The sequence below is a fragment of the Eulemur rufifrons genome, chromosome 6 (assembly GCF_041146395.1).
Source record: "Eulemur rufifrons isolate Redbay chromosome 6, OSU_ERuf_1, whole genome shotgun sequence".
NCBI lineage: Eukaryota > Metazoa > Chordata > Mammalia > Primates > Lemuridae > Eulemur > Eulemur rufifrons.
The window spans coordinates 36,283,395-36,353,953 of NC_090988.1; the positions used below are offsets into that span (position 1 = coordinate 36,283,395).

Genomic DNA, 70,559 nt, shown 5'->3' on the forward strand with positions numbered 1-70,559 from the left:
TTTATCACACATGCCAGATTCAATTGATTAGTCAGGGCCTGGAGTCTGTTTGATGGATGAGAAAATCCTGCCATGGTCCAGGGAGGCAGCTAAAAAATGGCACACTCCCTGTACCTGACATCCCAAGTGTGATGGGACACACGCAAATGACCTTGGCTCCCGATCTGCCCTCAGCTAACCGGGAAACCGAGGGCAAGCTTGCTGCCCCCTAGGCCTCAGGTTCCTTACCAAACAAGAGTTTGGTTAGACTATCCCAATGGTCACTTCTAAGATTCCCTTCTTTATCCAGCCGGATTCTTGACCCATCAGTACCACAGCAAACTCTCACCCTTCCATTTACCTTCGTGCTGCTGAAACAAAGGGACTTCCAACTACAGATTTCTATGCTCGCCAAGTGAAGTGTTGGTAAAAATACTGCTTTAAGATTCTGAGATAAATTGAGTGCATATCTCACTACACGGACCAGTCTGGTGCTCATACTCTCCAACCTTGCATCCCAAATTGATCAGGATGGCAGCTTGCTGGCTGCTATTCTACTCTGGGTGCAATTCAACTATTTTTCTGCAAAATGTAACTCTCGCTACACTCACGTTTCTTATCCACCAACCCCATATAAACGGTCAACACATCATTCTCTCCTTGTTGCCTTTCTAGACCCCAGATTTTTGCATCTATGTTTCTGATAACCATGGACTGTACCCTCTACCTCACAGTATTTCACATCTGGCTCTTTCCTACCTTGCAGCAACTCTTTAAAACCCTCAGAAAAATCCAGATGATTCCATCCCAGCTGTGGAAAGCAGAGCAAAGTTTGGTCCTTCTTGTTACCGTTTTTAGTGCAAGATTTAAAATGACAAATGCTTGATCAAAAAATTGTGAATGAGCTCTCAAATTCAACTTGTATCAGTGGGGGAGTTATGTTTTATAGCCTCAAACACATTACAAAAATAATTTCCTAAGAGATAATAATTCTTAAATATTTATCAATATATTTTTCCAGAGACACAATAATTTTAATTTTTATTTTATGGCTCTTTTCTATATAGTTATACTAAAACAATAATTTAGGGACATAAGTCAGAGCATTTTACTGTATTAGACACTTACTTGATGAATTAGAAAGATCTAGTATGTTTCTCACCTTCCAGAGATTTACTATATGTCAAGTTAATCCAAGCTTGGCTGAAGATGTCCTTGGATCTACGGCACCTACTAAGAGCAGGACTGTCCTCTTTTTGTTCTCTACTTTATGCCTGAGAGGACTGTTTTATACCATGGGAGGGGCAAACAATCTTCGCCCTTACAAACTTTGTTATGCCACTTTTGGCATAAAGTGCTTATCATTACCTTAATATGATTTTATAAAATGCTCATCATTAACATTACCTACAAGAAAAACACAGCAAAATCCAACTTTGGAGAAAAATAAAACCTCACATGTCCTTGAGAACCATGGGAAGCTAAGAGATACAGCAAACGCTATATCTCTAAGGAAGTTATTTCAAGAGAGAAGCATCGTCTGCTCTTCACCAAGGTCAGTCAAGCTGGGAAGAAAGGAAAGCAAACGCCAAGAAATTGGCTGTGGATATTTATATCTGTTTTGCCTGAAGTCTCAAAGAGTAATAGGAAGAACAAGATTCCATTCTCCTTTTCTCAGAAACCCTTTGGTTAAAAGTTGTCTTCTAATTTTTCCCTCCCCTGTGATTTTTAATCATCACAAATGAATATCAGAGCATATCAGGTGGTCATCTGTGTCAGAGCACATAAGTCAAGTTATTAGTGGCTTGCAAGTGTGCACATAGGACTGGAGGTACACGACAAATCAGTACACTTAGTCTCACCCTGAGCATTTCTCTTGTGTCAAGTCTAAATTGCGCCAACTTCCTTTGCAAAAACAAGCAAACACCCCACCAAAGGCCAAAATATAATGACAACCGACAATGAACAGAAACCCACTGTAATGACAAAATACTCTAGCTTTCAAATTCACTGACTGTACATGATTAGCCTTTAGAGTCCTACAATTCCCCAGAATTGTCAAAAGTAACCTTGTAGCCAAACCGCTTGCAGATACTAAAAACCACCTGAAATAGGCCACCCATGGTGCCAAAAACAGTGTCAAAGAGCAGAGACATGGTGCCACCAAGGCCCACTGCAATGTCCTTGCACACAATTGGAACAGCACCCACGGTGTACATGGGGAAAGTGGCCACATCCACGAGGACTCGGACAGGGATGCCCAGAATGCGGCAAATGGCCTTCAGCAGACAACAAAGGATCCGGAGAACGGCCCTGGTGACCTTGGCCATGACCTTGAGCACCTTCCAGGGTATGCTCACCAACTCTTCCCCAATGGCCATAAAGTATGAGACGGTGGCTGAGCCCAGGCGGTAAAGGCAACATTCTATGCTGTTAATCACCTGCTTGGTAACAAACCACAGGAAATAGACAATGTACTTCAGGATTGCTACCACAAGGTAATAAATTAACTGGAAAAGCTTGCTGAATGGGGTAGCAATGAAGCCCATGAGTTTTCCCAAAAAGCTACTGGTTCCCTCAGATGCCTCTGGAGGCAACAGAGCAGACCTCTTGCTCCTGGTGCTGGAGAGGGGAATAGAGCGCTCTTGAGACTGCACCCTTCGCTCCTCATCCTGGACTTGGTTAACCATTTCCAGGATTTTTTTCATTTTCTCTGTGTCTTGCTCAGTTTCACCACAGTTGTTCTGGAACAGCTGAAGGTTAAATGGAAGCAGTTCCTCAAGATCTTTCACCATCACGTCTTCTATGATGTCACTGTCCCGGGTGTGCTTGAAAAAGCCCATGGCCCAGCCTCCTCCAGGGACAGCACAACAGGCCGCCAGCCACACCAACTCAGGGACCGTCACTCTGTCTTTGACTTTGTGGTCTGAGGGTACGGCGCCTGTGATGATATATAGGTCTTCCCCATTGCCACACTGCGGGCTCAAGGCCCGGTCCATTAGGCTGTTGAGATTCATGTACCATCGCTCCTGGAAGGACGGGGTCATCGGAGCTGAATTTGTAAGAGCATAGGTAGCCACCTGGAAATCACCGCTGAGGGGGAATGGGTACAGCTGTCCTCTTTGGTAATCAGAGTCAAGGTAATCTGTGTTCAAGGCTTGCTTGCTTCCCAGACTGTTCACCGAGGTGACGGCCTCAGCCTCGTTAGCCACCTCCTCAAGGGTGCTTTTGGGGTCATCGATCTGAAAGAAGAGAACAAGTGGTGAGAGGCAGCCCTGTTAACAGCAGGGACAAAGCACGTGAATCATCCTGCCAAGACCTGAGAAAAGTCCCAGTTCCCCTATAATTTCTAACACTTGGGTTTGGAAGGACTTGGTTCTCTGGTGCACACACATTGCACATATCATTCTAATATCCAACGACCCTGGTGTTTGAAAGCATCTTTCAAATAGCTGTTTCCTAGTTTACTCCCTGTGTATCCCAGCCCTGCTCTGCAGGAACATGCATCACTCACACCCACCCCACCAGCGTGGCATTCTTTCTTAATCTGCTGTAGTTTTATGAACTTCATAGCTCTTCTTTATAGTATTTTTCCAGTAGATTCGGAGTAATTGTAAAAATGAAAACAAGGGGAGAATAGATCTCAGCAGGACCATAAAAATTGGAAATGTAACATAGATAATCAGCTGCCAATGTTGGCTGCAATTTAATGCACACATTCTTAATGAATATTTACACATTTGGGGATATATGAAAAGCAATCAACCCTAATCAGAGCATTTCAATCAAATGGAAGAAAATGTATAGTTTGGCGTCAGTGTTTAGATATTTAGCAGGCAAAGCTAAAATTCAGACTAGACTAACTCTTGTTTGAATTTCATTTCCTCCTGACATTTGCTATTATTAAAAATTCATTTTGTGTGTTAATCAATTTAGATATGTGCTATATGCCAAATATAATCAATATATACATCCCTTTTTGGTTCTGCTTTTTTCTCCCCTCTAGTTCAACAGGATAATGTATATTTTCACTTTACTATTAATAATCCAAAAAGACAAAAGGAAAGAGCTCAGGATTAACCTAGGACTATGTTTTCATCTCCTAACCTAGATTGTAAATTCCTGGACACCAGGAACCGTGTATATTCCTCATAGGACCCAGCCCAAGGCCTGACACATACTAGAATCTCAAGGCACTCTTGTCAGTCTTTACGCTCTGAGATGTTTCTCATGGCAGTATTTATAACAGCAGGAGGTTGAACCAATCCGCATTTTCAAAAACAGGGAAATGTTATAGCCATCAAAGAAATACCTCAAAACCATTATAAAGCACCTGTAATTATGAAAGTTTTGTAATGATAGGGAAATATTAATATATGCTATAATGTTGAAAGGAAAAGGAAGGATATAAAATTAAATGATCACAATTTATTTTTAAGAAAAGCCTAAAATATACAAGAAAAAAATTTTGGAAGGGAACATATGAAATGTCAACAGTGTTTTTTTAATTTTTAGTTTGGGGTACATAAAAGTTGTATATCTTTATAAGGTATATGTGATGTTCTGATATGGGCATACAATGTGAATTAATCAAATCAGGGTAATTGGGGTATCCAACACCTTAGGCATTTATCATTTCTTTGTGTTAGGAACATTCCAATTCCATTCTTTTAGTTAAAGTATATACTAACTTATTGTGAATTATAATCACTTTGTTATGATATCAAACATTGTTCATTCTATCTAACTACCTAACTATATTTTTGCACCCATTAACCATCCCCGCTTTATACCACCTCCCCGCTACCCTTCCCAGCCTCCGGTAACCGTCCTTCTACTCCCTTAACAGTGTTTTTTTGATTCCTGGGGATGCAAGTGATATTTTTTTCCTCTATTTTCTTATTTCTCTCCTTATACCTCCCCTACTCATATCAACCCATAAATTATTTATATGTGTTTCTTTCAAAAGGAAACAAACAAAAACCCCAAACTAATTTAATAAAATAAGTAAATTCTAATTGACTCCCTAGAATTGGTGCTACTTAGCAAATCCATCAAACAACCCCCCAGGGGCATCAAGGCCATGGGGATTGTGCTGACCCCCTTGCCTGAGGGGAACCCCATGGTGCACTTCTACAGCTCTGCCGTGGCAAGTGCAGGCACTCACACATGTGCGTGTAGGGTCGTGAGGGCGATGGGTGAGCAAACGGGTATGGAAGCAGGAATATCTGCTGAAGCCTGATGGGCTAATCTATAGGCTGATCCTGTTCAGCCACTCCATGCTTCCCCCAGTCTGAGAAAGAGCAATGATCCCAGATGCTCTCCACTCACACCACATCTGTAGGACAGAGATAAGAAGCTTGTTTTGTAAAGCTTCTGTCTCTGCTCTCTTACAGCTAAAATATATTACTGTATCCCAAGGAAATATCAGCCTCATTTCTGAATCATAAGGTCAGGACATGGCAGAGCCAAGATCCATAGAGTCTTGGGTATAAGGTCAGGATTTTAAGATGCACATTTCTCCATGGTTACATTTTGTCTGTGTTTTGCCGGCATTTAACCTGAGGCAGTGCCTTCATTCCTTCCAGGGGAAGTCTGGATGTGGTTTGTGAATTGGTAGTCCTCCAGCAGAGTATAGGGGAACATGCTAGTGTGTCTTCAGCCCCAGGGCCACCCAGGGGTGAAACAGTGCTACAGGATAGACAGGAGGCCTGAAACGTAAGCAGAGAAAAGGGACTCTCAGACGAGGAAGGGGAAGGAAGCAAAAGAGAGAGGCAGGAGGAGAAAACGGGAGGGTAAAAGAGGAAATAAAGGGAGAAAAACGAATGAGAGAATATGTGTGTAAGAGACAAACACAGTATCCTGCTGTTAGGGAGAAACCAGGACTGTGAGCTGGTCACCCCCAAACCGCAGAGAATAGAACAAAATACCGCACTGTCTATAATCTTTTCTCTCTATGTCATGGAATAAATGAAGCACCTTAAGATTGCAGGGAGGGAAGGTGATATCTGTCCTCTCTGATGTTGAGAGGATGGAAAGAAAAAGGATAAAGGAGGCATATACAGGATGGTCCTCATGCCTCCTTTTTGCCTTTGCCAAGGACACATGGCTGCTAAGCCACTAACTTAGTCTTTGGGTTCTACGACCCTTAGAAACTGGTCGGTTGGCTGGTCCACAGGAAGGGCTGCTCCTCCCAGAGCCTCATCTGGCTACTCCCTTCGTCTTCTCTATGCCAGCAAAGGTAGCGGAGGACAGTGAGCACCCAAGCACAGCAAACGTTCTTGGAGAAAAACTGTAAAAGCAGCCTCTTCCCCGCTCACATTCCACAGAGTGGATTCAGACAGGAAAGGGACCCCACTGTATTACTTAACTGAATCTGGACTGTACTCCTTAAGACCTTCTATTTTCAACGAATGAAGACTCCTTTGTATTGCAATGATGGGTTCATTGGAAGGATAAAAAGCATGGAAACCCAAGAAAAGCTGAAGCAACAGGCTCCACAAAGATCTAGGGATGGCAGTATAGCTTGGCAATGCTAGAACTGGAAGTGGATTCCAGAAAGCCCTAGGGAATTCTGGCAGAAAGAGCCTGTGGGTGAGACTAATTAGACACTCATGACTGCCGTTAATGAAACAGAGCCACACTGGACCTGTCAGACCTTCTCCCTCTCTCCCACCTGTCTTCTCCTACTTCTTTCTGCGTAGCTGTTCTCTATTTCATGGCTTTTTCTCACTCATGGTCTCTGTTCCATCATAGCTGGAGCTTGCACGTGGACCAGCAGGGCCTCTCTTGCCACTTGTTGTGTCATCAATCTTCAATTTTCCCTTCTTCTGTTACCTAATTTCCTACATCAAGTGCTCAAGGGACAGAATCTGATTTACCCAGCTCATTGTTTCATATCAGGCCACGTTAAGATAAGCCTATGAAACAGCTGTCCTCGAGTCAAATGCCCACCTCTGCCCAACCAGCTGTGGGCTGGGTGCTGGAGGAGAGCACTGCGGGGACCTGCACAGGGCTGCCCCACCACCAGGGCCTGTGGAAGTGGCAGGCGCTCTAGGCTGTCTTGTCTGGTCATGGCCTTACAAAACTTTATTCTGATCCCAAGATGACTAAAGTTTTAATAGCTTTTGTTGAAGAATCATCTGAAAACTCTAAAGAAAATACACCAGCTCCCCATCGTCACCATGTTCATGTAACTCTACAAAACAACCCAGGATGTCTTGGTAGGCTCTCATTTTCTGAAGGGATGCCATGGTGTGGATGTGTGTGTTTGTGTGACTAAAATACTTCACGCATGGGAAACTGTATTAAACATAGTAATACTATTTGATTAAAAGAGTCTTAGTATATTCTTGGATACACTGTCACTTAAAGGAACATGTGTTTTTCCATGCTCTCTACAGACATAGTTTAAGGATCTGGTTATTGCAATTATAGTAAATTACTGACAACACAGCTCCCTACAGACATGTACTTATGATGTAAGAGGCTCTTTCCCATTACAATTCCTGTACCACCCCTGCCCTTTTGCACACACCACCAATCTCACCCTTTGGTTTCCCAGTGGAGTCTCTAGATGGAGGGGAACACACAAAGCTCTCTCTGTCTAAGCCACCTCCCAGCTGACCTAGTACCCCTGGGCTGCCGATGTAATTTGATACAGCTCCTGTACTTAATGGAAATTTTTTGTCTAATCTCAACACGTTAAGTAGGTTTCAGAAGAATGAGTTCTCCCCACTCCACTAGCCTCCTGCCCCATAAATAATCTTATAATAAATTCCTTTTCAAATTTAGTACAAAGAAAAAAATTGTTTCTCTCAACGAGCTGGTCTGTTTCCTCATGCCAGACAGTAAAAGCTATTTAAATTCAAGGGGTTTCTTTTTTGTTTCGAAATTAAATAAAGGGAAACTTTGAATTTTCATGATAAAATGCATGTGAGGGAAAAAAAGAAGAAGGGAAAATTCTTCCATTATATCCCCAGTACTGAAGGGGATATATTGACCCATTCAACAGTATTTATTAAACATATATCCTGTATGACTGGCACCGTAAGAGAAAACATTGGAAATGATATTCACAACAACACTCAACATTTATCGAGGGCTACATGTGAGACACTAAGAGTTTTACATGAATTAAATCAGTAAATGGCTGAACTAACTATTCTTCATTCAAACTCACTACAACTATGTACTATTAATATCATCTTTTGAGAGGTGAGGAAACTGAGGCAATCAAGATTAGGTAACTTGCCCAAGGTCACACATAGTATGTAGTAGAACCAGCTGTCAACTCAGGAAGTCCAGCCCCACAGTGCAGTGGCATCTTCATAGCTCCCAGCAATCTCAAACTCCTGGGCTCCAGCGATCCTCCTACCTCAGCCTCTCGAGTAGGTGGGACTCCAGGTACATGCCACCATGCCCAGCTAATTTTTCTATTTTTAGTAGACACAGGGTTTCCCTCTTGCTTAGACTGGTCTTGAACTCCTGACCTCAAGTGATCTTCCCGCTTCCTCCTCCCAAAGTGCTAGGATTACCCGCTAGCGCCCGGCCAGTGTTCTTAATCACTGTTTTATATGCCTCAAAATAGGCCTTCACGTCAAGAAAGTCATCATCTATTTATGGAAACGAGACACAGATACATAGAAAGTTAAATAGAAAATCGGGAGGAAACTGCAGTACAATGCAGTTTACATCAACGGCTGTACACGGTAGAACAGAAAAGAGCAATAGCATTTCAGAGCCAGGAAGGGCACAGGGAGCGCATCGGGGAAGACTCTTGGAGGAACAGCATCTGAAGTGGAACTGGAGATTTTGACAGACTTAGTGAAGCAGCAAGGCCAGGGAAGCCTCAGCAAGATCTCCACCCAAAGGCTTAGCGCAGAAACAAGCAGCCTGTGGAAACAGGACTCTGAGTGGGGAAAAGTGGAGCTTCATTCGAAAGGACAACAGGGGTCAGAATAAAATTTGGCAACAGTGTAGGATCCTATTTACTTTTCACATGCACTACGAGGCAGGCATTACTACCGTCTCCGTTTTAGACGTGGGAAAACTGAAACTCAGACAAATGGCAGGTACAAAGTCATCCAGCAAGTATGTGGAAGAGCCAAGGATTAAGTCCGGCTTCTCTGATTTCAAAGCTCCCAACCACAAGCCAGTAGCAGCCCAGGCCTCTGAATGAGGAAGGGAACGCTGAGAGCCACAGAGCGGCCACCGAGAGAGACAAGGAGGACGAGGAGGGACCTGGGAGACACAAAAGGGGCTGTGAGGAGAATCGGTCTCATGTCATGTCAAAAGTCAAGGGAGGAGAAGGCTTTGGCTAGAGGACGATCAACCCTGGGTGCCACCTGTGGCAGAGGAAAGGGGAGGGAGGAGACTGGGCCAAGGCCTCTGGTGATTAGAGATCAGTAGTGACAGAGCGCTCAGGAAGGAGGACAGCCAGCGGAGGTGACTGGACGTGGGCGAGAGAAGACTGCAGCCACGGCGCCTCTCGTTGGAGAAGCCTTTAGGTAAAGGCAGGAGAGGAACGGAACCTTAGCTTAAAGGACAGTAATTGCAAGGATAAGCAGAAATTGTCTTTCCGTCCAAGTCCAAGGCAAAGCGCACGTTGGGAGGTTGGGGCTGCTTGAATCTCCACAGGGGAGCACCTCGGGGCCGGTGACTTCAGGCTTGAGTGCACCTCGGGGGAATGATCTGAATGCAACAGGCTGGAGGAACAAGAGAGCCACTGAGCAGGGCCCCATCTCTGGGGACTTCTGGGCTGCAAAACCCACACCAACCTCAGGGGCCAGAGTCACCTGGTGCAAACTTGCCATGGGGAGTTTGTCCCTGAGGAGGGAGGAGGAGCTGCTTGCTGCGGTGACCCTCAGGCAACACACGCATGAAGCTCTGAGCCCATCGGCACCAACGCTGCTCACCAGCCTCCTGTGTGCCTTTTTTGGTCTCCTTCTACCCACTCTTTTCCCAACCCCCCTAGGGCTAGAATCACATCATCTTCACAAGCACATTTTCTGAGACAGCTCAGAGACATGCTGGGTAAAAGGGAGTTCCTTTAACTCCCTTCCCAGCATCAAGCCTGTACAAGGGTTTGATGGGACAGAGAATCCCACAGGGCCAGGAGACTCAGAGGCCGGCTGTCCCAGCCAAGATCAAGCGGGGAACTGACTGTGCGGGGAGTGGAATCCCGTGCACTTGCCCCTTGTAGTTTTGCAGACACCGGCCTTTCAAGGGCTGGGATCATCTCTTGTACTTCTTGTCTGCCTAAGTCATAGCAGAGACTCTGCATATGGTGGGTTCTTGGTATGTATTGCTAATTAGTATGCTGGTGATCATGATGGCAGCGTGAACCAGAGGAGGGTGGATGAGGGGCTGGTGTTGACGATTTTGCAGGAAGTGGTGGTCAGCTTCCCTGCCATGCTGGCTGGGGGCCCAGAGCGTAGGGAGAGCAAGAAAGGTCTTCAGCCTCCTGAGGTCACTGTGCCAGGGAATTTGCAAAAGGGGAAAGAAAGGCTGTTGAAAAGAAAGGAAGGCCTCGTGGAAATCGGCCAGGATTAATGGGGCAGGGCCAGCTCTGCCGAGGCCAGGGTCTGAGTTTTTGTACTTACTGTACCCCCAGCAAGGATCTGCAGTCCAGGGACAGGAGCAGAGAAAGCACCGGCTTACCTGTGGTAGGTGTGAAGTGCGGGAGCCTTGTCACTGCAAACGGATTGAAGTACCTGACCACAGAGTTCACGTGAACAGGGGCCAAGGGCTGCAGCACTGCTGATGGGAAGAGACTGAGCAGTGCAGGTACAGAGTAAGACCAAGGGGACGGGGAGAAGGAATAGTGCATTAGCAGCTGCAGGTGGAGGGGACAGGTGTGGCCCCGCTGACCACAGCAGCCGCTGTGAGTGGAGACTGCCTCCGGGAGGGTGGGATACATGTGGGCGGTGGAGTTCAGCAGGCCGACCACCACAGACAAAAAGCAGAGGAGTCTGGCGAGTGTGTGCCGAGACTGTGTGTTTGTCTATCTGTCTGACCACTGAATTGAAGGATACAGGCCAGTGCGCAATTATCTCTGTGGTCCTGTACCTAGTGTGATGGCCCCGCACAGCAGGAAGCGACTGGCATTTGTTGAAAGAATGATCTCATTTGACCTCCACAATAACCTTCTGGTGCATGTAGGCGTTCCTCCGACTTGCGGATGAGGCTCCAGCGCGAACTGGCTGTCCCTAGTTCTGCTCCACAACGTGCAGCGTGGAAAAGGTGGTCCCAATGAAGGGTGATCAAAGTGGTGGTTAAACTCCGCAATGACTCACCACGGGGAGGGTGGAGTTTCCTTCCCTTGGAGAATTTTAAGCTGAGACTAGATAAGCACATGCAGGGGATGATTCAGACAAGATCCTGTCATCAGGAGCCGACCTAGTGAGCTCCTATCTGACTCTCTGGGGACAAAGAGGCTACTTCCTTTGGGGTTTGTTTTATTTTTCAACAAGAGTGAAATAATAGGATGAGGTGAACAGTCCGTGTTCCAATTTTGTTCCTGCTATATGAACTACGATACAGGTGCACACACACATGCACACTGGATATAAAAGAGATGCTATCACTCCTGCTGCATCACCAGGTGGGTCAGAGAGCCCCTCCTTACAAGGAATCATGAGTGCAGCTGACAATCGGAACATCAGATAATCTTATCAGAGCTGGACGGTGCTTAAACGTCCTCTGCACAGTCACAGACAGCAGAATGAACTAGATCTGAGGCCCAGGTAAGTCCTAGCAGAACCTACTTACCATGGAAAATACCCAGCAAGGGAAAGAGCTGCCTTTCAACAAAGAAGGGGGAGGTCGGTGGGGCCACACCAGCAGATTAAGGACATTTGAGAAGGAAAAAACCACGAGGGCTTTCAGCTCTCAGGGAAGAAATAAACAAAATTCTGACCCACCCATTTAAGAAGGGAAAAATTCCTCCTTTCCTGGCTTCTAAAATATTCTTTATCCCCTTGGGAATAGAAACAGCTTTAGAAAAATCAGAAGGCTGCTAATTTTTCTTGCTTTCTTTTTTCTTTCTTCTATTTAGGAAAAAGAAATGCAGAGCCTTTCATTTCCTGAATGACCCTTTGGCACTAGGGGGTGCTTCCTGGTCCCCTCTGCCTTCCTCCCCGTGAATCACCCTTCCTCTGGGCTCCCAGCGCCACTCACACACCTTCCTGCCTGCGGGAAGGAGGCGGCGGTTCCAGCTGCACCAGGGCTGGGCACGCCCTGGATGTCTGGGAACCGTGAATACAAAGACAAACGCTGAAGAGTTCTCTAAGTCAGAAGACGATGGCACAAAGGAAAGAATGAAAGTGCTCTGCTTCCATTTCAAACTTTTCTTTTTCTTGAAAACTTGAAAAAAATAAAAATAAAGAGTGGGGAGGATTTAAAAAGGCACCAACTCTACACTGGCAAGAAATGCAGGCAAGAAAGCCCCGAGGGGAGGCCTCTGGGGCAAACAAACTCCTCCTCGGGACTCCCCTGAGTCTCAGACTCCTTCTGGGAGCCTAAGTGAGCCAGCCGACTCCTTTAAGACCTTTCCAGACTGCAGTACCTTCTCAGGTTACATCATCCTGCTCTTCGGTTTCCTTCCCCATTACTCACAGGAGCCTGTTTTCCACTCTGTACTCCGCTTTCTTTTCCAGAGAAATCATTCTTAGCACCGACTATGCGGCACACAATTCAGAGAAGTCAGTTAAATTGGGAAGTCTCCATTTCTCATTTTTTCCACTTTCTGACTTCAGACAAGATCAGAGGTTCTTAGGCCTGGCTGCATATCAGAACCACCTGGAAGCTTTAAAAGCAAACCCTCAGGCCTCACCCAGACCTATTAAATCAAAATAATCAATAATAAAAAGAGCCCCCCCCCCCAGTATCAGGATGTTTTAAAAGTCCCCCAGGTGATTCTAATATGACTCTAAGCTGAGAACCACTGGGCCAGATCCTCATCAGATTCTCATTGATCAGTCTCGGATGGAATTAAGCCCCTGCCGTGGCAGCCACTGCAGAAATCATCCAAGTCTCCTTAAATCAATAGCTCTCAACGTTCACTTTGTATTAGGAGCAACTTGGGCCGTGTTAAAAATGCACATTCCTGGGCTTCACAACAGGGATATGCTCAGATGGGGCTTGGAGATGCATTTTACCACCAGCCCAAGTGATGCCAATGCTGATGGCACAGGTGTCCATGAAGCCCACCCTGCAAAACAATTGTTTATATCATCTTTGGGAGTGCCCTGGCTAGGCTTAATTTATCCACATATTAACACTCTGTGAGAGGCATTATCTACAACCTGCAAGAGCTGTGATAATGCCAGGATCGAAAACAAAATAGTATGAGCCATTTGGATCCCCTGCCTATTGGATCAGCTAATATTCTGAGCATATAGAATGTGTAAACATGGATTTCCTTCCTTATTCCTATGTGGAATGAGAAGTCTATTTTTGCTCTGTATACTCTTTTGAACATATCACTACTCTAACACCTTCAATAACATCTTAGGACTGGTTAAATGACACACTGGCATATCCATGGGCTTCCCCCCAAAATTCTTCCAACCTCTTCTCTCAGACCTTCCCTTATACTCAACCAAAACAGGTCAGCCTCCACCCCACAGATGTCAGTTACATGGCTGTCATGGAAATGTGCCCTGCTTCCCTCTATAATTGCCCCCGTCACTACTGGCTGGGGGAGCTTTCACCTTTCTTCTCTGCTCCCTGAACCCCACCTGGGTGCCAAGGCCTGGCTCCGGGCTCACAGCTCCTGCACTGGGTGTTCTCCTTGTGCCTTCCAGACCCATTCTCCACGCTTCTCTGCCCTGCTCTGCGTCCTGGGAGGCTGACTTCTATGGAAGGTTGGCTTTTAGGGACCACATCATCCGAGCTCTCTTGTCCTCTGGCTTCTGACTGGAGCCACCAATGGGTAGGCAGCAAGAGAGGGACCAGATCATTTATTCACTGCCTGCCCCTTCTCTGGGTGCCGCAGTTCTGGCTTTGGCTGAGTTTCTCTGAAGCCACAGCTCTGACCCCTACCCCATAGGCCTAGGATGGACACAGCTCCCTGCTGTTGCACGTCCCTAGGCGCTTTCCCATAACTTGTTGGTTCCCTTAACTCTCTGTAAATACAGTCAGCTTTCTGTATCTGTGTGTTCCACAACCGCAAATGGAAAATACTTGGCAGAACAAAAAATAGAAAATAACGATACAATCCTAAAATTTTTTAAAAATATAGTATAACTGTCTATATAGCATTTACATTATATTAGGTATTATAAATAATTCAGAGACAATTTCAGGTATAAAGGAGGATGTGTCCAGGTTACGTGCAAATACTACACCATTTTATATAGGGATTTGAGCATCACAGATTTGGGTATCTGCAGGGAGTCCTGGAACCAATCCCCTGGGGACGACAAGGGACGATGGTAGTTTCTTCATTAAATCCTGCTGGTTAAACTATTTTGAGAGCGCCATCTGTTCCCAGCCAAGACCTTGGTTGACAGGGCCTCAGTGACATCTTCCCCGAGGCCCAGCGTGTCCGGTTCTGGGAGACCACACCCACACCCAAGTATTTCTGACACTATCTCCGAGGGAGCAGCATTTCTTACACATGACCCCCTCCTACCCGCCCCCGTGCCAGTTGCAACCAAGGGCCACGCCATCAGGCCAGCAAGCTACCATATGCCTCTCTTGGGTTTTCAGTCTAAGAAACTCAGGAACTGGCAAGAGCCAGTGAAGGCTGTGAAGGCTCCTCGGTACGGTTTGGGGCTGACCTATGGGAAAGGTGAACTGTTTAAAGGAGCAAAGGGAGGGCAGGAAAAGACCATGAAGACTCTATGGGACCTTTTTGTTTCTCAAAGGTTCCCAGCTCTGGTTCCTTTGAGCTCTATTGTGTATCTCTCTTCCTGTGGCCGTGAATCTACCAATGATATCTTTCAACAGCCCTGCCCTTCGCCTGAATGAGCTTGAGTAAGTTTTATGATTCATGCATCAACGAGTCTGAAATATCAGGAGTCCTATTCCTATGAGAACCTAGTAAACCCCTGAGAGACTAGGGAAAGGGAACTTGTAGGTGATGGAACCTTCTAGACTCTAGGATTAAAATGGGAGAACAAATGAAGACACAAGTTGTCTCAATCCCAGAAGTCTGGGAGCAGATCAGAGGGGCAGCCCAGGGGACAGAGAGAAGGAATTTCTACCAAATTCCTCAAAAGAGAAGCATTATCAATGGGTGACTATAACACAGGAGATAGTGCAGAACTGCTGAATCCAGAGAAACAGCCGAGGCCGGCACAGGTGAGGTGGAGACAGAGCAGGAGGATGTGAAATGAAGGGCGTTTCGGCAATAACACTGGGTCAGCCTAGGAGCATAACACGCATCCCAGTTGTCTCTACAGCAGGCGTGGTCTGGATGCAAAGGTTACTCATTCCTTCAACACTTGCCGAATTTGTATTGAGTGTTTAGGCACAAAGTAGAGTGCCTTTTGCATACACTGTCTCACTGAATCTTCCTAACTCCTCTGTAGGGTAGGGACAATTGATTAGCCCCATGCCACAGATGGGGAGCTGAGTGCTATGAGGTTTGGTAACATTTCCAAGTCACACAGCTGGTGAATGGCAGAGCTGGGACTCCACTCAATTTTGTCTCACTACAAAACCCATTTCCCTCACCACCCTGTCTGTTCAGTCCGTGTTCCTTAGGGGCTAACAGTCTATTGAGAGAGAGTTAAGTAAACCACTACTTGGTCACCCACCATCTGCCTTCCCAAATAAGTAATAAGGCACCTGAGGGCAGGGACTGTGTCTGCTCCTGGGTGATGTCTTAAGACTCCTAATTTTTGGCTTAGTCCTATTTCAATCAATGGTTTTGATGCTGATGGTAATGACAACATGGGTTAAAGTATCAATCGACAGCTGGATGTCCGACGACTCACCCTTTGCAATGCTGTGAGTCCAGAGCTGCTGACCAAGAATGAAAAAATGAATGCATAAATGACCAAGCAAACAAACAGGGTGAGTTTGTCTCTATCTCCAAAGCTCCCTGTAATTCCATGCCTACTTCTTAAACCCCAATTCATTGATAGAGAAAACAAATTCATGATAAACTCTTGTCTCTGGTTGTGACCACATTTATTATGTAAAGGAGTGGTTAGGATCACCAAGAGGAAACTCGCACTCACACACACCAGCCTTCCTAGTTCCTTAGCTTCCTCTTTGGTTAACTGTGGGAGGAGCAGAGGAGAAGGGTGCCCAACAACGACAGCAGTGAAAGTAGCAGCAACAGGCCTGGCCGACGAGCCACATGGGCATGGAACTGCAGCCTGAGAAATGCCACTGTTAGCTCCTATGAGTCATGCTCACCTGAAAACTGGGAAAGTCCATAGTCTGTCCCCACGTAAGACTGTAACTGTAATAGCCTTTCTCCAAAGCCAACAGGCAAAATTTACCCTTCGTTCTGAAGATCACTAGGGAAGGGGACTCCGCAGCCCTTAGACTCTTTTCCACAACATCATAACTATCAGGAAAAGATTTATTTGCATCCAGCCTAAATCCTCTGTAAGCTATTTAAGCTTACCACCTCTTTTCTTAAGCACAAAAGAGACAACATTTGCTCCTCAAGGCTATGTAATAAGTATCTTTTGAGGTTAATAAATCTGCTCTCAAGCAAAATAATTTCCCTTTCTTTGACCTTTTCTCCTGGGTTTTTATGAATGTAGCTCTTCTTCAAGGCCCTCTAAATGTGAGACTCTATGGCAGTAGGGTTAGTAACAGAACACCAGATTAGAAATGTGGACATCTGTCAGCTCTTCCATTTACTGGCCTTGTGACATTGGCAGACCAGTGACTCCCTGGTCTCCTCTTCTATATGAGGAAAAGGATAAAGCCTCCTCTGTGCAGAGACATGGGAAGGGGAAGGAAGGTGGGATTCTCCCGCCATCTGTGAGTTATATATTAGATATTCTTGAAAGAAAAACGTAATGAAGTAGACTTTACATTTGAAGTCCCCAAGCCTTCTATTTCTAAATTAAAATGCTTAATGAAATCAATTGCTTATGTTTATGTGCAAACTCACCCATTCAAAGGGTCCCTACACTCTCCCACTCCATGGGTGTGACAGTCGTTAGAGAGGCTTGTTAGATGTGGCCTCACAGAGTCCAAACAGTTGCTGAACCTTGTGGACTAGAATAAAAGGTATGAAACGGTACATGTGTTTCTAGGCATGATGGAAATTTCTGGAATGTTACATGCATACACACATACACACAAACTGAATAAATTACAGATTATTATTTGTGAGAAGTAGAATCTTTTCCTTACAAACTTCTGAAACATTCTAAAAATTATTTTTTCTGTAAGCACATTACATTTATAATCATCAGAAAACTAAATAGTACGTACAACCACCACCACCACCATAAACAGATTGGTTGGAAGTTGTCTGTATGCCTAGGTCTAGGGCTGCTGTGCTGTAATGGGAACAGGGTCACGCAGCTTTCACATTTCACTGCCACTCTGCCAAGTGCTCTATGTTCAACAGCGTCGACTAATCACATGCAAAGTGCTGGAGATAAGCTACACCAGAGGCTGGCAAACTACGGCCTGTGAGCCAGAGCCAGCATCTCCCTATTTTCATAAATTTTCTTGGAACACAGCCACGTTCATTCATTCATTCATTGTGGCTGTTTCTGTGCTAAGAAAGCATAGCTGAATGCTTGCAACAGACACTATATAGCCCCCACAAGGCCAAAAACATTTTCTACTCTGCCCTTTGCAGAACAAGTTTGCTGTCCCCTGTGTTAGACAATGAGCATTTAACGGTAAGCAGCAATAGCCCTGGCCCCTGTTTTCATGGAACTTAGAACTCATTGGGTGGCACTCAGTCACACAAACAATTTTATAATTGCTACACACTAGCTAAAAAAGGTGTGTTTGTTGCTATTAGACAGTATTATGGGTAGTTGACTTAGTTGGGAATATCATGAAAGACAAAAAAAACCAGCAGGGACACAGGTCCTGTGATGGGAGAGAACATGGACATATTAACAAGAAAAGTAATGTAACCAGAAAGAAGCCAAAGTGGCCAAAGTTAAAGACCTGCAAGGTGCATGACACCAGATAAGGCTGGGGAAAGAGCAGGGACAGGCCATGCATGACTCTGGAGACCACAATAAGGAGCTGTGTCTTTATCTGAAGAGAAATAGGGAGTCCTGCAGGGTTTGCAGAGGCCACAGGAGACTCAATGATATCATTGTTTAGGATTTCTCTAGCTTCAGAGTGGAGAAAGGCTAGTGGAGAACCAGGTAGGATGGGTCAACCAGTCAGGAAGCTGTTTTGCAGAGACTTAGATGCTGGGAGCGTGGGCCTCAGAGTACAGATAGGAATGTTACTGAAAGTTCGGTACTTGTCCCTGTGGCTGAATGAAGAATGAGGACAAGCAGTTTGAGGGAACAGAAAGAGAATTTTATTAATTTGCCATGGAAAGAGAACTTTATTTAATTTTGCCAGCAAATGAGGAGGATGGCAGACTCTCGTCTTAAAGTACCATCGTCCTCCCTCGAAACAGAAATACAGAGCTTTGAAAAGGAGTTTTCAGCTTCCGGCTATTGCTGTTTGACTACAGCATCACCAGTGAAGACAATCTGGTAACCTCTGCCTGGACACTTCTGTTGAGCCATCTCCTATGGTCCAAAGAACAAAGGGCACTCCACTGCTCCTTTGATTACTGCCCTTGGGCAGGAATGCAGATTTTAATTCCCAAAAAGAATGGGGGGTAGTGAGTGGTTAAAGAGACAATTTGTAATACATTTGGCCCTTTTTCAGGCCCTTCTTTCTGTTACAGTGAGTCTATAGGGACCATTCAGGAGTGAAATCTGTCCACTGAGGTGCAGAGTGAGGTCATCAACCATCCCACGGTCCTTTCCCCATGCTTCCTCCACGTGTCCCAAGACCACAGTGGGTGCCCCATCTTTCATAAACATAAACAGTGACCATTTCCTGATGGGATCCCTGTTCAATCAGGCAACCTGGTCCATTCAATCAACAAATGTGATTTGGATCGATTCCTTCCCATAGTTGTAAGGACTAGGACAATAGCAAGATTTCCTGAAACCAACACTGCCATCTCACAAACACACATGGAAGGCACATCTACCAAGCTGTGTTGAAGTCAAGATATAAGGACAAAGATAAGAACTTGCAAAGGTGAAGGGCTTCAGCTTACTAAACAATCATAAAGGAAAAAGGAATTCTGCATCTTCTAAGAGGCGGAGTGTTCTAAGTTGGAGCAAAGTCCCTCTTCTGGTCCCAAAGGAGGGCTTACTGCATTACTGGGTTATAGTTTCACAAGTGCTGTGTTTAGCTGGTTTTCCTTCCCTGGGAACCAAGCTGGCTGCATAGAAGGAGCTCCCGAACTGACTGGGGCTGGAGGGTGGATGAGAGGCTCCACTGCCTCTGCTCAAGGGTAGAGCTCCGGAAGGTGTGGTTGGCTTGTGCCCCTTTGTCCCTTGGGACAACTGGCATTTGGTCAGGAACTGGGCTCTTCTCAGGCTCTTGCATCACAACCAACCTAACAGCCTCTCTGAACGGCTCTACACCCCCGGAGAAGCAAGACCTCACCCTCTATCCTCTTATCTCTGCCATACTCACTGAGATCCAGGGGACAATCTTTGTTGCTCCACAGTTATTAATAACACAGTTTTTAGATGATCCGTGTCCCCCACCCCAAGGTGGTGCCTTACGAAAAATGTCTGCTTGCATTAGGACCACAGGAAGTGCTCCAGGTGGATTAGAACAGAATAAGATTGCACAATGAGGCACCGGCACCCCCAGCCCAATGCCATATTTAGCAAACCTGTAACCCCACCCTTGCTACAGGCACAAAGGTGCACCTGGAGGTGGTGAGCCTCTGAAGTCCATTGGAATGTGACTATCGACTGGGAACATGCCCTACTTCTACAAAATCCTGATAAACGAACATGTGAACTTTCAAAAGAGGAACTTCATTCGAGCAAGTTAAATTGGAGCTCACCCACACATTAACAGGTTTGGTGACAGAGGCAGCTCCGTGTGCGCCCCAGGTGTCCTACAGCACAGCCTCAGACTCCAGCCCCACCTCTTCTTAGCTGTGTGAACATGGAATAGTAATTTAACTTCTCTGTTCCTCAGTTTCCTCCTCTAAGGAGGATAATAATAGCACCTATCTCCTATGGCTATTATGAGGATTAAGTGAGATTAAATGTGAAAAAAAAAAAAAAGCCTAGAAAAGTGCCTGCTTTGTGATAAGCACCCAATGAGTTCTAGACCCCTGCAGGAAGCTCATTTGAATCCCTGAAGGCATGCAAGGAATTGTACATACTGAACGTGTACAATTGGATAAGTTTGGACAATGCAGCCATCCCCACAATCAAAGTAATAGACATATCCGACACCTCCCAAAGTTTCCTTGTGTCCCTTTAAGTGTGGTGTTTGGTAAGAACACTTAACATGAGATACACCCTCTTAACAAATTTTGAAGCGCACATATGGTACTGTCAACTATAGGCACTGTACTGCACAGCAGATCTCCAGAACTTATTCATCGAGTATAACTGAAACTTTATATGCATTGAACAACAGCTCTCCATTTTCTTCACCCACCCAGCCCCTGGTAACCACTGTCGTATTTTTGCTATGAGCAAAAGCAAGGTCTTGATATGGCCCCAAACCAACTCCTCCTTTTGCGTCCTCGTCTTGTTCACGGCAACTCCATTCTTTTCATCGTTCAGGCCCAAACTCCTGGAGCCATCTGTGACTTATCTGTGACTCCCTTCTCTCACCCCAAAGATTCTTAGCTCTTTCTTCAAAATATAGCCAGAACTACGCTGTCACCAGCCGGCCACAAACACTGCCACCCACCTTGGTCCATGCCACCATTGTCTTCTTGTCAGAGACTGAAACCTCCTAACTGGTCTCTCTGCTTCTGCCCTTAACCCCACAGATCTGTTCTCAATGCTGTGGCCAAAACAATCCATTAAAATGTAAGTCAGATTATGTCAAATCCTCTGCACAATGGCTTCCTATTTTGCACAGAGTAAAACCCAAATTTCTTACAAACAGTCCAGAAGGACCTAAATGATCTGCCATCCACCTCTGCACCTCTCTGATCTCATCTCCTGCTACTGTCCTCTTTTATCCTTCCCTAGCCACACGAACCTCTTCTTAGTTCTTCCTTAAATACAAGGAACACTCATGCCTCAGGGCCTTTGCACTTACTATCCCCTCTGCCTGGAATGTTCTTCCCTCAGATACCTGCATGACTGGCTTTGTCACTTCCTTCAGGTCTGTCCCCAAAAGTCACCTCCATGGTGATCTCTTCCCTGGAAACCCTTTTTAAACTTCACCTTTTCCTTGGTATCTCGTATCCTCCTTCCTTGCTTTTTCTATTAACACTTATCACTATTTCATATGCTATGCCTTTTATTTATTTATTTATTTGTTTGTTTTATCATCTCTATCCTCTATTAGCTATTCAGTCCCCTGAAGGTAAGTATTTTTGTTTGGTTGGTACACTGTTCTATTTCCAGGGCTTAGAACAGTGCCTGACACATAGCAGATGCTCAATAAAAGTATGCTGACTAAAAAGAGTTAATCAACAGAGGGCTCAGGGCTTTATCAGAGCATTAGGTGTCCCTGCCAACTGAAGGTAAATCAAAACTCAAAACCAATCATGCCCAAAATTAAAGTGTAAGTCAGCTGAAACATTTAATTTATATTTTTAAATAATATATCAGCCATCTGTTTATTCTGCAAAATGAAGTGCAGCCATATTTTTTGTTTTGATTAAAATTATAAAATGCCTTCAGCTTGACCTCTTCTGATTGAGCCACACTTCTGTCCAGCACTGGGTCAATGAAAGCACGACTGGAATACTAAATGGTGCTTCTATTCTTGGTTCAGCCTATGAGTCAGTTTCTTTTTTATTTCTCCTTCCTTTCAGTGGCCAAATAGATAGATCAGCAGGCAATGAATTATTGCCATGACAGATGTCAAGTTCTAGGGACCTAAAGGTAAGTAACCACTCAAGATATAGTATGCATCTTGAAGTAGGAAATTTGACAAAAAAAAAAAAAAAAGCATTCTTGGACTTGGGCTAAGAGTAATTCTAGGAGCGAGACCAGATCACTGGAAGTGAGAGCTACCAACAAATAAGAGGATTTATTTTCTTGTATTTTCACTTTTAGAGCTGACAGTTCAAAAGGAAGAGAAATTTGAAACCCAAAGAATAAAATGTTTATTCCTCAAGGAAAGCTCCATTCAATCACCGTGAATTAATAACTGAGCTAATAGCAATCTGAAGCTGGGATTTTAAGAATGGTGTGTTAGTAGCAAAGCCATAAATCATCTAAAGAACTGAATTAATTCAGTAAAATAAAAATAAAATAATAAATCTAGTCAGCCAGTTTGGATTCAGGAGAGAGAACACAGACATTTTAATAGGAAAACAGCATGACAGAGTAGAAAGACAGCTAAGAGCTTTGGACTTGGGCAGCCATAAGCTCCAGTCCTGGCTTTGCCATCTAGCAGCTGTGTGACCTTGGATAAGTTAGTTAACCACTCTGAACCTCGGTTTCCTAAACTATAAAACATGGATCATAATACCTAGCGTTGCTACACAGATGAGATGAGTTAGACTGTGAAGACCTTTGCACATAGTAAGTGATCAATAAATGATAGTTCCTTTCCTGGACTGTCTATATTTAAGTGTGAACTGAAAGAATAGTATAGACAGCCATCATCATTGAACTGTTTCAGGACAAAATGTCCCTGAAACATTTTGCCAACATAGGGCAGGTACCTTAACTTGATCCCAAGAATGACCTGGAATGGAAACACTGAATTCAAAGATGAAGAAAAAACCAGAGGAGCAGAAAAATGCAACGGAGGATAGCGTGTTGGGTTTGCACCACGGTAAGGAAGAAATTGCTTGAGTGACTGGCTCTGGAACCATTCCCTTAAGTAAGGCACTTCCCAGCTGTACCCAGGTTCAGCCCAATAGACTGGAATGCCATTGCTCACTGTTTTGTGACAACACACTTCTTGGTTGCTCAGGATAGAGAGGGTGGCGGTATCTCTGATACCTGTTTGGTTTGTTTTTTTTTGTTTTTTTTTTTTTGATCGCCTAATTCTTTCCATCCATTCATTCAATCTCTCACCATGCATTTTCTGAGCATCTATTATATGAATGTGGAACATGTACCAAGCATTTGAGAAGATACACAGATAGATGATTTACATTTTAGGAGAGATTTATACAATTGTAGATGTTATCTATCTATTAATATGTCAACATTCCATTTGTGTGTTTCCGTGTATATTTGTGCATGCCAAGCACCTATTGGAGTAAGACCTTAATAAAGTATGCATATTAATATTTACTGAGTTTACCATAATCCAGGTACTATGCTACATGCTTACATGTATTATCTTATTTATTTGCCACAAACACTCTATATGTAAACATTGTTATTACCTTTAATGAACAGATCAAAAAAATAAGGCTTGAAGAATTCAAGGGTCACATAGCTTACAAATGGCAGAGCATGGACCTGGATTAAGTCTCTTAACTAGTAAGAATCAGAATTGTCCTATTTGCTGCATTTCTTACAAAGAAATTTAAGTATATGACGTCTTCTATATTTCTGTTCTCTGACACAATGAAAAGAGGGCTGAAGTTAGAATAAATTAAACAGTATTTCTAACTGTTTTGGGTTACATAATCAAGAAGCCATTGATAAAAATTAAAGATCAAGGACTTAATCAAGAAACTAACTTGTAACAACTGTTCACATGCATTTACTAAGATTTAAAATATGACCTTGTTGTGCCCTCTAGGAAAATGCTTGTGCAGTTAACCAGAACGTCCCCTCCACTCTAGAGCCACTGACACCTGAGCAATATTTATGCAGACAAATATGTGCTCCCACTTGTCCTATGAGTGTTGGGAAATAGAAATGGAGTAGAAATTAGGATTCTCATATAAAAGATGAGAATTAAAGTCCTAAAACCATTAACGTAGTGGGTCCCCTGTAAAGTCAAAGAACCACCACAGTGTATCAAAAGAGCACTGGACCAGGAGCAATCAATCAGTCATGAGTTCAAAAATAAGCTGTGTGACCTTAGGCACCTCAATTAATCTTTCTGAGCCAGTTTCCTCACCTCTACAATGAAAAGGATAATATCTACTTCACAGTAGTTTTGTAAGATTAAATAACCATATACTATTATTACTAAATATAAGGCCAGTTTCTTCCAGTGTTCGTGTTTGTAAAATGATAGGGGCTGATATGTTGACTTCTGGCATGAATTGGCAACGTATTTTACAAAGGCATCATCGGTACCTTATCTCAAAAGTCTTCCGTTAAATACAGAGGAGTCGAGAGACTAAAATGTTTGAGGCTTCCTGCACTAAACCAGAATCCAGTTCTCAGGTTTCTGGAGTCTTGCCTGGAAACCCTCCGAACCATCTCCATCATGCCAGACGGGGACACGTTTTCTCATCTCTTTCTTGCCTTTTCTCATTCTCAATTTAAAAGTGATTACATTCCATATAAAACCCACAACAACCCTCTGGTTTTTTTTTGGTTTCCTTTTACATTTCTCCTTCTGTCCTTTAGAAGGTCCCCTATAAATTCCTCCAGCATAGCAGGCATGGGACCTGACACTAAAGGACTGTTAGCAGACAAGAGATTTAATCATTTGGGATAGTTCCAAAGGCCAGAGCTAGGACTGATGGGAGGGCCTCAGAGGAAGGCTCCAGCTCTGCACAGGGAGCGTGTTTGTAACAGCAGCTGCTTGCTGCCTATGGAGAAGCTTCTGAAACAGGAAGCTCCCCACTGAGAAAACTCAAGCAGAACATCTCACCCATTGCTGCCTGATCGATCCTCCTGATGTCAAATTATTTTACCCAACACTTATCAAGCGCTTTCTATGTGCTACGCACTAGGATTACAAGAGTATGTAAGATGCAGTTATCAGCCCTCAAGGGCTCAAGTGGGGGAGACAGAAACCCAAGCAAGTAATTGCAAAACAATATGTTAAGTGCAAAAATAGAGAAATTACAGGAGCACCTAAGGGGTGGACCTAAATCAAGAGGTGGATCTAGCTCAGGTGGGCAATTCTTTCTGGAGGATGTGACACCTCAGTAGAGGCTTAAAGGATGGAGTGGGGTAGGAAGTGAAGGGCAAGATGGGGGCAGTGTAGAAAGGACATTGGGGCAAAGGGAATCTGCATGTGTGAAAAAAGAACAAACAGCCTGGTTTATGACAGGAACATTGGGCATCTGGATAATGCTAGAATATAAAATGAGAACGTGTGACATGGTAAGAAACAAGGCTGGAGCTAGAGACAGGAGCCAGGCCATGGAGGGCCTTGTAAACTGCATTCTGCAGTCTGAACTTTGTCCTGTAGGTGTTGGGCCAACACCTTAGAATTCTAAGCGCCAGAGTGACTAAGTTTCTGTGATCTTCGACTTAAGAGCTTTTCTCAAAGGGTAACTGTAAGATGGCCAGGAAAACTGCTGAATTGGGCTTTGGGAATCCCAGTGTCAGTGCAGCCCTGCCTGACTCATCTCCTGATGGCACTGACCTCATAAAAAGGTGATGTGGGCACAAGGCACCTCAGCATTACGAAGTGCTTGGAAGCAGCCAGAAGTACACACTGAGCCTGGAGCACCTTTCTGCAGTGGCTGCGAGGCAGGCCTCAGGGAGCAGGCGGCAGGGGTCAGGTTTGCTGCAGTGCCCTCTGGAGCCTCCTGCGTCTTGTGCCTCCTCTTCCCTCCCTCCTTTCCTCCCTCCTAATATTCTCTGGCTCCTGGCTGACTTGACCTGAGGTTGGGGAGGTGGGTGTGGGGAGCCCATCCATCTTGCAGGGAAACATATCCTGCAGTGCTCAGCCACGGTTTCCATTCCATCCTCTCCAGCAGGATGGGAACTCTGGCCTCTTGTACTTTTCAGAACTACTGAACATCCCACCTCTCAAGCTGCCATTTGTAACTATTTCTCCCCTCCCTCCCCATCCTCTTTAAATCTCCCCAGTCCTGATCTTCATGACCCTACCCAGGGTCTGCACTGCCTGTATGACCTGGTTCCCTCCACTTCTGTCTGCCAAATCATGCTCCTTTATGACTCATTCTTTCAATAGCTGCATATATGGCTCTGCCTCCCTAAGCCCAATGACCCCTCCCTTCCACCATTGCCCTTTATTCTGAGCACTTGAGTAGGCTGTACTCTACACACTTGTATTAGGTCACCTGTTCCAACCACTCTCCACGCACTAACCCTGACCCTGCCATGCGTTTCTCACTCACGATGTTCCCTCTGCTTGAAACACCTTCTTCCTTCTTGTCTCCCTTCTGAACTCTGCCTTATCTTTCCAGGCACGGCACAAATAAAAGCTTAGGTTCTGGCCCTAAGGCTTTCCCCATCATCTCAAAAACAGATTAAATCTAATAGGACTTTGTTTACCTTTATTAAGTTATGGGCGTTTTGCTTATATCATAACAACAGCTAGTACTTATGTGTCAGGTGCCTCTCCGAGAACTTTATATACAGGAACTCATTGAATCTTCACAACCACCCTATGCAATTATTTCCAAGTTAACCTGCCCAAGTTTAAAGTTTAGTCAGTGCAGGAACTGGGATTTGAACCCACACAGCATGGCTCTGATCAAATACTGTGTCACCTCTCCACCCAGCAAACGCCTCCTGCAGACCAGGAAGCCCTTGAGTTCCAGAGCTACACTCAGCTCTCTTGGTATCCTAAATGTTTGGCATACAGCAGGTGATTACTAAATGTGTTCCAAATTTAATTGAAATTTGTTTAGCATGCATTCCCAGAACTTCCTCGTGCATATGTTCTGTCTCCCAGAGCTGTCCATGAGATCATCAAGGGGAAAGGACCAGGTCACCTGTTTTCTTCACAGGCACACAATCACAATGCCAAATGAGGTGTGGAGGACACACTGCCAGCTCTAGGAGCACAGCTGGGGTAAAACTAAGTTTAGACTAAAAGATGTCTTCAGTGTGTGTGATTTACAAGTGTTTTTCACATGCCTGATCTCATAGGTCCTGATGTCAACAGGTGAGGTAGGTGGAAGGATGTGGAGGAGATAAGGAAACTAGGTGCAGATTGCTTGGGCCTGGGCCAAGATCTCGGAGCTAGAAATAGCTGAATGAGATTACAACCCGTGGGCTCTGAATGAAGCACCGGTGTGGTCCTGGGCAGTTGTGGCCATCAGAAAAGGGAGGGCTGTGGGACAGCTCCTCCCTCAGCAGCCGGGGCAGGGGTGGGAGGCTGGGGAGAGTTCAAAGGGGAACCTGGACAGAGTGTTCTAGACGGGTACCGGACTGAGCAGGAGTGAGCCAGCCTGTGTTAAGAGCAAGCCATCAGTTCAGCAGGGCCTCTGGGGGCCTCCTGGAGTGTTTGGTCCCCATCACCAAATGGGACAGAACACCATGAGAGATTACATGATTTCCAAGTGGTCTGGTAATATAGATAAGAAGAGTCAGGAAAAACTGGTTTGTCCTTCCCATTTGTTGTAGGTGGTCGATGTTTCTCTACTATTTGTAACTATCCCATTGCACTTCTGAAAATCTCTATCTTTATTTTACTGTTTTAACTCAACACAACCTCAGATCGAATTTATTCTATGTTATGTGTAGAGGGAAAGATTTCGAGGCTACAATGGGCAATGCAGAAGAGGAGCTCTCTCTAGTAGAAAGGGCAGTGAATTTCTAGCCAAAAGGCCTGCCCTATCTTACCAAATGGGTGGTCTTCTGCAAGTCTCTTCAACCCCCTGAGCCTTGATCTCCTCTTCTGTAAAATGGGGATGAGAATGCCCACCCCCAAATGAACGCTATGGCGATGACGTGCGCCCGCCAAGGCCTGCGAGAGCACAGCCCAGGCTTTCTGTGGATCTGAATGGTGTGGGTCTCTGTCTCAGGCTCCTCACCATTCAGGAAACCAGTAAGACCCTGCAGATGTCTGCTCTGAAATGTAGACAGAACCACCTCCCACAAGGGACCTCCCACCCCGGAGGCTCGTGAAGGCTCCAGATCGCCAAGCTGTCATTGCAGCTTCGGCAGGGGGCGAGACAGGCTGTAACTCCGGGGGCACAGCGGGGTGGATCCGAAACCCGGTTTCCCGGCCCTGCCCCTCGCGGTGGCTGCAAAGCGTCCCTAGGAGGCAGCCCAGCGGCCCCGCCCCCGGCGCGCCCGGCCCCGCTGGGCACCACCTGGCTTACCTGCGGCTCCACCAGCCAGCGCTGCTCGGCGGCGCCGGGCGCGGGGCGCGCCCCGCGGAACGCGGAGTACACGGGGATGCGGTCCCGGGTGCTGTACAGGGTGGCGAAGCGCTCGGCGCCCTCGGAGCGCTGACAGATCTTCACGTGGGAATCGTCAGCCAGCCCCGCAGGCGGGGTCTCGGCGTAGAAGAACTTGTCACACTCGCCGAAGCCGGCTTCCCCCTCGCCCACGAGCCGGCCTTCCAGCAGCCCGGCCAGGGCGAGGAGGCTGCCCAGCGCGAGCCAGCGCGCGGTCCACATGGCGGCCTCTGCGAGCGCGGCGGGCCGGGCGGCGGGCGGCGGCGGCGGGCGGCGGCGGCGGCGCGGGCTGGGCCGGGAGCGAGCGACGCCGCCTAGCTCGGCTGGGAGGGGAAGTGGGCACCCGGGCGCGGCCACGGCAGAGCCCGGCGGGGCGGCCCTTGCGGCGGGGGCGGGCCCGCGTCCGGAGGCCGCGCCTCCCTCCCGCCCTCCCTTCCTGAAGATGGCTGCAGAGGCGCTGGGCCAGGGCTCCCCTGGGCTGCACCCGGGCTCGGAGACGCAGGTCACCTGCCGCCGCGCCGCCTGCCCTCAGCAGTCCGCTGGGGTGCGCGCTGCGAAGGGTGGAAGGTCTGAACGGGGCCGGCCTGGTCGGAGGGGCTGGGAAGGGACGGTCGCCTAGGCTGGGCGCCAAGAAGCCTCCTGTTCTAGCGCTCCCAAGGTCCTCAGGGATGCAAAGGGGCGGCCTGAGATGCTCACAAGGCTGTGGCTCTGTGGAGCGGATGGGCAGAGACCCCCTCTGAAATCTGATGATCAGTCTCCCCTTCCCTACCGAAATGCTCACCGGCCCGCACTTGTATACAACTTTGATGCAGTTTGTTTTTTGTGTTTGTTTGTTTTGTTCATTTTAGCTCTTCAGAAGCCCAGAGACTCAAGAAATCCTTAAAAGGAAGTTCCTAACCTAGGCAGACAGTACACCCCTGCTGTGATTGGTTTCGTGCAAGAGTTAGAAACAAAACCAATACCAAGAAAGCAAGGAGACCAGCCAATATCATAGGCTGATTCATTCCTTCCTTTATCCCTCTCAATTCCTAGGTGCCAGCCTGAGTTGGGCGCTGGGTTATTAACAGTGGTAAACAAGAACAGGGCCCCCGTGGTCACGAAGACAACATCCTAATGGGAAAGCTGGTCATTAACCAAAGAAGCATGCTATTAAAGGAATCATTAAAAACTGACAAGATCTATGAGAACCTCACCCTTACGGGGGATCAGGATATAGTCTGGGAAGGTTTGCCTGAAGAAGTGTCATCTGAGCTGAGGCCTGGAGGATGACATTAGGCAAAGAGGAAAACAGCAGGTGCTAAGGGGTCTCTGCAGAAGGGAACATGATATGCCGCAGGAACTTAAGGAAGGCTGGTGTGGGTAAAGACCAGAGAACTAGGGGGAGATTATGGAAAATGGGGCTAAAGAAGGAGGCAGGGGTCGTATCATGCAGGGTTTTATAGACCCGAGGCCTTCAAACATTTTTTGACAAAGCCCACAAGGCAAAATGTTTCATGACATAGTTCGAATGCTTATAATCAGCATTGCAATTTCATATTCCTGCTCTATTCTACTTCACTTTTTTAAAAAAAGTGCTGGTGGTGACCCACAAAATTGTTTTTTGACCCACTAATGACTGATGACTTGTAGTTTGGGAAGAATATTATAAATCATGTTGGGGATTTTGATCTTTCAGTGATGGTGACACAATCCTATTTGCTTTCTAGGCAGAGACTGGTGGATTGAAGTGGCCCAGAATAAAAAAAAAAAAACACATTTTTTGAAAAAAAAAAAAAACCACATAATTGCAATAATGCAGATGAGAGATGGTGACTTGGACTAGGATGGTGGTGAGCAGGGATGGGGCCGGAGCAGCTCCCCAGGCCGGGGCCTTTACTTAATACCTTACCATGTCATCTATTTCCCCAGCGTGCCGATTGAGGAATTGAGGACCAGAGCTGTGGAGACTTGCCTAAGATGGCACAGCCAGTGAGTCCTGAGCCAGGTTTGAACCAGGTTTCTCTGATTCCCAAGCCTGGCCTCTAGCTCACAGCACATCTGTGAGATGCACCTATAGAATAGGAGACTCATTTTCTAGAGAACGCTCTTTGGAGCTTAAGAACAAATTCCTTACAGGTGTCAATGCCTAAAAATGTTGGCTAGATTTGGTTCCTGAAATGAAACCTAAATTTGTATCTTAATTTAAAAAAAAAAAAAAAAAGACATTGAGTGTGATGTCACAGGAGAGGCTAGACTGGAAGTGCCCTTTGATCTGCATGATGACCCTGGTCATCTGGTACTGGTATCTGAGTCTAGTCATCTCACTCTTTTAGACTTCAGTCCTGTCTTCTCATAGAAATGATGCCTCTCCTGGGATGCTGGGGGGATTATAGATTTTACAGGAACTTTTAGTATTCATATTCTTTTATAAGATTGATTATAGATGTTGCCCAATGTCAATTTATGATGTCAACTATAAAGAACTATATAAACAGAATGAAACAACTAGAAATCAATCCTTCTCTATGCTCTTTGAACATGTATTTATTGATATTATGGTACTTAATCATGTTAGGGTATTAATGATTCCTGTGTCTGTCTTCTATACTAAATCATACACTTCTGGGAGTAAGGGGAGTTGGTGTTTCTTTAGCCTCTTGATCCCAGTGGCTACCACTGAGTCTGGAGTGACTAGATGTCAAATATGATGATTATGTTGTATTTTAACAAATGCAAAAAATATAACACAATTATTGTCCTTTATAACTAAAGTATATAAAGGACTTTACTGTTTCTCAAAATTTCTTGACCCCTCCCCCTACCTTTGATAAGCATAAATATCTGTTCCACCTCTCCCCACCCCCTGTGGCAGATTCTAGTTTTCCCCGAGCCCCCTGTCAGTGACTGACACACATATACACGGCGCATTTGCACATCCCACAGCCAGGATGATTTTGTCTACTTTATTTTCTTTAGTTTATAGTACAAGACAATAGAGAGGTTTTTTTAATGTGCTTGCCTTCCAAAGATAAATTTGTATTTAACTTGTGCAAATTATAAATGTTCTTACCCCAAGATTCTTGAACAAACTACATAGAGGGTAGGAGTGCTTGATCTAATTATAGTATCTGCTAACTGCTCATGCCAGGGGAAGACTGTCTTTAGGAGCATCTGTATGTGCCATGCACAGATGTCCATCAGTCACTCACTGCTGTCTCTCCATTTGGTCACCTCTAGTCCCTTTTCTCTCCACTGACTCTCTTCTCACAGGGGAGAAGGTTTGAAACCAGGTCTCTGCACTCACACCCAGCCAATCCCAACATCAGTCAGTAGCCTTCAGCAAAGGCCTAAAGAGGAAAAGTAATGACTGATGTGGAATGAAATGACATTTGACATGCACTTCTGTGGTTTGGTTGGTTCTGTCCCAAGTTGTTTCAAAATATGAACTCAGCTAGACACTGTTCCCCCTGCTTCAGTGCTCTGATGACAATTGCGCCCTCACCATTACTCCTTCAACCAAGCATGCCCAGTTTTTATCCTGTCATCCCTTCCAATCCACTCTTCAGCAGGGGTGAATTCCCAGCATAAATCTGATGATGTCACCTACACTGACAGCCCTTCAGTCACTCTCCATTCATCTTAGGGTGCAGCCTGACTCCCTAGCTGACTCCATGACTCCTGAAACCTAGCCCCTCCCTCTCAGGCCCCAACTCTCACCACACCCACCTTGCCCCCCACCACAACCCCCAGCGCTAAGCAGCATTCTACTTCTTGCAATTCCATGACACCATGTAAAGCTCTCTCTTGTCCTTGAACCTTTACATCATAAACTACTTCCCTTGACCTGGAATTCTTACCACCCATTCCCATCCCTTCACTCCTTCCGTCTAGCCTTTTTATTTACAATCTGGCTATTACTTCCTCCATCACCCACCTTCCTGACAAGCATGCCCTCACCCTTCACCCACCTCCTGCCCTACGTGAGGTTAAGAGCTCCTTCTGATTGTACCTGTTAAGCCCAGTGCTTCCTCTATATCATAAATGTACCCTTCCCTCTTAGACATAAACATAGGGCCTGCTATAGAGCAAGTATCCATTACAGTGAGAAAGAAAAAACCCTCCCTCCATGAAACTTCATTTGGGTTTTCATTGCTCTAATTCATTCATTCATTCTCAGAATGTTTTTTGAACACCTACCATGAGCTAGCAATGGTGCTAGATGCTGGATATTCAGGGGAAGCAAAGCTTAGCCAGGCTCCTGCTCTCACGGCACTCAATGCCAGCACATCTCAGTGCCAGTGGGCAACCAGAAGAGAAAACAGAAGTTAACTGATCCTCTGCAAAGTACTCTGCCTTAGGCCGGGGAAGGGCAATGCAGGGGACCCTTCATGTAGCCAGTGAGTTCTGTAGCACTGACGTATGCTGGATCCAGCTCCATTCCAGCACGAGACTGACACAGACCTTTGCATTACAGAACTAGAAGTGTGATAGGGAGGAAAGACAGACAAGCAATTGCAATATTGTGTGAGAAATTCTCTGATAAGGGAGATACTGTGTATTACAGTGCGGAGAAGGAAAACATAGGCTAACCTGGGGAGAAGTTCTGGAAAGACAATGGGAATAGTGGAAAATCATAATTATGAGACGTGTTGAAACAAGGCTTGCAAAATAGAATAGTAATTAATGTCTAGGCCCCTGATGCTACTTCATTGGCTCTCCTCTCTGTAGATTTTCTAGGACTTACAAAGAATTGAGAAATGACAGGAAAGTTAACCCAAGTTGGATTACCAGGAGAGGTGAGGAAACTGATGGGTAGCTCCTATTTGAGTTAGAATGCCTGATTTAGTTTCCTAATAAAGACCAAACCAAAGAGAGCCTGCCTCAGGTGGGCGGCTCAACCACAGGTGGGAGGCAGAAGGTGGTTTACTGAGTCAAGAGAGTTGTTGATGCGTACGCAGCAGGAGGTTGAGTCATGCTTACCTGAAATTATGGGCTGAGCTGGCTTCCTTCTAGCAAAATTAAACTCTGGATGATGTTTAAAAGTCATATGAGTTGTTGTTTATGGGTAGAGAGATTCAGATTTGCAAGATGAAAAGGTTCTTGAGCTCTGTTTCACAACAATGTGAATATACTTAACACTTAAAAATGGTTAAGGTGGTAAATTTTATGTTTTGTGTTTTTTACCACATTAAAAAAGGTACAAAAAAAGGTAATACTAGGAAACTTCAGATCTCATAGAGGAAGCCCACATGCATCTACATACACATCCACTGTTCTCTCTCTCCCCACATTAACTTACACCAAAATACACCTGGCCCATAGAACTACTCAGCACTTCTGGAACATTCGACTGTCTTTTGGATGTGTATCCAGTTGTTAGGAAACTATTAATACTCCAGGAAGGAATGACTTTCCATCTTTTCATGCAGACAAGTATCTAAAATAACTTTTCTGAAACTTGTATTTGGTTGTCCCTATCTATAGGGAGAAGAGTAGAGTGGTTATGAGCTTGGAATCTGGAGCCAGACTACCTGGGTTCACAGCTGGCTCCTCTTACTGGTGTGACCTTAAGCAAATTGTTTAACCTCTCTGTGCCCCGGTTTCCTCCTCTATAAAATGAAAATAATGATAGCGCCTACCTCCTAGTCTTAAGTAATAAATATTGTAATACATTTAATTATGTATTATTTATTCTAAGACATGCATTTTTATATTTTAACATCTCTAAAATTGGCATGCATTTTACAATTGATAGATGGCATAGTTTTAATTGTCTCAGTGGTACATAAAATAACGGTGCATCTCACGATTACTAATGTCTTAGATGTGATGAAATTCAGCATACAAAGACCTTAGAAAAGTGCTTAGCACATGGAAAATACTATATAAGTATTTGACAGGTGATATAAGTATCAAATATTGATATAGCTCTTCTAACCTCATCAGAACTGATCAATATAGCTCATTTTTAAACAACTGTCCAAGATGATGACAATGGTAAATAATGACATAATTGTCCTCATTTTCCAGGAAAGAGAGATACTGCTCTTAAGATCTGGCTTAAAGTTGAAGATTTCTAGTATCCATCCCTGTGTCCTGGCCAAGATCTCAGAAAGAGAATAAAACTGACAGCCACTAAGATGTGGATACTCTGGACAGGCAATTTGGTGTCCCCTTAGACTAATATTCTTTACCTAGATATTTACTGGAGAGACTGAGTGCTCAGAGAATGGCAGAGAAGTAGGGTCTCTGATGGTGCACTCAGCAATCCAGCGTTGACCCCAAACGTGCATATACCAGGGAGAAAAACAAAAGCCCTACCGTTAACTGATTACCCTTCTCAGGAGGACAGTGGCCACCTGGCTACTTAAGAAATCTTTTTGGAGATTTTACACACTTCCCCTAGTGGCTAATCAAATTATTGTTTTCAATCAGATACAGTATTCTTCCTAAGAAGAGATTCCATAAATATATTTTAAACAATATCATCACATTTCCAGTGGTGCTAAGGTGACCCTTGTAGACTGGTTCCTTGAGCAACTCCCCATCTGAATTCAGCCCAACTTCTGGGCCCCCCAAAAGGTTTATTTAGCTGATAGTCATGCAGATGCAAGTGAATGCTACATATTAGAAAGGAATTAAAAGGAGCATCCCTGGCATATTATTTCTTACTCATTGCATGCTCCATTTTATAATACATTTAACTGTCAATACAAGAGTGCAGAACATTGAGTTTTAAACCTCTGCGTTTTAATTTTTAAATTTTTGCTTATTTTTAATCTAAGATAAATTTATATGATTTTATATTAAGAAAGTTTAAATTCTTCTAGGTAAAAAAGGAAACTTCAGTGCTATTAAATTGTTTGTAATGGAAAGGAAAAGTAGACAAGTAGAATGGAAAATTCTGTACATGGTATGATCACACTGTCCAAACACATGCAATGGACAGAGACCTGAGAAGAGTTATTAGGTTGGTGCAAAAGTAATTGCGGTTTCAGCCCATGAATTTGCAATCATTATAATTAGGCTCAAACACATCTTTATTAATCAAAATAGGAACCATGACAATCAACACCTTTTTGCCAATGAGAAATAAGTTTGTTTATTCCTGTAGTGTAAAAATCCATGCTTCAGGATTCCACAAATTCTTGGAAAGCATTTTCTGCATCCTGCTGGTTGTGGAAATGTTTTCTCTGCAAAAAGTTATGGAGATGCTTGAAGAAGTGGTAGTCGGATGATGAGAGGTCAGGTGAATATGGTGGATGAGGCAAAACTTTGTAACCCAATTCGTTCAACTTTTGAAGCACTGGTTGTGCAACATGCGGCTGGGCGTTGTCATGGAGAAGAATTGGGCCCTTTCTGTTGACCAATGCTGCCTGCAGGTGTTGCAGTTTTCGTTGTTTCTCATCGATTTGCTGAGCACACTTCTCAGACGTAATGGTAATGGTTTCATCAGGATTCAGAAAGTTGCAGTGGATCAGAGCAGCAGCAGACCACCAAACAGTGACCATGACCTTTTTTTGGTGCAAGTTTGCCTTTGGGAAGTGCTTTTGAGCTTCTCCATCCAGCCACTGAACTGGTTGTCGCTGGTTGTCATATATAATCCACTTTTCCTCACATGTCACAATCCGATGGAGAAACGGTTCGTTTTTGTTGCATACAAGAAGAGAAGATGACACTTCAAAATGATGATTTTTTTGATTTTCAGACAGCTCATGAGGCACCCACTTATCAAGCTTTTTCACCTTTTCGATTTGCTTCAAATGCCGAACGACCATAGAATGGTCGACCTTGAGTTCCTTGGCAACTTCTCATGTAGTTGTAAGATCAGCTTTGATGGTTGCTCTCAATTGGTTGTCCACTTCCAATGGCTGGCCACTGCACTCCTCATCTTCAAGGCTCCCATTTCCTTTGCAAAACCTCTTGAACCACCACTGCACTGTACGTTCGTTAGCAGCTCCTGGGCCAAATGCGTTGTTGATGTTGTGAGTTGTCTGCGCTGCTTTACAACCCATTTTGAACTCAAATAAGAAAATCGCTCCAATTTGCTTTTTGTCTAACATCATTTCCATAGCCTAAAATAAATGTAAAATAAACAGCAAGTAATAAGTCATTAGCGAAAAAACATAAAGCAAGAAATGTGCATTAAAATGATGTATAACATAACCACATTTACTTAAGAATGTATTCCAATATCAAATGGCAAATGTGAACAATGCTAACACTGCAATTATTTTGCATCAACCTAAATAATTATTTTTGAGTGAGAGGACAAGTAAAATTACTTTATTCCATTTTTCCATATTTAAAATTTTATACATAAATTATATTTTTATGAGAAAAAACACTTTTTAAAGTTAAATAATATTAAATTCAGTTGAAGTTTGGAAACCACTGTCAATTTACTAAGTATAAACTATAGAAAAACTGCCCCGAGGATTTCCTTTTCACTATGGTTCATAGATCACCCATGAATGAATTCATTCTTCTTATGATGCAAAATGAAATGGAGGTCCTGGTAAAATAAGGAGACCAATAGCCACCTTCTCCAGATGTGGATAAACTGCCTGGCTTGGCCCCACTGCTTAACGCCTGTTGATATTACTTAGTGTTGTTGAAGACAACAGTCTGCTCAATGCATACAAGAGGTTCGGTCTCTGCCATGAGGCTCTCCCTGTTTACATGAAGTAGTGGTTCTCTTTTCTCTGAATACTGATTTATTCATTCAGCAAATACTGAGTGGACCTCGGTGGGGCAGGCTCAGGGCTAATTGCTGGGGACACAGAGTGAATGAAACAGTCTCAGCCCTCCTGGAACCCACAGTCTAAGCTTTCTACCAGGTCATCTCTATTTCCAACACAGAACTTAAAACATTTATTTCAGAAATCTATCTGCTGAAGTAGTCATTTCATTTTAATTACTTATGAATTAAAACAATTGCTATTTATTTTTATCACTAGAAAAAAATTAAGAAAAACGGTCTTATTTGTAAGTCTATATATGTCTGTCTTAGTCCACATGTAACAGCATCAGGGAATTATAAAAGAACTCTAAAAGTGCAGACAAATGGGTGAAAGCACAGGTTTTGGCATCTGGAGGCTTTGATTTAAATATAAGCTCTGCCGATTATAAGCTGTTTGAGATCTCAGAGCCTTAAGTCCATCTGTAAAATGGGAAGACTAATACCTACCTCCTGACATGTCTCCGGACATGAGAATGAAATGAGATAATCAATGCAAAGCACCTGACCTATAGCAAACTTAATAAATTCTAGTCCTTTCTTCCATCTCTGTAAGGAGGTGGCCAGACTTTCATTTAGGAAAAAATCATTTACAATTATGAAAATCAGGAATTTGCAAGACAAGTATTTTAGGTCTCTGGTTTCTATTTTCAGAAAGATTAAACTCAGTTTATAAACTGGCTAGCTGCAGGATTCAACCTGACAATTCGATTCCAAATTGAGATAGCACCTTTAAACCACAGAACATTTCCAACACAACCCTCTGTCTGAGACCAAAGACCCTTGATCCATTGCCTTTGATCAAATCTTAGGCAGTTTTCTCCCATCCAGGTACTAAGCAGGCCAGACCCTGCTTAGCTTCGGAGATCAGACAAGATCAGGCACATTCAGGGTGGTATGGCCATAGACTTAGGCAGCTTTCTAATGCACCAGGACTGGGATTACTCTGGGCAGAAAACGCTCGTTAAGAACAATGTCTGTTACCTCATGGTGATGTGTAGGGGGTGACAGAGACAGATAGACACATTCTCTACCATGGTGCACAACATTAACTGCCAGAAGAGTTCAGACAACTAAATGAAATTTGGGGGAAAAAAATCACATTGGCAGATATTAAGAAACACTTAAATTATCCTGTAGAAGTGCAATGAAAGCATTCTGAAGATGAGGGAGTGGGAAAGAAAAATCCCAGTGATTCCAGCTTAGACCCAGGAGGGTCATAGTTTGTACCCACCCTCCTCTGATTTGTCTAAAAAGACTTTATTGACAAAAACAGAAAGCAGCAGAAAGAACCATGACAGTGAAGTATCTACTAATCCCCTCGGCTTGCTACCTGGTTCCCCTGGGTCCTAATTCTGGCCACTAGTGGTGACTGTATGACTTGTCATTTTCACCACAGACCTGGGTATTATTGCTTTGTCCCAATGAAGATGCCTCCTCTTGGTACTTCATACTCTCTCTCCTCCTCCCCCAAGAGCTCTGCCTACATTTCCAATGGCACCTAGACAGCACTCAGTTCCTGAGTCTCTCACAGGCCTGTCCCCCTCATCTTGCCCAACGCAGTGTGAGTCCCCGTCCCTTGCAGCAAGTTCTGATAGTAAAGTCACTGGGCATTGGAGGCCTTTGTCTTTGGATTATTAATCTGCTCCCCATGTACCCAGGACTCAACAATGAAGGCATCTGTTGCAAATCTAATATTAGCAACAAACACAAGTCACATCATCTTGTATAAAAAGAATATTGAGGGAGAAACATTTGGTCACTAAGCAGAGACATGGCAGCATTAAACAAGGAGCTCTGTCAAATGCTGGGGCTGTCTATTATTCAGAGTAGGGAGGAGAGGAGGGGAGGGAGAAGACAAAAGAGTATAAACCTTCCTTTCTTTCCTTCTGTTCTGCTGTCCCAGGGAAATAAACATACTCTGCACAACTCCTACAGTATCTGGCCCCAGGTCAAGCATAGAGGTCCACTGTGACCTTAGAAGGACACACAGAGGACTTGGGTGGTGCCGTCAGCAACAGCCATGCTTGGGCCTGGGCATCCGGAGGGCGTGCCTTTGGCGGAGGATCTACCGAACTGACAAGTCCAGAACAAGTCACCTGAATTAAAAACTCTTGGCCACATAACTCAGAAGACTCCAGGTGTTTTGCCTTTTCTACCAGTGCCAAAGTAGACTGAGATCATTTAGGTTAGTCACCAGGCTTGAGGAACCCTTCCAACCCAAATGGGCTGTTTAGAACATGGGGCATGTTTCAGAGGTCAATGAGTGGACCAACTGTGGCCTCTAGAAATGTTTTATTTGGCCAGCAAGGCTTCTAACTTTTTTGAATGAGCTGCCAACATTGAAAAATCTGAAGATTTTCTATAAAATTTCAAATTTCTAGCTTCTCTTGAAAATTCAAAAAGTGGCAGCCACATGACCCTCATTCCCACATAACAGCAGTCAGCTGCCCCCACCCCCGAGTCCTTGGCCTGGTGATGAGGCTCGAGGCATTGTCCTGACAGCAGCACCCACTTAGAGAACTGGCCTGAGCATGGTGGGAATTTGGATTTTCCACCAGGGGCCAAGCAGGGGTCTCACATAAGAGGTCGAGAGATCTCTGGTCGGGTTTTCTCCAACCAAGCAAGCTCTGGGTGCTCTGAGCAGTGAGCAGGAGTGGAAGAAGCAAGAAGGATCCCATTCAAGGAAACACTAACATCCACTTCAGAAAGGCCAAGCCCCATCAGCACAGGGACTTGAGAGACGCAGGCAGCCAATGCTGCTTGGATGCTGTGAACTGCAGCAAAGAGAAACGGAAACGTTGGCCCACAAGCCTGCATTGAGCCTTGTCACGTGTCCTGCTAGCTGGAATGAAAACTGGGGAATGATGGGGGTGGGGAGAGAAGAATGTGCCCTCTTCGTGTCCCTTTGTACTTCTACTTCCTTTTGGGCCTGAAAAGAAGGAAAACAAACCAGAACTCTCACTGGCAGTTGCTAAAGAAGCTAAATTCCCATCCTCCCCGGCAGCCTAACTCTGCATTGGCCCAATGCTAGATGAGTGGTTCTCAACCTTGACTGAACGTTAGTGTCACCCAAGGAGCTTGTAAACTCTTGTACTCCAGCCAATTAACACAGAATTTCTGGGGAATGGAGGCGGGGAGGGAGCCTGGACATCAGTATGTTTCAAATACGATTCCAGTGGGAAGTCAAGTTTGAGAACAAATTTGCCAGAGCAGTGTTCTCAAACTTAAACTTGGCCATGACTCACCTGGGGATCTAATGAAAAACTAAAAACACAGATCTGAGTCATAGGTCTGTGCTGGAGCCCGAGCCTCTGCATGTCTAACAAGCTTGCAGGTGATGCCCAGACCATAGGATCCTGGTGATGCCCGGGCCATGGGATCCTGGTGATGCCCGGGCCATGGGATCCTGGTGATGCCCGGGCCATGGGATCCTGGTGATGCCCGGGCCATGGGATCCGGGCCCACACTTTGAATGGCAGAGAGCTAGGGCCCTTTCACTTTCTCCTCTTTTCAAGTACTTCAGTAGGGAAGACTGCAGGCCTGTCACCTGTAAGTCTGAAAGTAACAATAGTAATTACAATAAACGTAATAATATTACTATTAATATAGTAAAAATAGCTAATAATAGAAAACAATAATAGCTAGACTTTGTCATTTCTTCCTGCCAAACACTGCTCTGAAGTTACACTTGTTTTTATATTGAGCAAGAAGAGGTGAAATAATTGCTTGTTCTTACCTTAAGCTGGTTACTATGCAAAGTGTTGAACTTATAATAGCTTATTTCATCCTCACAACCACCCTTATTGTGGTGGGTTCTGCTAGCATCATGTCCATTTTTCGGAAGAAGCCGCTGAGCACACAGAGGTAAACAGCTCACGTGGTTTATAAGCACAGAGCTGGGGTTAAACACAGGGTGGGTGTGTGAGTGTTCTGATAACGGCTCTGCTGCCCTATCTCTCAGGCAGCTGGAGCCTCAGAGCTGTGACTCGCCGGCCCACGGTCACGCTGATGGTAGAGCTGAGCTGCCAGTCTCCGCGGGCTCTATGCTCCAGACTGAGCTCTTGGGAGAGAAATGAATGATGTATACAGAGTGCTAGCTGGGGTTCTTGGCACACATCGTAGACCCTCATAATGTAGTGACCGTGTTTCCCATTCCCTTTGCCCTCCTTCTTTTTACCTTTCTCCTAAAGTATGAACTTCAAACAAGAAGTTTGGGGGCTGTCTTAGTCAGCTCCGGCCTCAGTAACAACGTACCATAGACTGGGTGGTTTAAATAACAAACATTCTTTGCTCACAGTTCTGGAGGCTGGAGAGTCTGAGATAAGGGTGCCAGGATGGTCGGGCTGTTGGTGAAGGCCCTTTGTCTGGTTTACAGACAGACATCTTGCTATATCCTCACATGGCAGAGAGAGAAATCGCTCTTGTGTCTCTCCTTTCAAGGGCATTAATCTCACTCCTGAGGGCTTCACTCTCATGACCTAATCACCTCCCAAAGGTCCACACCTGCAAATGCCATTACACCGGGGATTAGGGTTTTAACATAAGAATTCTGGTAGGACATGTTCAGTCCACAGGCAGGGGGAGTAGATAGTGGAAAGAGAGAGTGGCGCATATGAAATAGAATTTAAATGACCCTACTCCCTAAAGGAGCCAAGGAATGTCAATGGAATGGGCAGAGCCAAGGGAGGGATTTGCAATAAGCCACACCTACTCCCTAGACTGAAGCAGCCAATGGGGTGACCCATGCCCCTGCAGGCTCCTCCTGTGCCTGGCAGACTGCAGGGAAAGCACTGTAAGTGCCTTAGGCAGTCATCACTCCCAAGAAGGGTGGTCTGTGTCCATTTTTCAGGCATGATTGGGAAAAAGTGATCAAGAGGGCTGCTGTGAGCCTGGGAATGGACTGAAACAGCTCTGAGACCCCATATGACTTTGGTCCTGGACTTGAGGCTGACTGCTACCAACGGAAGATACATTTCTCCAGGGACTCTAAAACCAGCCATGTGGGGAGAGCCTGGACATTGCTATGATTTCACAGAAGCTGTGGCATGGTGAAACTGCCTCATTGCTTGTCTATGTCTCCATCCAAGCAGACAGTAAGCGCCATCTTATGGTCTATCCTTAGCATCTGGTACAGTGCCTGGCACGGAGAGAGTGCTTACTTAACAATATTTGTTGAATGAATTAATGAAAGTCTCTTATTGGAATATGAGAAACAGAGTTTGTTCTCTGGTTCTTTAAGTTATTTCAATCCCTTGCTTAGAACTGGATGCTTTATTTAAAAAAAATAATTAATGAAAGTAGTAGTGCTGTAATAGAGACTATTGTTTTATTTTAGTTGCTTTTTATGATGTTAGCTCTTTTTTTCATTTCTATCGATAATTTCAGGTCATTTATTCATTGAGTCCTCACTGTATAGAAAAAAAGAAGAAAGACAATAACTAATTGTATTAATCGGATTTAATCAATGAGCTAAACTGTAGCTAAAATAAAGTACTTAGGCTCCTAGATGATCATGTGTAAGTATTAATATAGTCCAGGTGATACCGTCACAAGAGAGGCAAGGTTAGACCACTTGGTTCCTAAGGAGTTTCTTAAGTAGGAGAAACTTATTCAGCAGAGCCTTTACATTCACAAGAAATGGATCCTGGGGTCTTTGCAAATTCCTAATCCTAGTGCTTTTCTAAATATTATCCTTACTTGGAGCCAGGATTTTCTGACACATAGCCTTAAACTCCAAATCTACTGCCTGTTGGACTCTCACACCTGATCTCTCACCTGGTAGCTGTTTTTCCAGGGAATTTCTGCTGCAGACTCCCCAGAAACTACGTGTCTCCTTCCTTCACACTAGCTTCATATCCCTCTGCATTATTCAAATATGAGCCTCAGCAAAATTCCAAGGTATTGACTGCATGCACATGCTCCTACCTCAGGGCATTTGCACGTGTTGTCCCTCTGCCCAAATGATGCTCCACTCCCATGTCCACAGGCACACTCAAGGACCACATCCCCCCAGGGGCCTTCGCTGACCAGCCTATCAGATAAAGCACCTCTGTTACTCTCTAACCCCTCACTCTGCTTTATTTTTCCTCGGAGCCCTTATGACTACTTGACGTGTGATTATATGTCATTCTTTATATTCAGAATATAAGCTCCAAGTTGAAACCTTATCTTTTTTGCTGTTGTGTCCCTAATTCCAAGAACAGTGCCTGGTACACATAGGTTTGCAATAAACATTTATCGAACAAACAAATGCATGAGTGAATAGCCCTGAAATACATAGACAGATACAAAATGAATCTTTTAAGAAGAGGCCTTGAGCAATGGGACAGAGAAAAAGATTTTGATGAGAGCAGGAAGAGATGCTATCTGAGGTCTACAGGCCTGGATGTGGTCCTTTTTTTGGGCAGAGAGCCCTGAGCAATTAGGACACAGGGTACTGGTGCCGGGATATTAGAGATGGCGTAAGAAAATGAAGAAACCCAACAAGACAAATATCACGTTTTTGTACGGGAGCACCTCCAGTGCTGACAACCTTCGCCTGCAGTACTCAGTTCTGCTCTTTTGTCCTGCCTGAAATTGCTTGTCTCATAACATCTAGGACTGGCTGAGGATAGTGAGAAGGGCCTCCAGGTATTAGCCCGGTGGTCACTGCAGGTCAGTGGCATTGGGAACAAGGGTATGTTAGGGACCTCAGTCTGACAGTCTGGTGAGCAGCTGGAGCGAGGGGCTGTTCCTCACCGGGTTCTGTTCAACTCAGGTTGCTTTCCTTTCCACATGTCTCTGCGGCCAATTCCTAGCAACTGTTTGTGGTTTTCTGTTTAAAATGGTGATCGGCAACACAAACATTGAAGGGAAAAAAGAAAAAATGAAAAAAACTTTGAATCCATATATGGCCACAACCCCATGAAATAAATATATTGGGGTGAAGTTATTTCTAAGTGTCTGGAAAGGACTGCTTAAACACACAAAATAAGTTAGTATAATGGTTAATCTTGTGAATCATTCAGTGTGGCCAGGTAGTCAGACAAAACTCACACCAAAAATTTTTGGCAAATCTTTGAGGAGTTTCAAGACCTGAACACCAACCTCTACAAGTACGAATTGAAGTACATTTTCTAATGCACAGCTTACAAATTTGGGCCTATAAGTAATAATGATAATATCCAACATTTACTTAGCACAAATTGTGTTTGCATTGGTCTAAACTTGTGTGCCAACTCTAACACAGGTGTAATATGTTCCAGAGCTCACTTTGCCTAAATAAGGAAGCAGAGAGCAAAGGAAAGAGCTGATTTATTGAAAGATTGCTCAACAAGGAGTTCTGAAGAAAGGTTGGCTCTTCTGGCTCCTGATTGTTTATGAAATCTTGACCTTGCCCTGGTAACATTGCAACAAGGCCAAACACAACAAGGAGGAGAATTTGCATATATGCTCACGTGACCTTTTGTACAACTATGTGCGTAGATCATGAGAAAAGAACAGTTTTCCACCAGTAAAAGTGATGGGTGGAAGACAGTTTGGCCGTTTCTTACAAAACTAAACATACTGTTACCATATGATCCAGCAACTGAGCTCCTTGGTATTTACCCAAGTGAGCTGAAAACTTTTGTCTACACAAAAACCTGTACGTAAATGTTTACAGCATTTTTATTCATACTTGCCAAAAGTTGGAAGCAACCAAGATGTCCTTCAATATGTGAGTGGATACACAAACTTTGGCACATCCACACAATGGAATATTATTCACCAATAAAAAGAAATAAGCTATAAAGCCACAAGACATGAAGCAAACTTAAATGCATATTACTAAGTGAAAGAAGTTGATCTGGAAAGGCTGTATATTGTATGATTCCAAGTATATGACATTCTAGAAAAGGCAAAACTATGGAGGAAGTAAAAGAACAGTGGTTGCCAGGGGTTATGAGGGATGAGTAGGAGCACAAAGGATATTTAGGGTAGTGAAACTATTCTGTATGATGCTATAAGGGTAGATACATATCATCATACATGTGTCCAAACCCATAGAAGGCACAACAGCACAAGTAAACCCTAATGTAAACTATGGGCTGTAGGTGGTAATTATGTGTCAATGTAGGTTCTTCAGTTGTAACAAATGTACCACTCTGGGGGCGATGTTGATAACGGGGGAGGCAGTGCACAGGCTGGGGTAGGGGGTCTATAGCAACTCTACCTTCTGCTCAATTTTGCTATGAACTATTCTAGAAAAAAATGTCCACTAATTTAGAAAAGGTAAGACTGGGGGGTTGGTGATGAGGGCAATGGTAGAACTCAACACGGCATAGGAAAGAATATGAGAGTATGTCCTTGGCCTTGTGCTTATCCTAGAAGTAGGGAGAGTATATAGATGACAGAAGTAATTCTTACTCCAGTTCACTGAGCGCCTCCTACACGCCTGTCACAATTACACGGCACAATATCGTCACAAAATCTTGCACTATGATTTTGGCTCGGAGAAAATCAATGATTTTTTTTGTTGTTGTTGAAAGTCATACAACTAGATGGTGGCAAAGCCCAGGTTCCAATGCTATTCTGCTGACTCTGGGTCCAGTCTTCTCCCCTCACTAGCTGCTGGAGATCTATAAGCAGTGACTAAGGGAAAGGTGTGCTTTACTATGCACATCATACTTCAGAAACACTTTGTACACATGAAACAAAGCAGGTATATGGATGGGCTCAGTTTGTGGCTAGAGGTAAGACATACAACCACACCAACAGCATCCTCATTTATTTACTTAGTGATTAAAAGACAAATAAGAGAGGCTGGGCAAGGTGGCTCATGCCTGTAATCCTGGCACTCTGGGAGGCTGAGGCAGGAGGATCCCTTGAGCCCAGGAGTTTGAGGTTGCAGTGAACTATGATGATGCCACTGCACTCTACCCAAGCGACAGAGCGAGACTCAGTCAAAAAAACAAAAAAAAAAAAGACAAATAAGAGGCTGTGGGGGAGGTGCTGGGGGATGAAATACTGAACAGAGAATCGTTATTACTGTCCAGAATAGTTGCCTTACTAGAATGTCTCATACCCAGGATGTAAGGTCGTTTGTAAGGGACAAGCGGAGTCAGACTTTCCTGGGAGTCACCCTCTCTTTGGTGGTGAGGAAGGAATCCCTCTGCAGCTCTGGAGCCATCCCAGAACGGTTGCCTCACAGCTGGGCGCCAGTGCAAGGAGTGGCTTGGGCTCAGGCACATCTGGCTGGGTTCATCCCAGCCTCGACTTTGCAGCAGGCCTCTTGACCCCTGGTTTATCGGTGGGAGGACGGAAGTGGCGAGGAGATGCAGAAATGCAGAGGGACAGAGGAGAAGCACAGGGAGCTCTTGGCAAGAAAGCTCCGTGTGGTCAGGACATGAGCTTCATCACGACCTGGCAGCCCATCTGAGACTCGTTCAGCAGCATGGACCCCTTTCACAGTGCTCTCCGCTGCACCGACTTGGCCTTTTAAACTTTCATCTCAGAGGTTGCAAAAGGTTCCTGTAACTCCAGGTACAAAAGAGTGTAGCTGGAGTTTAACTCAGTTTAAGACAGGAATATTTGTCTTCTTTGGCCAATAGCAAGTCTCAGGTCCACAAAGACGTTCTCTAACCCACTGTCCTGGGGCCCATCTTACTTCAGAAGCACTAATAGGAGGCAGGCAGAGCTTCTCCCACACAGCGCTCTACCATGGGCATTTCCACGGACATCCAGAACCTCACTCCTTAGTTCTGGTTACACAGTTAAGGGAAGGAAGTCCCTCCCCACACTCAATGGGGAATAGCCAGAGCCTTTGTTGCAGCGAAGTTCCCCAGGACCCTCTAGACCCAGGCAGGTTCCCCAGGTCTCCTTTCTTCTCCCCAGTGCACCCCTGGTACTCGGCCCCTCCTCCTCGCCTCTTCCTACCTTCACCCATCCTACTCCTGTCTCCGTCCTGGCTGGAGCTGGAGGTAAAATTTCCCACCTCCCTACTTCCTTGTTGGTCCAAGGAGAGAACAAAGGATTCACTCCTTATTATTGCAGGGAAGCAGAAGTCAATACACACAAACACACACACACCATTTTGGTACCTTACAAAGCTCTTGTCTTAATGTCATTGAACTAATTTCTGACTCCCTTCCCTGACAAGTAATTGTTTTCCCTCCAAAACTCCTGTCAAAGGGAATCCTCAAGGTGGCAGTATTGAGAGGTGGGGCCTTTAAGAGATGATTGTGTCCTGAGGGCTCTGCCCTCATGATTGGATTAATCCATTCGTGGATTAATGGATTAGGGGATAATCCTGGGAGTAGGGCTGAGCCCACTGGTTTACTGATGGCAGGGCTTTATGAAAAGAGGAAGAGAGACCTGAGCCAGGACACCCAGCCCCTCCCCACGTGACGCCCTCTGCTGGTCCAGGACTCTACAGCGTCCCAACCAGCAAAAAGCCCTGGCAAGATGCAGCCTCTTGACATGGGACTCAGCCTTTATAACTGTAATAAATAAACTTCTGGCCGGGCGCGGTGGTTCACGCCTGTAATCCTAGCACTCTGGGAGGCCCAGGCGGGAGGATTGCTTGAGCTCAGGAGTTCAAGACCAGCCTGAGCAAGAGCGAGACCCCGTCTCTACTAAAAAGAGAAAGAAATTAGCCAAACAACTAAAAATAGAAAAAAATTAGCTGGGCATGGTGGCACATGCCTGTAGTCCCAGCTACCCAGGAGGCTGAGGCAGGAGAATCCCTTGAGCCCAGGAGTTTGAGGTTTCTGTGAGCTAGGCTGATGCCATGGCACTCTAGCACAGACAAGAGAGTGCCACTCTGTCTCAAAAAATAAAATAAAATAAACTCCTTTTCTTTATAAATTAGCCAATTTCAGGTATTCAGTTATAAGCAGCAGAAAACAGACTAAGATAATCCTCTCTGGACTTGCTCCTCTACTTTTACTCTCCTAAGGGTGCTCACCTAAACTCTCCCTCATCCTGCCCCAGACTTTTCCAAAGGCCACTCAGAATCCATACTCCCAGGTGGTCTCCAAAGATGATTTGCATGGATTAGCGAATACATTCCTTACAGCAATCTGTGAAGTGGGCATATTATTCCCATTTTACAGATGAGGAATCTGAGGCTCAGGGAGAAAACGCTAGTTTGCTCAAGTCCCCATAACTTGTAGTGCATGACAGAGCTAGGATTTAACCTAGGTCTGCTTGATGCCAAACCTGCCCTTCTCACCACAACAATGCTCTGCTCCTGGAGACCACTGGACAGTTCACATCTGGATGATTGGGCAATGCTTGTTTCTTTACTCTAACGCAGAACGATAATAAAACCTAGAAAGGATCACAAAACTCCTTAATCATCTAATATCAAGTTTATTTTTTATGGCTCTGAGCTAGTATCAAGTCAGCTGGGATCTTTGCCAACACACCATCACACAGTATACTGGGTTATCTTATGGATAACATCATCCCGATGGGACCAAGAGAGTAGAAAGTAGCAAATTCTAGGCGACTTGGTAACACACATATATACCAAGGGATGAAAGAGAAATATGATTGGAATAAAAGTTCTTGCTAAATCAATGAAGTTCTTTTAATCCTTGTGTCTGGACTACATTGGGGTATCTCCTTGAAAGTGAAGGATAATTGGTGAACACTTCAATGCTTCAAATACTAAGAAAAAGTCACAGAGTTTCCTGGGCCTCTTTGGAATTGGAGGCAGCCACAGACCATTTACTGGGTAAACCAAACACTGCCTGTTCTGGGTTGGGCCCAGAGCAAGAAAACGACTTTCTACCAGGGGAAGACTGTAATAAAAGCTGCTTTGCCACATGTCCCTTAAAACCCAGTTGATCCAGTTGTGTTTAAGCATCTGTGACAGATTGGGTTGCTCTTGACTGCACAGTGGAATCACCTGATTCCAAACACTTGGGAACTTTCTTAAAAAATAGTACTGATGTCTAGGTCCCATTTCCAGAGATGCTGCCTTAATTGGTTGGCACCACCAACCTGTAGAGATCAGTGGTTTCCAAACTTTGCTGTAGATTAGAATCAGCTGGAGGGATTGTTAAAACAGATTGCTGGGTCCTATCCTACAGTGTCTAATTCAATAGGTCTGGGAGGGGAGGCCCTAGAACTGTTTTTTCTTAGCAAGTACCCAGGTAACACTGATTCTTCTGTTGCAGAGAAGGAACCACACTTGGAGAGCCCCTGATAAAGACCACGTCAATCTCCCATAGGAGAATCACAGTGGAGTCTTCTACATCCTTGCTACTCCAAGAATGGGTCATAACCAGCAACAATAGCAACACCTGAGATTTTACTGAACATGCAGGATCTCAGGCCCCAGACCAATCAGACTGAATTAGAATCTGCCTTTTAGCATGATCCCCACATGATTCATATGTACATTTAAGTTTGAGAATCACTGTTCTGGGGTTTTGCAGCCCATCCATTCCATACTCAGCCCTCATAGTGATCATTATGAGACATAAAATGGTGTGGCTGGTTAGCTCAGTTGGTTAGATGATAGTTCTAATGTCGTTCTTCTACGTGGGTCTATATCTTCCATGAGCTAAGCAATGCTGGTCTTCTACATGTGAGAGGACAGGGAGGATACGTTGACACTCAATGAGAACTCCAAATTTCTTCAACTGGTCCAAACATATAAGGAGCTCTTGATTTTAACACCATATTTTGGTCGCATGTATAAGATAGTCTACAAACATTTTTGCCCCAAATCACTAAACTAGCTGTGCCGGGGTCTAATACTTTTTCCTGCCAAAATTGGTGATGCTCCCCCATCTCCAGGGCCTTTTCTCCACCTGGTGTTTAATAAATGCACCTCACCTCCCTTGGCCACCAGCTGGAAAGGAGTGGCTAGTACCATGCCATGGACATTCTGAGTTGCCATTTCCTAGGCCTGCTCTGTGTGTGTCTTTGGATTCCATGTAGATTTTTATTTGTGAATTATTTAAATTTTTTTTATGACCAGAAGAAATGTCATATTGTAAAACTGAGATTCTGGATGCCAAGTTCCACAGATGCTATGGTTTTGAATTCATAAGCACCAAACTCCTGAGTCCCAGGGTCAGTTCTGGATATAGCTGAAGTTGCTGGAGATCTATGTGAAATCACTACCACACACAACATAACTACTAACTACTGTAACAACAGAAGGGGGGATGCATGTCTGTCACAGACCACCACTAATTCCAACTTGAAATGTTTAAGCAACTAGGAATATGAACTGTCTCACATCTGGCAAGTTCATTCAGCCATTGAGTGCTGGATTCAGCCATTTCTGCTCAAAAGATATGGGCTTGTGAAAATTGATAATTCAGTAAATAATATTAGTGAAGCTAGATGTGATTGAAACAATAATTTTATCAATTGACCCTGATGTAATCCCATTGTCACCAGATAATGGAGTCCAAATTGTTATTTTCCCATTTCTGGTAAACCTCAGTTTGTTAATATTTCATTAGGGAAAATGATTTTGAGTGGAAATATTTCTTTGAAATGTGAACATGAAATTTTTTAAAAAAAACATACATACCCGTATAATATGAAATAGTAACCTCCTCTTGCCTCATATTAAAATCTAATAACATAAAATTTCAAAAATTAAAAGGCACCAACAGTAAAAGCAATGACTTTAATATTTTAAATTCCATTACAAACATAAAAAGTTATCACCTTAATTTATTATATATGTTTTTTTATAAATAAGAAATAAGGATGGGGTGTAAATAGACAATTTGCCATTAAGATGAAATCCTGATTCTACATGAACCTATTCCAAGAACCAGAAATATGTTTTCCCCTTTGGACTCAACCTCAAAAAGAAGCAGTGTGGATTTATGGTCTGGTTCTGTATGTTCCATCAAAAATTGAATTCAATCAGCACCATCCCCTAGGACTTTTCAAATGCAACTCATGGAACTCTCCAGCCAACCACATAGGGTAGGTGCTATCCCCATTTTAAGCTGAGAAACTGAGACGTTATGAAATTAACTAATTTTTCAAGGTCACACAAGGTGGTAATAGGTGAAGCTGGGATTCAGAATCAGTCTGCATGGTTTCAGAGTTCATCATGTAAACAATTGTTTGCATTTACTAGGAATTTGTTTACTTTGGCTTACGTTTCCCTCTAAGCTAAAGGTCCTTCAATAAAGGGTTTTTACCTTGCCAGGAAAAAGGAACTCTACATTCTCAGACATCTAAAATTAATTTTTAGTCTTATTGCATGGTAATTAAGAATGTTTGGTTTTATTCTTTGCTTTTATAATTAATTTATATTTCCTTTTCACTGTAAAACATTGGTGATTTTGGGAATGATCCATTGGCACTTGAAAAAAGGGAATATTATCTACTATCAGGTACATAAATTCTACCTTATTGTTAATGCAGTTTAAGTTTTCTGTATCATTATGTATGTTTATATTTTTCTGTCTTGGACCAGGAAAGGTGACATCAGTTGCCCTATTTTTAATGTGTTTCTTTTAACTTATCTTTAATCTATTATAATTTATACCTAAAAAAGTTGCATAAACATTCCTGACTGCTGTATTTTCATTAGGGCATTCAGTCTGTAGCATTCTAAAGAGCTCTTCCACATACATTTGGTCCCAATTCTAGTTTGTCTGATATTAACATCCATGACTCTTGTTTTCTTGTTTGCATTTTCCTTGGCATAGTTTTGCCCATTCTTTTACCTTTATCCTATGGAATCACTTTACTTGAGATATAAGTGTTTTGTAAAATTCTGATTAAAATATGTTTTAATGATTTCATTTTTCTTTGCTTTTCTGATACATAGTAGGAATAATGAATTTGATAAACATTAACAAAGTTTCAAAACATTTCTGAGGCCAGACTCAAGGCTGATAGACAAAATTGGTAAAACGTTGAGTTGGTGCTTGAGCAGAGGTTGGTGGTGGCCTGGAAGGTAGAGCAAGCCACAGTATCAAGCCAGGGAGGAGCCAGGATTCTAGAGGCATAGGAGTGGTCCATTGCTACAACCTCAGCCAGGTTCACAGGGGTTGGGCAGTCCCGAGCAGCATTCCTGGAGAACGTTTCCAAAGGTACAATGACATTGAGAGGAGTCAGGGGGACAATGTCAGGGAGATCCACGGTAATGTTGTCCAGGGATAGCAGGCAGGGACCAGGGTGCATCTGATTATCGGGATCCAGAGGGGGCCCCAAAGGTTGCAGATCGGGGGCACAGCAGCAGCCAGCTGCGTTGGCAGGATGCAGGAGCCCAGGGCTCAAAGGTGCAGGCCTGTGCATCAACCCTCCATTAGCAGATAGGGGATGAGGCTCCGGGCCCACAGCCGAGTGTGCTGTGCCCTGCAAGAGTCTCCGCTTGGCCTGAGGCGGGAGGGTCGGCTCCTGAAACCCTAGTTTCCCAGAAGGACGACCACAGCCTCGACCACCAAGACCCCGACCCCGACCCCGACCCCGACCCCGACCCCGACCCCGACCCCGACCCCGACCCCGACCATGTGTGCCAGTTGAGGGATGGAAATCTACAGGGGATGGACCCAGGGTTAGGGGCAGGGCCTCTGAGGGATCTTGGAAACTGCTAGCGGCCATGGGTTCGCGATGGGGAGAAGCCCCTTGGACTACGGAAGGCCTTGGGGTTGGAGATACCACAAGGGACCTCTGGACCACAGAGCAACTGGAAAGTCCGGCTCGGCGACCTCTGGAGTGCCTCCAGCCCAGCGCGGCTTTCCTGGGCACTTGGACCTTCCTCCACGTGGTCCGCTCCTGGCTGCCCACGGTCCTGGGCTCCGCGAGATCTAAAACCACTCGGTCTTGCCCGCGTTTCCACAGCTCATAGCGCTCGGGTTGCAGGGTGCGCACGAAAGCATCCATGGAAAAGATCACCCTGGCCTCCCCGCAGCTGCACTGCGAAGCCACTTTGCCATAATCGATCCATCGCGGGGTCGCGAAATTGATGGCCTCCGCGCAGTTGAAGCCATGGTTGAAGCCAGCGTGGTAGCCGTAGGGAAAGGTCACCATGAACTCGCCAGCCTCCTGAGTCATGCGACTGAAGGGAATCCCATTGTCCTTGAGGACAGTGGGCGAGATGAGAGCCACCTTGTGCCTCAGGAAGGCCTCACAGCCCCTGGCACTGCCTGGGAAAAGCACCCGGGCCAGGCGTTCCAGGCGCTGGCCGTGTTCTGGGGGCACCGCGTACCAAGTTTTGGGCTCCCCGAAGTGCAGGTAGTTGATGCTGTAAAGGTCCATGTCCTCCGTGTGCCAAGCAAAGGTGGTCTTCCACATGCCAAAGTACAGGTAGGGTGTGTTGACGCCTTCGATGACAACTCCACATTCCTGCTCCAATAGGTCCAGAATCGTTCCCAGGTGCCCAAGGTTCCACTGTTTAGTGTTTTCATCAAACAAGGAGCCACTGACATCAGCACCATAAATTGGTGAATCATAGATGCGAGTCTTCCAGTATTTTCTCTCCAAATCTTCAAAATTCAGGTGTGGTGGAGTCCGATGTTTTTCACTGTTTGCCAAGCAGCGATACTCCCCCAGGGTCATGGCTTTCTTCTTTTTATGGTACTGAGTAAACACACCTGCCTTCCCAGAGGCCACCTGCTGGAGAGGAGCGGCTATTAAGATGTCACTGATGTCAGCATAGGTCTGTCTGGCTTTCCACTCCTTGGGTGGAATTACCTTGGCTAGGCCAGCTCGGTGTGCACCTTGGGATTCCATGTAAGCAATATATTTGCTGAAATCTGTAAATTCTTCCATGGTTGGGTAAAATGTCATGATTGTAAAACTTGGGTTCTGGGTATCAGAGTGCTCAGACCCCATGGTTACAATATGGTAAGCAGCAGGTCCCCACGGGGGCTCCTCTCTAGTCAGTATTTTTTGCCAGAAGGAGAGAGTATCTCCCACAGGAGCAGGCACTCCAACACAAGTCCTGCCTCAGCCTGAAGCTCTGTGTGCTTCCTGAGCTGGTGGTGTCTCTCTCTGAAGCCCCTCCTGATCTCAGCTTTGAGTGCAAGAGTAAACCTAACCCCACTCCACTGGAAGGTCTCTTCAAAGAAGTTCAAACACTAAACCTAAACAGAAAAATAGAGAATATTTCAATACAAGTGCATAGCAAAAGAAATACTCAGGTAGTGTTAAACTAATCAGAATTGGTCTGTTAATATCGGGATGCAAGGTCAAATCATAAAATAGAAAAAGAAAAGCATCTAATTGAAATAAAAGGGGGGAAAAGCAAGTTTGAATGAATTAAGCAATCAACTCGAGAGACTGGATGAATTAACATGACAGAAACATTAAAGAAAAGAAAAGAAAGATGTAGACAGAAACAATGGCAAAAGGAAACAGAACACCCAATAGGGCTGATGACAGAAACCAAAAACTGATTCTTTGAAAAGGGTTAGAATTAAGACCATAGTCATAAAGAGAAGAGAGAAAATACAAATAAACCACATCATGACAAAATAGAAGACATAGCTAATAATCTGGTAGAGGTTTTTTGTTTTGTTTTTTTTAGTACAACGGATTCTAATCAACAACATGGTGATAATAATTTTCTCCAAAGAACAAATATCCAAATATGGCCCAACAGAGAAATAAACCAGCGTACCTTTCACCAGCAATATCCCAATTCCAGATGAAAATACTCCAGGATCCAGAGAGAGTTCCTCTTGGTAGCTAGACTGCAAATGAAGCCAGAGGTCCCAAGGACCCTGGCTTTATACCTGCATCTAAAGGGTTCTAATCCAATTAGTACCCACCCAGTCGGTACCCACCCACCCACAGGTCTCATTTCCTGGTTTGATATCTCAGTCTATTCATGCCCCTCCCTTAGCCAATTTAAAGAATAAACCTAAGTGGTTGAAAATCAAGGAATGGGAAAAGGCAATCCAGATAAATATCAAACAAAAGAAACCAAGAGTAGCAAGATTAATATCAAATATATTTTTAGGATCAAAAAGGACATGTTTATGGTTATTGAAATGAAAAATTCAGTAGAAAAATAATATGGTGATGAACTTCATGCACCTAACCACATAGCACTGACACATAGAAAACCTAGACTGAGAGTTACAAGGTAAAACTCCTGAGCCCCCAGTTCCGAAAGACAATGATCATGACCATGTCTGCCAGTTGAGGGGTGCAGAACCAGGGAGGATTGACCCAGGGTGGGCAGGAGGGCCAGACTAGGGCAGGGGCTTGGCTACGGCATTACAGGCTGTCTGGGTCAGGCAAATGCCCAACTCACAGGGGATCGCTCACTAGGTCCCTCCACCCACGGCCACAGGCTGACAGGGTCATGGACCTGGTATGCTGTCACAGGAGGTGCCTCAGACCCAGAGCATCTCTCTCAAGAGCTTGGACCTCCCTCAGGTGGTCAGCTCCTGGCCGGCCTGCACTCTGGACTCCGAGGGGTCCACAACTCCACTGTTGTGCTTGCATTTCCACAGCTCTTAGTGCTCAGACTGCAGGATGTGCGTGAATGTGCCCATTGAAAACTCACCCTGGCCTCCCCCCAGCTGCACAGCCTGCCCACTCTGCTGTAATCAATCTATCCCCATGTTGCAAAATCGATGGCCTCCTTGCAGCTGGGGCGGGGGGGGGGGGGGGTTGGGGAGGGGGGGAATGTCACCATAGGGAAACGTCAGCATGAACTCTCCAGCCCCCTGATTCATGAAACTGAAGGGAATCCCATTATCCTTGAGGACAGTGGGCCAGATGACAGCCACCTTGTGCCTCAGGAAGGCCTCCCAGCCCCGAGAACTGCCTGGGAAAAGTTCCTTTGGCAGTACAGTGAAACTGCAGATTTCACGACAACCCTACAGGTGTTGAACTGTCCCAGGATTCCTAGTTTTTATCAATGAGGGACACACTGATTTTAACTCCATAATTTGGTCATATGTATAACTGGGTCTTCAAATATTTTTGCTCCAAATCTTCCACCTCTGCTTATGACTTGGTCTGATACCTTTAGCTTTTTCCAAAATTAGTGATGCTCCCCGTCCGGCAGGATTTTTTCAAGATTTCAGTAAACACTAGTTTTCTCCCCCTTGCCAACTCTTGGACAAAAATGGCTACTACAAGGCCATGGACACCCTGTTTGTGTGTGTGGTTAATTTCTTAGCCAGACCTGCTCTGTGTGTCTTTGGTTCAGTGTAAGCATTATATTTATATTTGTAAAATATTTAAATATTTTATGATTAGATGAAACGTCATGATAGTAAAACTGAGAATCAGGGTGCCCCTTTCTTCAAATGCTAAGGTTTTCAATTAATAAGCATCAAACTCCTAAGTCCCAGAATCTGTTCTGGATACCAAATAGCTGCAGTTGATGCTGACATAAATAAAAACACTATAATATGAAACATACATATTAACTACAACACCAACAAAATGTGTGTGCATATCTGTCCCTAACCACCACCAATTCGAACTTGAACTCTTTAAGGAGCTACAATTTTAAACTCTGCCCCAGGTGGCCCATTCATTCAGGTATTGAATGCCAGATTCAACCATTTCTTCTTAAAGGAAATGGGATATTTCTTTATTATTAGTTTAGTCAGAAAAATTAGTGAAGATATATATGACTCAAAGAACAACTTTATTCAGTCTGCTCCAATGTAAGCCCATAGTCACCTAATCAATCCCTGACCACAAAATGTTCCTTTCTAGTAAACCAGTGTGCTATCTCACTAAAGGAAATGATTTTGAGTGAAAATATTTCTTTGAAGCCTGAACAGGGAAATATACAAAAATCTATACATGCCCCTTTAGCCTTCAGTGGTAACCTCATCTAGACTCATGTTAGCATCTAATAAAATAAAACAAAAATAATTAAAAGTCACCAAAATGAAAAGTAAAGATTTTAAACTCTTAAACTCCATTTCATATGTAAAAAGTATTATAAGTACTTGCCTTAAGTTCTTTTATATATTGTTTTAAAAACAAGAATCAAAGTTGGGAAGGCAAACAGGGAGCTTTCTCTTAATATGAAATCCTGACTTCACAGGAACATATACAACATCCAGAAATGTGATTTTCCCCTTTTCTACCAGAAAATAAAGCAGCAAGGATTGATGGCCTGCTTCTACATGTTTCTTCAAAAACCAGTTTCAATCAGCACCATACCTATCCAATCTCTTAATCCTCTAAACTCACTCATCTCAATTCTGGATACTTCTTCAGTTTCCCGTACAATGAAAATAATTTGCCTGAAAAATCTGCAGTTTTGCCTAAAACTTTAAACATGGCAATATACCAAAACTAGCCATTACCCAAGAGACTATATTTACCTACTATATACATATGTTTTAATCTAGAAAAAATGCAAACTCCATCTACCATAATTTCCAATGTAAAAATGAAAAATGTTTTCGAAACATGAAACCAAATGCTTTAAACTTTTAATGGAGAAAATTCTCACTTCCTAATCAATCTCAACTTCTAACAAGGAAAAGAACCCAGAATACTGTACAGCCCAATTTTCACTAATGTGACATCCTAGTTTCAAATGAGACAATGCTAACCTCCAAAATAGGCTGTTTTGTCTGGATTCATCCTCAAAAGGAAAGGGAATAGAATGGGATCAAAGATCAATAATGCTTTAAATCAATTAGCCCTCTCCTAATCCAATCCCCTGGCTCCTGACTGTGTGTTCAACATATCATTAAACATACAATTAAAAGCTGGGAAAAGGTTGAAAAGTGATGATCCAGACATACTTTTTGTCAGGAGGGAGACAGTTGACAAGCTCTAGGCAGATGATTTCACTTATTTATTTAAATAAACATGAATTAAGTGACTACAATGTTTAAGGTATCAAGTTAATTTCAATGAACAATACAAAAATGAATGGAAACTTAAATGTGGCCAAAAAGATGTTTATATATAAAATAAGGAAGGAAACTAAGACATGTGGAGCATCAGCATTGATTGCTAAATTGGATTTGAATACTAAACCCCAAATTTGCTAAGCCTTGATCTTGAGGATTTGGGGTTTTTTTGTTTTTTTTTTTTTTGAGGGAGAGTCTCACTCTTTGTCCTGGCTAGAGTGCCGTGGCGTCAGCCCAGCTCACAGCAACCTCAAACTCCTGGGCTCAAGCAATCCTCCTGCCTCAGTCTCCCAAGTAGCTGGTACTACAGGCATGCACCACCATGCCCAGCTAATTTTATATACATATATATATATATTTTTAGCTGTCCGTATAATTTCTTTCTATTTTTAGTAGAGATAAGGTCTTGCTCTTGCTCAGGCTGGTCTCGAACTCCTGACTTCGAGTGATCTGCCCTCCTCGGCCTCCCAGAGTGCTAGGATTACAGCCGTGAGCCACCTCGCCTGGCCGATCTTGAGGATTTGATTCAACTTTTCCACACTTGTGGTTCTTCTTCTAGATGAATGTGACAAATAATACTATCTATCTCCTTAGTTGATTTTATGCATTAAATGATAGGGTGATTTTGAAAGACCTAGATTGGTTCCTGGCATGTTGTATGTGCTCAGAAAGTATTATAGATAGAGTGTTAGAGACATTAGGAAGGAAGTCTGAAATAATCAAAGAAACTTCATCAGTGCATCGGGATCAAAGTCATCTGCTTAGAACAGGAGGAGTGACAACCTTGAAGTTATGAGAAGATAGGAAGTTGGAATGGGGACTGGATGTGCGTGAGCCTGGACATGAACAACAGACAGGTGCAAGGTCTCCAGAGAGTATGATTACAGTGGTCAGCAGGCTGAGCCCTCAGGTCTCTCACCTCTTCTCTTCTCCTAAATGATCTTTTTCTCCACCCCAGCTTAGTCACCCCTGTCAACTCACCTCTCCTAAAACCCTGATTTTAAGAATCCTAACACCAACTGCCTTTTCAGTCTGCATCAATAGTACCCAGCAATATTTTACCTAATTGAGAATCATCAATTGTGTGGCCCTGTTTGGGTCTTTCCTCATATTTTTACCAATGATAGAAAAAGCTCTTGTTGAATTCTGCTTCTTCCCTTCCCACCCCCTGGACTTAGGAGAGCGAGTGTCTGCCTCCTCCCTGCTAAATGCTAGGGGCTGTTTTCCGGAAGAGTTCATAGAAGTAAACTCTGGGCAGCAAAGAAGCCCTGCTAGGTTGAAGAGTCAGAGAACAAAGAAAGAAGGACCAGCCCTGCTTGAGTTTTCCAGGTACTCAGTCATATCAAGTGCAACAGAAACAAAGTAAATTTGGTCTCTTCCCTTCCATCACTTATACCTGTAGTTATCTCCATCGATTGGAGAAAAATAGACCCCTCAGTCTATGTTAATGACTGGCAGAAACTCCTTAAATATTTCCTAAGTAAAATGCTGATTTGGGGCAAAAAGAGCTAAGTAGATAAATGGAGAAAATGTTTTCAGTTCAAGGAAGTATTCATGAATTCCTATGTGAGTGTGTATTTAGAAGAAGACTAAATATTGAAATTTTTCAAATGCTTAATAGCATCCATGAAAAATGATCTTATAACTTTTCTTCTTGGATTTACTAATATGACAAGAATTATTGCTAGATTTATTTATTTAAACGATCATTCTCTTACTGTATTAAATCCCATGTAGTCATTATATCTTTTTCTTTTAATGTAGTTAGATATTCTCAGCAAATATTTAAATTAAATAAGTATTGTCTATAATTTTCTTTTTTATACAAATTGTCAGATTGTTTATCAATGTTGTGCTTAGTTTAAAACTTAGAATTTTTCTTCTTTTCCAATGCCGAAATGTATTTGGAAATATCTGCTCTTTAAAATTTCACACAGTTCTCCTATGAAATTGCCTGGTCTTCGTCATTTTTGAAGAGGTAGATCTTTTTACATCTTTCTATACGTATTTCTAAAAGAGAGATATATGTCTTAGATTTTGTATCTCTTCTATAAATTAATTTTTCCTATAAATGTGTCTATATTATTTGACAGTTTTGTTGATTTATTAGTTATATTATTTTACAGGTTTTCTAACTCATTAATTTCAGCATATAGGCATGTGTACTATAATCTTTCAGTTTATTTTTTCCTAACTTTTTGAGGCAGAAGTTTAATCCATTTACCTTCACTCTTTTAAATTGGTTGAAAATATATGTAAGGCTGCAAATTTTCCTCAGGACTAATTTACTTGAATCTCCTGTGTTCCCAAATGTATTTTATTAGTTTTTAAATCTAAAAACACCTCAACAGTGCTCATTCTGTGCCAGGAATTGATCTTAGCACTTTCAAATATTCACTCAGAATCCTCCCACCAACCTCATGAGGCAGGTGCTATTAGTATCCTCATTTTACAGTTGAAGAAACTGAGTCATCAGGAAGTTATGCTATTTAGCAAGGTCAAACCAGCTGGTAAGATGTAAAGCTGGGATTCTAAATGAGGTTATTTGTCTCAAGTTCATCATGTTTACAAATATATATTGTATTTTATGGGAAATTGTCTATTTTGCTTTAAGTTTCCCTCTAATCTACAGGTTTTTCAATGGAGAATCTTTAATCATTCAGAAACACGGATCTCTACGCTGATTGATTTTTGTAATATCTGATTTTATCAGATGGTAATACAGGATGTTTGCTTTTTGATTTCATAATTTATACATGTTGTCTTTTCACCCTAATATAACGTCAAATATTATGATTGATTCAATGGTACATGATAAGTGGGGATATTCTATGTTACCAGGTACATAAGAGTCTTGAAAAATTTCATGGAAAATACACATTATAAAAGAATTATGCATGGGTTTCAAAATTCCTTTGTACCAAAATAACCTTGTACTAACTTGTTATACTACATATGAATAGGCTCTAGATTGAGACACTAAGAAGAAGACATCAGTTTGAAAAGAGCCCCTATCAGAGCCACATGAATTCTGCTACAATTGAAGTAAGAACACACATCAAGCTTAGGGTGGATCAATGATGAAATCATTGATGCTTTGCCAAAACTTTATGGAGAGAATGTTCCAAAGAAATCAGCAGTTTACAGATGGATAACTTGTTTTAAGAAGGGATGTTGAAGGTAAAGCTCACAGCAGTAAAACATTCCCATCAATTTGCAAAGAAAAATTTTGTCTTTTTTGTGCCCTAACTGAAGAGGACCCACAGTGAACAGCATAAACAATAGCCAACACCATAGACATCTCAATTGGTTCAACTTACACTAAGCTGAATGAAAATTTAAAATTGAGCATAGGTGCACTGGTTGGGTGCCAAAACCATTGTGCCCAGATCACTTGCAGCCAAGAGCAGAACTGTCAATGGACATTTGAAACAAGTAGAATCAAAATCCTGAAGCCTTCCTTTAAATAATTGTAACAGGAGATGAAACATGGCTTTACCAGTATGATCTTGAAAACAAAGCACAATCAAAGCAATGGTACCAAGAGGTGGAAATGGTCATGTCAAAGCAAAAACAAACCAGTCAAGAGTGAAGGTTTTGGCAACAGTTTGGGGGACCCTCAAAACATTTTGCTTGTTGATTTTTAATTTTATTCTGGAGTTCTGATTTTTGCAAACATTATCTATGTAATAAAAAGTATTTTCCATTTGATTTTTGATTGGTGCAGATTATATGGTCAAAGTTTTTAAGGTGGTTGTGCAAATTATTCTAATAGTATTGATTTTCTTCTGTGCTCTGTAAAAAAAAAAAAAAAAACTCCCATCTGGATTACAGATTTTTCAGTATTACCATTACCATACACCTTTCAGTCTTGGTTTTCTATGTGTCAGTGCTGTGTGGTTAGGTGCATAAAGTTCTTGGCTGTAATATGTCCTTAGTAAATTTTTCTTTTCAGTGAGTATAAAATGCCCCTCTTTGATCCTATCAATACATTTGATATTAATATTGCTGCCCTAGAGATTTTTGTTTAATATTTGCCTAGATTGCTTTTTCCCATTCCTTGATTTTATTATTATTTTTTTTGAGACAGAGTCTTGCTCTGTTGCCCAGGCTAGAGTACCATGGCCTTAGCCTAGCTCACAGCAACCTCCACCCCTGGGCTCAAGCAAATTTCTTGCCTCAGCCTTCGGAATACCTGGGACTACAGGCGCGCACCATCACGCCTGGCTAATTACTAAAAATAAAAAAAGACTCTTAAAAAAATAAAGAAAAGAAAAGCCAAGATCCTTGGAACAGGGGCTGCATTGGGAGTCCAGCTGCCAAGAGGAAACCTCCGTGGGTCCAGGAGTACTATCACCTGCAGTTGGGAGCTTTTGAGTGTGGCTCAGGTGCCCTGGGCTGCGGGCGGGCGGGCTGGTCCATGCCTCCCCCGCGGGCCTTTCCTAGCGTCTCACGTGGAGGACACGTGGCGGAGAAGAGGAGTGCGGCCCGGGCGTCCCCAGAGACAGGAGCTCAGGCCGCCCCCGTTCCGACGTGGACCCCATGACCTCCCTCAAGGTAGACAACCTGCCCCACCGCACCTCGCCTGACACGCTGTGGTGCATCTTTGAGAAATACGGGCGCATCCGCTACGAGTACATTCCGCGGGTCCCCTACTCCAAGGCGCTCGGCTTCGCCTTCCTCCACTTCCACGACAGGCGCAACGCCCAGGACGCCCTGGACTGGGCCCTCCTGGACGGCCTCGAGCTGCGGGTGCACAGGGCGCGCTATGGCCGTCCTCGGGACTCCCATCTCAGCCTCCGGGGACCATCCCCGCAGGTCCGGAGTTGCCAGCTACAGACCCCTTGGCCTCAACCGAAGGGGGGTCACGGCGGGAGATCCCTGAGTCTGAGCCGGTTGCAGCCAGCAGCCGGTCGTGCTGCAGCCTCTGGGTCCCGCACTCGCTCTCCATTGCCCTGCAAACCCAGATGGGCGCGAAAGTCCAAGTCCTCATCGATGTCCAGATCCTGCTCGGGTCCAGGTCCAGGTCCCTGTCCAGGAGTCCTGCCCCCGTGTCTGAGAGGGAATCCAAGTCCAGGTCGCGATCCAGAGTTCCTCCAAGTCTCCTGAACAGGAAGGAGTGGTGTCCTCTTAAGAAAGTGACATAGGGCTCAGCAACAAAAAGGAGGACTTGGGAGAAAGGATCACATACTCAGTCCATCCAAGAGGAGCCCTTGGAACCAGCGACTGGCTATTGAAAAGGTTCTTTGGGAACATCTGCCTACCTTTCTACTTGTAGCCTTTGCCTCAGGCCACAAACTTCATTTCCCCTGCCATTTCTAATTTCTTATAATTTAGTGAGGTGAACTATTTCATATTTCATTATTGGATTTGGATATTTTAGGTAACATTTCTTTTTTTTTACATATAGTGCTGACTTTTTTGTTGTTTGAAATTTAAGATTGAGGACCCCTAACTTTTAAGAAAATGTGAGCATTACCCACAGACTACAGCTGTCAAGAGATGGACTCATAATCACCTTCATTCCTTAAAAGTAAAAACTTACTGAAGTGGGTGTACATTTGCCTGTAGATGTTGTTTACCTTGAGATCTAAACTGTAATCTGAACCCAAACTTGTGTAAAGACTTTTCAGGTGAAGAAGACTTGATTTATTTAAAACCTTGCTCATCAAACACAACTCTAATCTCTTCTCTTGTGTATTTTTGTGCACTAGGCACAGTTGTGTAGCAGGTGAGTAATGCTGGGCAGCTGTTAACGCAGTATGTTGCAGTGCAGAGGGCTTGGCTGTTTCCTGTTTTCTCCAGATTGCTCCTGTGCAAAGATGCCTTGTCCTGCAGAAACAAGCGGCTGTCCAGTTTAACAAAATGTCTGGCAAGTGCACTTCTGGTCACCCGGGTCTTGCAGATAAATAATGCAGCACAGAGTGAGCACATGTAGCTGATGATAAGTCCACCTTTTTCCCCCTTCCCGACAGTGATCCATCTCATCATACCCACGTCTTCATTTAAAATGTGGAAAATGATAAGGAAGCAAATGGTTTGGAACTTTGTAAGTACTTAAAATATGATATATCTTTTTGCTTATAAAAATTGTGTACTATGATCACTGTTTCTTTGGTTTAATAAAAATGTTTTCTTGACGTTAACATTTCTCAAAAAATGGGATTTTATTCTTTTTTGGTGGAAATTCAGTTGCTTCATTTGTCTGCTACACCTCTTTTGGATATTTGTACCTCTGATAAAATTATTAGCACTCAGTTCATAGGATTCAATTATAGTTTTAAACACATCTCTAGAAATTTTCAGCTATGTCCTCTATTTTGTTACAATGTGGTTTATTTGTACTTTAACGTCTACCTGTTTTTTCAAAGAGTTAATACTTGCTTTTTGTCTTCATCCCTACTGGAGGTTATGTTTTCTGTCGCAATTGTTATTATTTATATCTTTATTTTCTTTAATTTTTCTTTGATGTTAATTCGCCCAGTTTCTTGAAGTGACTGCTGAATGTATTCATTTTCAAACTTGCTCATTTTGACTGTTAGTTCAAATAGATGCTCCCTTTTTCATTTCATGATTTGACATTAAATCCTGATTTTAACACACCACATCAATTTTTATTAGCACAGCAATGAGTATGCCTTCTCTTATCCAATTTTTTTTTAATTTTTTTTTTGTTCATTTGTTTATGTTTGGTGTTTAAATCTCCTTGAGCAGACCTTCTGCTAGAGTGGGTTTAGGAGGTACTCTTGCACCAAAGCCTGAGAATCAGGAGAGGCCACAGAGGCAGCGACATTCCCAACTGAGGAACCTCATGGAGCTTCAGGCTAAGCCAGGTCTTGTGTTGGGGCGCCTGACCCTCTGGGAGATACCCTATTTCCTTTGGGCAAGAGATGTTGACTAGAGTCCCCTGATGAGTCAGCAATCTGGGAAAGAGATTTCATTTGTTCAAAAGTTCAAGTCTGAGTTAGTGCCTCACAGATAAACCAAAACATTTTTAATAAAGAAGAGAAATTACAACCCCCCCCCCCCCGCACCGCCCCCAGTATTCTCAAGTACCTAGAACATACCTAAGAACTTGGGACTCTGCTGCTTATTATATTGTAGCCATGAAGTCTGAGCACTCTGGTACTCAGAACAAAAGTTGTGTAGTCATAACTTTTCACCCAACCACGGAAGAATTTACAGATGTCAACAAACATATTGCTTACATGGAATCCCAAGGTACACCCCTAGCTGGCCTACCCAAGTAATTCCACCCAAGGAAAGGAAAGCCAGACACAGTGATGATTACATCAGCATCTCAACAGCCACTCCCCTCCAGCAGGTGGCCTCTGGGCAGACAGGTGTGTTTAATCAATACCATAGAAGAAAGCCATGACCCTGGGTGAGTATCACAACATGTCAAACAGTGAAAAATATTGGACCCCACCACAGCTGAGTTTTGAAGATCTAGAGCAAAACTGTTTAAAGAACTACTTCTATGTTTCACCATTTTACGGTACTGACACCAGTGGCTCCTTTTCTCCAACAGCAAGTCTCAGGCCCACACAGACATTATCTAATGCACTATCTTGAGACCCATATTACTTTAGCAGCACTAATAGGAGGCAGGCAGAACTTCTCCCACACAGTGCCCTACCATGGGCATTTCCGTGGACATCCAGAACCTCACTCCTGTGAACTAAAATAAAATCTTAAGCCCCCCACCTCAGCTAACTGAACGGACCCCCTCTTGGCCAAGAGGATACCTAAGTTGCTGGCCATGAGAAGGGAGGTGAGGCAGGCCTCATCACCCCACCCCTCCTTGAAGATATCCCTTGTAACTTATTAACAGGCCTAAGGCTATGCAATTTACATAACAAACTACTTGAGTCTGGATATAAGGCCAGTGGTTTGTCCCTGATTAACAGACTTCCTTAACTAAAAACATTCCAAGCCTTTAGACAAAGCTTCATTTCTTTAACCAATTACAAATCAAGGAGTCTTTAACTCCACCTATAACCTATAAGTACCTGCTTTGAGATGTTCCACCCTTTCAGGCTGAACCAATGTATGCCTTCCTTATATTGATTTACAACTTTATGTGTAATTCCTGTCTCCCTGAAATGCATAAAACAAAACTGTAACCCAACCACAGCAAGTCAATTTACTCAAGGATTCTTGGGCATGCCTCTGGGCCATGGTCCTCAAGTTTGGCTCAGAACAAACCTCTTTAAATTATTTTAAGAGTTTGGCTTCTTTTGTGTTGACACTCCATGGTTCTGGTTGTGTAATTAAGGGAAGAAGTCCCTCGCCAGCACTCAATGGGGAATAGCCAGAGCCTTTGTTGTAGTGAAGTTCCCCAGACCCCTCTAGACCCACGCAGGCTTTCCCAGGCCCCTTTCTTCTCTGCTCTCCACCCCCAGGACTTGCTCCCTCCTCCTCGCCTCTTCCTACCTTCACCCATCCTACTCTTCCATCTCTATCCTGGCTGGAGCTGGAGATAGAATCTCCCACCTCCCTACTTCCTTGTTAGTCCAAGGAGAGAACAAAGGATTCACTCCTTATTGTTGAAGGGAAGCAGAAGTCAACACACACACACACACACACACACACACACACACAATTTTGCTACCTTACAAAGCTCTTGTCTTAATGTCATTGAACTAATTTCTGACTCCCTTTCCTGACAGGTAATTGTGTTCCCTCCAAAACTCCTGTTCAAATGGAATCCTCAAGGTGGCAGTATTGAGAGGTGGAGCCTTTAATAGGTGATTGTGTCCTGAGAGCTCTGTCCTCATGAATGGATTAATCCATTAAAGGACGAATTGATTAATCCATTAAAGGATGAATGGATTAGGGGATTATCCTGGCAGTAGGGCTGAGCCCCCTGGTTTACTGATGGCAGGACTTTATGAAAAGAGGAAGAGAGACCTTAGCTAGCACACCCAGCCCCTCCCCACGTGATGTGCTGTGCTGCCCCAGGACTCTGCTGCGTCCCAACCAAGGAAAAGGCCCTGACAAGATGCAGCCCCTTGACATGGGACTCAGCCTTTATAACTGTAAGAAATAAACTCCTTTTCTTTATAAATTGGCCCATTTCAGGTATTCTGTTATAAGCAGAAGAAAACAGAGTAAGACAATCCTCTCTGGACTTGCTCCTCTATTTTTACTCTCCTAAGGGTGCTCACCTAAACTCTCCCTCATCCTGGCCCAGACTTTTCCAAAGGCCACTCAGACCCCATACTCCCAGGTGGTCTCCAAAGAGACCAATCAAGATAAAATGATAATTACTGTTAATTAAGACTTTAATTCATGGTAGGCACTGTTAAAAGATGATTTGCATGGATTAGCGAATATATTCCTTACAGGAATCTGGGAAGTGGGCATATTATTTCTGTTTTACAGACGAGGAATCTGAGGCTCAGAAAGGAAAAGCTAATTTGCTCCAGTCCCCAGAACTTGTGGTGAGTGACAGAGCTAGGATTTAAACTAGGCCTGCTTGATGCCAAACCTGCCCTTCTCACCACAACAATGCTCTGCTCTTGGAGACCACTGGACAGTTCACATCTGGAAGATACTATTGATTGGGCAATGCTTGTGTCTTTACCCTAACACAGAACAATAATAAAACCTAGAAAGGATCACAAAACTCCTTAAGCATCTAATATCAAGTTTATTTTTTATGGCTCTGAGCTAGTATCAAGTCAGCTGGGATCTTTATCACAACACACCATCACACAGTATACTGGGTTATCTTATGGATAATATCATCCCGATGGGACCAAAACAGTAGAAAGTGACAAATTCTAGGTGATTTGGTAACACACATGTATATTAAGAGATGAAAGAAAATTATGATTGGAATAAAAGTTCTTGCTAAATCAATGAAGATCTTTTAATCCTTGTGTCTGGACTACATTTGGGTATCTTCTTCAAAGTGAAGGATAAATTGGTGAACACGTCAATGCTTCAAATACTAAGAAAGAGTCACAGAGTTTCCTGGGCCTCTTTGGAATTGGAGGCAGCCACAGACCATTTACCAGGTCAACCAAATGCTGCCTGTTCTGGGTTGGGCCCAGAGAAGGAAAACAACTTTCTACCAGGGGAAGACCATAGTACAAGCTGCTTTGCCACATGTTCCTTAAAACCTAGCTGATCCAGTTGTGTTTAAGCATCTGTGACAGATTGGGTTGCATTTGACTACACACTGGAATCACCTGATTCCATCCCGCCTGAGAACGTTCTTAAAAAATAGTACTGATGTCCAGGTCGCACTTCCAGAAACACTAATTTAATTGGTTGGGAACCACCAACCTATAGAGATCAATGTTTCCCAAAGTTTGCTGTAGATTAGAATCACCTGGAGAGCTTGTTAAAGCAGATTGCTGGGTCCTATCCTACAGCATCTAATTCAATAGGTCTGGGAGGGGAGGCCCTAGAACTGGCTTTCCTTAATAAGTTCCCAGGTAACACTGATTCTTCTGTTGCAGAGAAGGGAACCACACTTGGAGAACCCCTGATGGAGACCACATCAAGCTCCCATAGGAGAATCACAGTGGAGTCTTCTACATCCTTGCTACTCCAGGAAGGGTTCATAATCAGCAGCATTGGCAACACCTGAGATTTTACGGAACATGCAGGATCTCAGGCCCCAGACCAATCAGACTGAATTAGAATCTGCCTTTTAGCATGATCCCCACATGATTCATATGTACATTTAAGTTTGAGAACCACTGTTCTGGGGTTTTGCAGCCCATCCATTCCATACTCAGCCCTCATAGTGATCATTATGAGACATAAAATGGTGTGGCTGGTTAGCTCAGTTGGTTAGATGATAGTTCTAATGTCATTCTTCTACGTGGGTCTGTATCTTCCATGAGCTAAGCAATGTTGGTCTTCTACATGTGAGAGGACAGGGAGGACACGTTGACACTCAATGAGAACTTCAAATTACTTCAACTGGTCCAAAATTGATCCCAGGTTTCAACGTTTTTAACATATAAGGAGCCCCTGATCTTAACACAATATTTTGGTCGCATGTATAAGATAGTCTACAAACATTTTTGCCCCAAGTCACTAAACTTCACCTATGCTGGGTCCTATACTTTTTCCTGCCAAAATTGGTGGTGCTCCCCCATCTCCAGGGCCTTTCCCCCGCCAGGTATTTAATAAATGCCCCTCCCCTCCCTTGGCCACCCGCTGGAAAAGAGTGGCTAGTACCATGCCATGGACATCCTGAGTTGCCATTTCCTAGGCCTGCTCTGTGTGTGTCTTTGGATTCCATGTAGATTTTTATTTGTAAATTATTTAAATTTTTTTCATCACCAGAAGAAATCTCATTATTGTAAAACTGAGATTCTGGATGCCAAGTTCCACAGATGCTATGGTTTTGAATTGATAAGCACCAAACTTCTGAGTCCCAGGGTCAGTTCTGGATATAGCTGAAGTTGCTGGAGATCTATGGGAAATCACTACCATACACAACATAACTACTAACTGGTGTAACAACAGAAGGGGGGATGCATATCTGTCACAGACCACCACTAATTCCAACTTGAACTGTTTAAGCAACTAAGAATATGAACCATCTCCCATCTGGCAAGTTCATTCAGCCATGGAATGCTGGATTCAGCCATTTCTGCTCAAAAGATATGGGATGGTGAAAATTGATGATTTAGTAAAAAATATTAGTAAAGATAGACATGATTGAAATAATCATTTTATTCAATTGACCCCAATGTAATCCCATTGCCATCAAATAATGGACTCCAAATTGTTATTTTACAATTGCTAGTAAATGTCAGTTTGTTAACATCTTACTAACGGAAACAATTTTGATTGGAAATATTTCTTTGAAACCTGAACATGAAAATATTGTTTTAAAAAACCATACATACCTCTATAGTCTGAAATGTTACCCTCCTTTTGGCTTATGTTAAAATCTAATAGAATAAAATTTAAAACAATAAAAAGGAAAGACTTTAAAATTTTAAACTCCATCACAAATGTAAAACGTTATCACCTTAATTTCTTTTACATATTTTTTTATAAACAAACAATAAAGTTTGGCTATAAATAGATAATTTTCCATTAAGATGAAATCCTGATTCCACATGAATGTATTCCAAGAGCCAGGAAGAAGTTTTCCCCTTTGGACTTAACCTCAAAATGAAGCAACATAGATTTATGGTCTGGGTCTGTATGTTCCAACAAAAATTAAATTCAATCAACACCATTCTTTAGCAATTTACAAATGTAACTCATGGAATTGTCCAACCAACCACATCGGGTAGGTGCTATCCCCATGTTAAGCTGAGAAACTGAGACATCATGACATTAAATAGTTTTTCAAGGTCACACATGGGGTAAGAGATGAAGGTAGGATTCAAAATCAGGCTGCATGGTTGGAGTTCATCATGTAAAAAACTGTTTCCAGTTACTAGGAATTTGGATACTTTCGCTTATGTTTCCCTCTAAGCTGTAGGTCCTTCAATAGAGAACTTTTACCTTGCCAGGAAGAAGGAACTCTATTTTCTCTGACTTTTAAGATTACTTTCTAGTCTTATTGCATGCTAGTTAAGAATATTTGATTTTATTCTTTGCTTTTATAATTCACTGATATTTCCTTTTCACTCCAAAACATTGTTAATTTTGGGAATGACCCATTGGCACTTGAAAAAAAGGAGTATTCTCTGTTATCACGTACATA

The 70,559-nt window shown here is 43.7% G+C and overlaps 2 protein-coding genes and 1 pseudogene across 2 annotated transcripts; 1 reads left to right on the forward strand and 2 right to left on the reverse strand.

The window, feature by feature from the left end:
- Positions 1-1,942: 1,942 nt before the first annotated feature.
- On the reverse strand, positions 1,943-28,570 carry ENDOD1 (endonuclease domain containing 1). Its single transcript, XM_069469048.1, has 2 exons — positions 28,271-28,570; positions 1,943-3,221 (listed from the first exon to the last, which is right to left on the reverse strand). Exons 1-2 carry the CDS (start codon positions 28,568-28,570, stop codon positions 2,019-2,021), a joined length of 1,503 nt encoding a protein of 500 aa, XP_069325149.1. The 3' UTR covers positions 1,943-2,018.
- Positions 28,571-51,884: 23,314 nt separating this feature from the next.
- On the reverse strand, positions 51,885-53,861 carry LOC138384802 (lysine-specific demethylase 4D-like). Its single transcript, XM_069470475.1, has one exon. The coding sequence runs from the start codon at positions 53,856-53,858 to the stop codon at positions 51,885-51,887; it is 1,974 nt and encodes a 657-aa protein (XP_069326576.1). The 5' UTR covers positions 53,859-53,861.
- A 7,178-nt stretch (positions 53,862-61,039) lies between these two features.
- On the forward strand, positions 61,040-63,002 carry LOC138384803 (serine/arginine-rich splicing factor 2 pseudogene; annotated as a pseudogene).
- Positions 63,003-70,559: the final 7,557 nt, after the last annotated feature.

Coding starts and splice junctions, on each gene's coding strand:
- ENDOD1 (XM_069469048.1), bottom strand. CDS start 28,570: ATGTGGACCGCGCGCTGGCTCGCGCTGGGCAGCCTCCTCGCCCTGGCC. Junction 3,222..28,270: donor GCTGGCTGGTGGAGCCGCAG/GTAAGCCAGGTG, acceptor CTCTTCTTTCAG/ATCGATGACCCCAAAAGCAC.
- LOC138384802 (XM_069470475.1), bottom strand. CDS start 53,858: ATGGGGTCTGAGCACTCTGATACCCAGAACCCAAGTTTTACAATCATG.